At 36.2% G+C, this 67,960-nt stretch overlaps 4 protein-coding genes across 5 annotated transcripts; 2 read left to right on the top strand and 2 right to left on the bottom strand.

Annotated features, from left to right (window-relative positions):
* The first annotated feature begins 17,838 nt into the window (after positions 1–17,838).
* On the top strand, positions 17,839–19,398 carry LOC115977796 (protein BRANCHLESS TRICHOME). Its single transcript, XM_031099819.1, is given in 2 exon segments — positions 17,839–19,105; positions 19,107–19,398. Coding segments are annotated over 2 exon segments (1,119 nt in total). The 5' UTR covers positions 17,839–18,019; the 3' UTR covers positions 19,140–19,398.
* A 5,670-nt stretch (positions 19,399–25,068) lies between these two features.
* LOC115975175 (zinc finger HIT domain-containing protein 2) lies at positions 25,069–29,023 on the bottom strand. Its single transcript, XM_031095869.1, has 5 exons — positions 28,617–29,023; positions 28,188–28,260; positions 27,745–27,898; positions 26,408–26,449; positions 25,069–26,205 (listed from the first exon to the last, which is right to left on the bottom strand). The coding sequence occupies exons 1-5, from the start codon at positions 28,694–28,696 to the stop codon at positions 25,322–25,324; spliced, it is 1,233 nt and encodes a 410-aa protein (XP_030951729.1). The 5' UTR covers positions 28,697–29,023; the 3' UTR covers positions 25,069–25,321.
* A 4,422-nt stretch (positions 29,024–33,445) lies between these two features.
* On the bottom strand, positions 33,446–35,959 carry LOC115978402 (protein IQ-DOMAIN 1-like). The gene is made up of 5 exons (XM_031100422.1): positions 35,831–35,959; positions 35,421–35,705; positions 34,857–35,105; positions 34,637–34,774; positions 33,446–34,276 (listed from the first exon to the last, which is right to left on the bottom strand). The coding sequence occupies exons 1-5, from the start codon at positions 35,954–35,956 to the stop codon at positions 33,515–33,517; spliced, it is 1,560 nt and encodes a 519-aa protein (XP_030956282.1). The 5' UTR covers positions 35,957–35,959; the 3' UTR covers positions 33,446–33,514.
* Positions 35,960–50,553: 14,594 nt separating this feature from the next.
* LOC115977795 (uncharacterized protein At5g39865) lies at positions 50,554–52,673 on the top strand. 2 transcript variants are annotated; one of them, XM_031099818.1, is made up of 2 exons: positions 50,554–51,777; positions 52,235–52,673. In XM_031099818.1, exon 1 carries the CDS (start codon positions 50,815–50,817, stop codon positions 51,748–51,750), a length of 936 nt encoding a protein of 311 aa, XP_030955678.1. In that variant the 5' UTR covers positions 50,554–50,814; the 3' UTR covers positions 51,751–51,777; positions 52,235–52,673. The 2 variants fall into 2 exon arrangements, with proteins under 2 accessions (XP_030955678.1, XP_030955677.1); XM_031099817.1 differs by having other exon boundaries at positions 52,220–52,673.
* Positions 52,674–67,960: the final 15,287 nt, after the last annotated feature.

Raw genomic sequence — 67,960 nt, 5'->3', positions numbered from 1 at the left:
ATTACGTACAACCATTTGACGAACAAGAGAAGTTAGACTCGTAATTTTTTGTTCAAGGGAGGAAATATTTACCTCATTAACATGCTTAGATGAAGGGTCAAGCCTAGTGCCAAATTGTTGAGAATTGGCCGTCATATTTGCAATCAAGTTTCTCGTAGCCTCGGGAGTTTTATCCACCAAAGCTCCTCCACTAGCTGCATCAATCATGCTCCTATCAGTGGGTAGAAGGCCCTCATAGAAATATTAGATAAGTAGCTGCTCACTAATTTGATGATGGGGGCAGCTTGCACATAATTTCTTGAAACGTTCCCAATATTCATGTAGGGACTCTCTGTTGTGCTGCCTTACACCACAAATTTCTTTTTGAATGTTGGCCGCCCTTGAAGCTCGAAAATATTTCTCCAAAAACAACCTCTTCATCTCATTCCATGTTTTAATACTCTTGGAAGGTCGATAATAGAGCCAATCCTTAGCCAAATCCTTCAAAGAAAACGGAAAAGCTCTTAATTTAATTTGATCTTCAGTCACCCTCGTGGGCTTCATACTTGTGCATACCACATGCAACTCCTTTAGATGCTTGTGAGGATCTTCCCCTACAAGGCCGTGAAAAGTGGGCAAGAGATGTATTAGTCCAAATTTTAATTCAAAAGTAGTAGTAGCATCTAAAGTAGGGAATGTTATGCATAAAGGTTGTTGATTCAAATCAGGGGCAGCAGGCTCTTTCAAAGTTTGATTTTCAGCCATGACTTCGTCCTCTTCTAAATCAAAATCACTAGCAAACAGGGAATCAAGAGCTAGATTGTGTTCTTCAGAATTTTTCCTAGCTTCCCTCCTAAACCTATGCAAAGTTCTCTCTATTTCTGGGTCGTACTACAAATCACCTTGATTAGAAGATCGAGTTACAGTCATAAACAATCAAGGAAACTCTAACAAACCATGAAAAACAAACCAAGAAAAATCTAGAGTAATGAAAAAAAAAAAAAAAAAAAAAAGCCTAAAAACCCTAGAAAACAATGGAATCTGGCCTCAAGAGGGTGGGGTTAGAAATCCAAAGGATTAACTAGTCTTGCTCAGAATATCGTTTACCTTTAGAAAACTATACTATCAAGGCCTAATTCTACCTCAATCAGAATTCTACCAAAACCGTAACTATCAAAAACTAACGATTTTTTTTTTTTTTTTGGAAAATTTCAAGAACGAAATAAAGTTCGCAAAGAAGCACAAAAAAATCAACTAGAATCACTCCCCAGCAACAGCGCCAAAATTTGGTATGCTGTCACAGGCAACCAAAAATAAAACCTATACTCCTAAAAATATATGTAGTAGTGTGAGTAAGGATCATTTCTATAGAGAGTATCTAGCCTAGTTTTATGCTACGTGAACAAGGAGGGAGGGGGGGTTGAATATAATGAAAACAATTTTAAGGAAAAAAAAAACTAAGGAACAATTCAAATTAAAGTATTGAAATCAATCAAAAGAACAAACCTTGATCTAAGTCAACATCCACCATCGGAATTTTACAACTAATCATCGATGCAAGCATATATCAATTCACACTTTGAATATTCATCGTTGGAACTATTTTCCTATCTCTCCTTAGTCCCAGTTAATTAGAAAACAAGTAATCTAATAAACCCTAACTACTAAACAACCCAAGAGAAGCGCTAAAGGTTTAATCTAGTAGCAACCTTAAGAATTAGAGAGATCGATGAAACTAAACAACACAAGCACAAGTGGTTGTATTTAATTTAGTCAAGCGTTCTTCCTAAGATCTAATAATTTCTGACACAACAAATCATTAAATCTTGGTTGCTTCACAAGTTAGAGAGACCAAATAATTATGGATTTGATATCTAACCTAACAGTAGATTACAATGAATAATAAACTAGTAGGCCTCCTAGTATTTAAACGAGACAATCATGAAAATAGACACAGAAGAAAATTCAATATTCAAAGCATAAATTGAACAATAAAAACAAATTTGATCTCACAGTTTTATTGATTCTGAGGCTTCAATTTCCTTCGACCAAGTGTAAAAGTTTAGCCACGTAGGGCCATGATGAAAACTCAAAGGAGACAATCAGAGAAGAGGGGAGAGAGAGGCGTGTGTGTCCAATTCTGATTTCTCCTCTCCCTTTTACACGTTAATTCCCCTTTTCCCAAGCCTACAAAATCTCCTAAAAATATTCTAAATAATAATATCCAAATCTGACTAATTAAGGAAAAATATTAAAAATAAAACAAAGTCCTAATATAACTAGGAAAGTGGTGTTTTTCAGCTGGAATTTTCGTGCATCAGAACTGGAAGCTTCCAAAAATAAACCGCATCAGATCTGTGTATTAGAATTGCAGACAAAAGAACATTCCAGAACGTCAACAGTGCAGGTGCAGCAAATTCAAGCCCGATTTCGACCTTGATGCACTGTGTATCTCTCAAAACTCAAAACTTGAAAGTTGTAGAGCTTTGTCTTGGCGTTCCATAGCATCTTGAATCATCTCAATCGAAGCTCAGATAAGAGAGTTATGCCCAGATTATGAAGAGATGTCAAAGCTGTCCAGAATCACCCAATTAGCTACATTTTGCACTTAATTCCTCCATTTGCATCCTAAATCAAAATATAACAATAATGAGTACATTTAGGCACCAAATAAATATAAAATACTAAACATTAAGGGAGAAAAATATGACATTTTGCATTCTCATCAGTATCGTTTCCAAACTATTTAAGAAACTAATATCCCGAGTCTCTCAGATTTGGGTTCAATGTAGCACCTCGAGTCTCAAAGACTCAGGATCCGTTTGGTAATGTTGTTCTAGTAAGGTTGTTTGTATTTTTTGGAAATACGTGTGGGTGAAAAAATGTGTGAAAATACGTGTAATATTGTTTAAACACTGAAAACTATTGTTTAAACAATGGTAACAAACGGACCCTCGATTTCCATGAGGTGGTGTGGAACTCGAGTATTAGAGAATCGAGTTCTTGCTCTACAAAAAAAGAAAAAGAAACAGAGGAAAACGAAACCTTTGCCTGAGGAAGAAGAAAACCTCTACACAAATCTTTCACCTGGAGCCTTTGCCACCTAGGTTCAGTCCGAGTTGAGGGATTTGGGTTAGGGAGATATGGGTTCGTGTGTTTAGTCCGAGCTTGGGTTCATGGGTTTGCTGCTGGGTTTGTTACTTCGTGTTTCTGTTTTTGACCTCTCTGGGTGTTTGTGGTTTTTGTTTTGATCTCCTGCTTTATGTGGTTTCTACTTTGATCTCTTGTTTGTGTTTGTGTTTTTGTTTTTGTTGTTTCTTTGGTTGTTTGTAGAAACTTTTTTTTTTCCCAGAGGGAGAAGAGGAAGAGACTAGAAGAAACTCATGTTTTTTGATTTCTTAGTTTTCTTTTGTGGAACTTGAGTCTTAGAGTCTCTAAGACTTGAGTTCCCTGGGGAATTTTCTAGAAATCGAGTCTTTGATACTCGAGTTGCTACAGTGAACTCAAGTTTAAGAGACTCAAGATGTTAGTTTTTTAAATAGTTTGAAAACAGTGCTAACTGACGAAATTGTTTGAAAATAGATGTTATTTTGAAAAAAAAAAATCCGTGGTGGGATAGTACCCTGTCAGAGTGAGTCTGTTCACACCAACAGCATTGAGATGTTTATGTAGTATTCAGAGATGATACAATCACAAACTGATCAATGATTCTTGCTGTGACCATGGATTCCTGGATTTCAATTCCGGTTACATACAATGATTCCAGTTCCACCCTGCAGCCCATTCAAATCACAAACGATGTCCATGTCCCCCAAATTAGTACTAATAAGAAATTCATTTTCTTCTCTCTAAAATAAAATCTTATTTCACTGTCCAAACAATAACACATTGAACTAACATTCTGTTTCATTGTTTTTTTTTTTTTTTTTTCAATTACAGTCATTAGGGATGTGCTTCGACCTCTGACACTTGGTTAGATATATCCGGATGTAGAACTCAGAGAGAATGAGAATGCACTTCTTTACACCACTCACATTTCGGGCTCTTCGGCCAATTCTGTGAAGGTGTCATTCTGTCAAGCCCGTGGAGAGTTCAAGTTCGAAGGTGTCTTTGAGTTTGTGTATGATCTTGGTCTTGGTGAAGATCAGAAAAAGGTTTACAAGGGTATAGTGAAGCTCCCACCTGGCTCTTTTTCGGTTTCACAGATTGTGCCTACTTAATACTTATAAGAATGGTAGGCTCTCAATTTTGGTCTCTAAAGTTCAGCAGCAGTAGTTTGGGTTTGGGTTTAGTATTTAGTTTTATTTTGTTGGAACTTAGTTTAGTATTATTAAAAATTACTGCAAATGGGGTCTTTTCTTTTCTTAAATTTGGCTATCAGGGCCGGCCCTAGGCCTAGGCCATTTAGGCCATGGCCTAAGGCCCCCAAATATGGGGAGTTTTTTTTTTTTTTTTTTTTTTTTTCCTTTAATAAAATAAAATGTGTGAATTAAGTTAATATTTTATCCCAATCTTGAGAAGGACTAAAATATTAGAATTATACTAGTATATTACAAGTTTTATTATATAGGTCTTACAAATTGATGTGTCATCAATGAAGTAATTCAATACTCACCTATTCTTTTGTTGAAATGCCACCTCATAGATACATCAATTTGTAAGTTTTTTGTAGTAAAATTTGTAATAAGTTTAGCATTTTCTCCACACAAAAAAAAAAAAAAAAAAATTAATAAAAATACAACAGTCACCATTAAATGTATGAAAAATGTTAAAGTTAATACAAATTTTAGGAAAAAAAATTTACAAATTGATGTGACAAGAATATGATCGGTGTTACTTAAATAATATAATAAAAAGAATGTTTGAATAACTTTTCTTTTATTGGTGATTTGCCAATTTGTAAAATCTATATAGTAATTATCATTAGCTCAATTTAGTGAATTAGTCATATTAATAAGTAAGAATTAATAATGGATTTGAAATTAAATAAAAATAAAAAAATATTATTTAAGTGATATTTAGATGTAAAAAGGTGTCGGGGACGTTTTTGCGACAAGGGCCGAAAATGCGAGAATGGCCCAAATTTCCCCTTAGGTCCTTTAGAAGTGTTTATTTATGGAGAATCAAGCCCAAAATTCCAAATGTATAATGAACAAAAGGCTAATGGTGCTTTGACAAGAGAAAATCAAAATGCTAATAATGAAAGTGCAGAAAAAGCATAAAAACATAACAGGTCTGAAACTTCGACCCACAGTCACACAGAAGAAGAAAATGAGGAATGTTGTGGGGAAGAAAGGGAAGGTTCTCCTGTATCCATATTTCCACCCCTAAGGTTCAGAATTGTGAGAATGTCTCTTGGCTCAGTGGGTTTTTGCTCTCAAGTTTCAGCTCTATAGGGAAAACGTGGTTTAACAGGTCTGAAACATCGACCCACAGTCACACAAAAGAGGAAATTGAGGGAGGTCGTGAGGAAGAGAGGGAAGGTTCCCCTATACCCATATTTCCACCCCCAAGCTTCGGAATTGTAAGATTGTTGAATAGCTGAATGAGTTTTTTGCTCTGAAGTTTCAAGGCTCTAGGTAGAACATGGCTCCCTTGTTTTGAATCTGATTGGGGCCTTTTGTATTGAACTTGGGGTGCTCTAAGTGACTGGTTTTTGAGTAGCGGAAGAGGCTTTTATCCCTTATGATACTATTTTAGTGTTTTGGTTTGGGTTGCTTTTGTTTAGGGAAGAGTTTGGTATGCTTTTAACATGATTTTGGAAATAAAGTGGGTTTTCTATAATTGGTTGCCTTTGGTCAGAAATTTCAGACCATTGGGAGGGTCACCTAAGTGAGGGCTAGCAGATGGAGTTGGCCAATGGGAGCAAACTATGTTTAAAGGAAAAAAATGGTTTGGGCAAAAACTTTGGGCTACAGTCACACAAAGCATAAAAGCTGTTTTGGGGTGGAAATTTTGGATACAAGACCTCCTCCATGAGCCTGAGGTGCTACCAGTGTCCCTTGCCCACTTGGTAGCATGCATGGGCTGGGCTCATGCAAAAGGTTCGAAAGGAACTGACCCATACCCTCCAAACCACACTTCCTCAATTTCCCCAATAAGTCGCATGGGCTTGGGTCATGCTTAAAAGAATAAAATATAATATAATACATGAATTGAGTCCACAAGGAAGTCGGGCTTATTTGAATCGGGCTTGTACGAAATGTGTTGCGAAAACGGGTATCAACATTAGCCCCCCGAGCACGCATGACGCTTGTGTCATGCGTGTGAGTAGTTGATGTTTTCCATTGCTTGTAGATGTTGCAATTTGGGAATTAGTTCACCCAAAAGCTCCCTTTTTTTTTGTTTATTGATTGTCTTGTATTGAGCTCCAAGCTTTGAAATTTCGAACTAGTTGAAGTGTGTAATATGGGCTGCTACCTTAGAAACATTTCTCTTGTATTTCACCCTTGTGGAAAGCCCACTTATGTATAGAGCAGCTCCTGTCTAGTTATATTGGTGTCTGTCATGGCTAGTAGGCACAATTTGTATTTTGTACAAAGAAACACATATACGATGTCTCAACATGTAATTTGCATTTTGGAATGAAAAGAATGATTTGTACCTTAAGGATGTGAATTGTTTGTATTTTGTACCTTGAGAATGAGTTCCTACCTTTCTTCAATAGGCTATGAGCATGTTTTTGTTGCGAAAACAACTCTTGTATGGCTGTGACCATTTGAATATGTTAAGAAAAGCTTGCTTGGAAGGGTCGAGTGCACCATGTGATGAAGTAGCATAATTTTGATAGATTATATGCACTTAGTCTCTTGAGAATGACTTGTGGTTGATTGGATATTTTGTGAATATGGCTTTGCCTTTGCTTGGGCAAGTTAGTAGATAGGTTGCTTAGTTGTCATGTCTTTGCGAACAGGCTTTGGCTAAGTGCACGTCTCACTATCTGTGCACCATTTTTCAGTAATCTATTAATTTGGTTTCACATACAGTAGCTTATATATATTGAAGCTTGGCTCGTCACTTGGTAGTCGACTTATTCTCGACATGTATTAGGTTGCTATCTCGTTAGTTTCAAGAAGCCCCCACATATGGGCTGCGTTTTTGCGCATTGCGGCTCATGGTGCATTTGTTCGTCACCATTTCATAGGGTGATCGCGTTCTCATATACAATGCATAGGCTTGCTAATTTCTTGAGGAAGAATTTTATCCTCGCATATAGCAAATTACCATGTGGCAATGAGGTAGTGATCCGTTGAATCGACTTTCCCCTATTTTCAAGGGATGGTTATGTCCTCACATGTAGTGGATCATCGCACTTGAATTATAAGATATTAGGTTGGCTTCCCTACCACTTTGAAAGGCTTATGGTTTAGCAAATGTTGGCTTTCTCTACTTTGTCAAGGGCATTGTATCCTCGCAAGTAGGGGTCTTGCCACATATGAATGATATGACATCTCGCCGACTTCCTAATCATTCGGTAAGGATTTCCTTTGAGGGCACATTGGCTTCCCTACCTTGTTGAGGGCTAGTCTTGCCCTCACAAGTAGGGGTATTGCCATGATAAAACGTCTCATTGGCTTCCTAGCCATTTGATAGGGCTTACCATTGAGAGAGTATGCATTTGGATTTCCTTACCTTATTGAGAACCTTTTTCTTTTTTTTTACCCTCGGATGTAGAGGCTTTGTCGTAAGAGTAATTTGTTGGTTTTCCTGCCGTTTCGCAAGGTTTCTCATTAGAAGAAAGCATTGACTTTTCCCACCTTATTGAAGGCATTGCACCTTCGCATGTAGGGATCTCACCATACTTGGATAACATGATAATTCGTCGGCTTCCTAGTATTTCATAGGGCTTGCCTTCGAAAATTGGTATAAGCGAGACATATTGTTGTCGCTTATGAACAAGACGTCAAAGCAACAAATGATATGCTTCTTGATGAGTTTGGCTACAACCATTCCCATCGCTTTTCTTGAGTCAAATTGCTTCCGCCCACTTAGTGAACTATTTAGTGGCGCCAAATACCCGAATGTACTCATTCAAGGGTGACTGGATAGGTCCGATGAGTTCAAGCCCCCGAGTATAAAAGGCTATGGAGCGCTCAAGTCTTGAAGGCTTATATGGTGTGTGCGTATAGGCTTGGAGTGCACTTGGAAGTGTGACGATTTTAGCGAATTTTGTTATGTCAAACCAATGGTATCCTATCGCCAAGAGTTGTTGGCAGGATTTATTCCTCCCTTAATGCTCACCATATTTCTCCAAGATGAATTCCAAAAATGGGGTTCCTCATTTGCTATATAGAGGGCAGAATATAATTCCTCTTTGTCGAAGATTTGTTGTGCCGCAGACAGTGTCTCCATACTCAGCTAACTTGGCTTCTAATTTTGGGACAATGATATGTTAAGCATCCAAGATGTCGGTATAGGATTGTTTCATTCCTAGCACAACAGTTTTTCTCCCACGCCTCAATTAGCCTCTTTGTCGAAGATACATGGTACTGCAAACAGCGGCTCCATACTTTGCTTTCTTGGCTTCTAACTTTCGGACAATGATGGGCTAAGCATTAGAGATGTCGGTATAGGGTTGTCGCACTCCTAGCACAACAATTTTTCTCGTTGGCCTCTATGCCACTTATGCCGAGCTTTCACATCAATACTAAGATTCCACTCGAAAATATTTGGAATGGATTTCCAACAACTAGCTTGTGATTTTTGAGTTGTTTGACATCAATATTTAGAGCGAGCTCCAGTGAAGCATTCTTCAAAGGTGCGCGTGAACTTTCTTATTAGTTAGCTTGGCCGCAGATTTCAATTGCAAGAATTGAGTGACAAGAACAACTTTCTTGATGATGGCAACGTTTGAACTTCCCTTTTCATGTATAATCTCAAATTCAAGAAGGATTAAAGTGTTGTCATGGCTTAGAATGCATGCGCTTGTCATGACTTGAGATATATGAACATGGGCTTGGCGTGCACGGATCAACCATGATTTTGGATGCGTGAGCTCGTCATAGCTTAGTGTTCATGAGCATTTCACGGCTTCAGTGAAAGGGGATTGAGTTCGGATTTTCTTTGTCGTTGGGTGCTCCGAGAAGGTTTCCATTTCACCCTAAGTGCAAATGTGATTTATATTAGTAGCATAAACGACTATAGAAAATATTTTGATTAAAAATTTGAAAGATTAAAATGGTTTAAAAGATATGTATATATATAAAATAAATAAATAAATAAAAAGAATTAGTAAAGAGAAAGCTTGAAAGTCTTAGCTTAAGTGTGCTTTGACAATAGCATATCGCTTGTATGACTTAAAGACTTGATTTATGAAATGTCGCTACTTGAAGACTTGGTGTGTCGAATATCTAGCAACTTGCGGTGGGCCACTTAGCTATGGCCTTTAGCTATTTGGTGAAGACTTCATTTAGCGGTGACGCCAAAAATATTCAGTTGCGAAGGGTTGCACATAGCAGCAATGATTGTTGTGCCAAAATAATTTAATCACCCGCGGCAGCCCCCATATGCTCGGCGCTAACTCAGCAACAATACAACTTGATGTATGGTATGTTGCTACCTCAAGGCTTGGTGTATGGAATATCTAGCGCCTTGCGGTGGGCCATTTAGCTATGGCCTTTAGCTATTTGGTGAAGACTTCATTTAGCGGTGACACCAAAAATATTCAGCTACGAAGGGTCGCACACAATGGCAATTATTGTTGTGCCAAAATGAGTCAATCACCCGCGGCTCCCATATGCTCAACGCGTGAGGGGTTCTTGGTTTTGGAATTGATGTTTAGAGCTTTGCATTATTGATTATTGGTTGGAACTGTCATACCCTTTGCGGTTGGATTTGTGGCTCGCCGTTTTTGCATTTTCAAGCTACAACAAAATTTTTCACAAATATCATGTAAAGCAAGAGATATATGATGATTCATCCATAAAAATGATAGCTAAAAATAATAATATAGATGAGTGGAAGAAAATTTTTTTTTTTCTTGAATAAGAAAGTTGATTCTCCCTCCATCCTTCACTTCTTGGGTGTTTTCCGGGGGTTGGAGCGATTTCGTCACACGATTTGGAGCATCTCCAGTAGCTCAACGAACTAAGGATAGACCTTTTCCAAGCTCAACTTCACAATGCTCTTCTTGCATAGTAAAGCATCATACAACTTCCTTTGGAATGACAAGTTGGTGTGAGAAACACCATCTCTTCGCTAGTTCCACACCTTTGGAGGCACCATTTCTCTTGTGTCAGCTGCGTGACTCTCCAGTGGAGTCACCAAAATGTCGGGGACGTTTTTGCGACAAGGGCCGAAAATGCGAGAATGGCCCAAATCTCCCCTTGGGTTCTTTAGAAGTGTTTATTTGTGGAGAATCAAGCCCAAAATTCCAAATGTATAATAAACAAAAGGCTAATGGTGTTTTGACAAGAGAAAATCAAAATGCTAATAATGAAAGTGCAGAAAAAGCATAAAAACATAACAGGTCTGAAACTTCAACCCACAGTCACACAGAAGAAGAAAATGAGGAAGGTTGTGAGGAAGAAAGAGAAGGTTCCCCTGTACCCATATTTCCACCCCTAAGGTTCAGAATTGTGAGAATGTCTCTTGGCTCAGTGGGTTTTTGCTCTCAAGTTTCAACTCTATAGGGAAAACATGGTTTAACAGGTCTGAAACTTCGACCCACAGTCACACAAAAGAGGAAATTGAGGGAGGTCATGAGGAAGAGAGGGAAGGTTCTCCTATACCCATATTTCCACCCCCAAGCTTCGGAATTGTAAGATTGTTGAATAGCTTAATGAGTTTTTTGCTCTGAAGTTTCAGGGCTCTAGGTAGAACATGGCTCCCTTGTTTTGAATCTGATTGGGGCCTTTTGTATTGAACTTGGGGTGCTCTAAGTGACTGGTTTTTTAGTAGTGGAAGAGGCTTTTACCCCCTATGATACTATTTTGGTGTTTTGGCTTAGGTTGCTTTTGTTTAGGGAAGAGTTTGGTATGCTTTTAACATGATTTTGGAAATAAAGTGGGTTTTCTTTAATTAGTTGCCTTTGGTCAGAAATTTCAGACCATTGGGAGGGTCACCTAAGTAAGGGCTAGTAGATGGAGTTGGCCAATGGGAGCAAACTATGTTTAAAGGAAAAAAATGGTTTGGGCAGAAACTTTGGGCTACAGTCACACAGAGCATAAAAACTGTTTTGGGGTGGAAATTTTGGATACAAGACCTCCTCCATGAGCCTGAGGTGCTACCAGTGTCCCTTGCCCACTTGGTAGCATGCATGGGCTGGGCTCATGCAAAAGGTTCGAAAGGAACCGACCCATACCTTCCAAATCACACTTCCTCAATTTCCTCAATAAGTCGCATGGGCTTGGGTCATGCTTAAAAGAATAAAATATAATATAATACATGAATTGAGCCCACAAGGAAATCGGGCTTATTTGAATCGGGCTTGTACGAAATGTGTCGTGAAAACGGGTATCAACAAAAGGCTCCTATAAAATTCTTGCCTTAGGCCTCAAACAATCTTGGGCAGGCCCTTGCTATCATATACAAGTGGTTTTAGCTATACTCTAGGTGTTTATTTTGCAATGACTTGATTATAATCAACTTTACGTGCTGTTTGTTAATAAATCTTGAAATATAAGTCATGGTAGAGCTACATATGGTACCAAATGTTGTTGTATAGGAAATATGATTATACATTACAAATGCAGATCAGGTTATGCCAGTTGATTTATAGATTTTTTTTTTTTTTTTTTTTTGCCTCTTTCTATTGTTCATGGTGTTAGTAGTGGCTTAGTGCAATGCAGAAGAAGACTTGATGCTGACACCCATGAGTAATAAACGGTCTAAATGGTGGTGGTGGTTAAGGTATAAGAGTTTAGTTGGTTGAGGTCAAGGATGCACGGACGCGGCTCCCAGGCCGGCGCACCCGCGTCCGACGCGGCGGGACGTGGCGACGCGGGAGGGACGCCGCACACCGCGCGTCCTTCCCGTGTCATGCTGCGTCGCGCCACGTGGCGGATCCCGACTCGGGCCGACGCGGCCAAAATCGGCGCCGACGCGGCCAAAATCGGGCCGACTCAGCCGAAATCGGGCCGAATCGGTCCGTATCGGCCGTATCGGCCATATCGGCCGGCGACCGATACGGCCGAAACAGGCCGGAATCGGCCGAAACAGGCCGAAATCGGCCGTGAAAATCGCCGGAAAGGCCGAAATTCTGGCCTCAGATGCGTTTCTTGCCTTATTCTTTCTTTGTTTTGTGAACCAAGTATATTAATGTGTTTTTTAAGAATATTTTAATAGTAAAAATATATAGAAAATATAAATAAAAATATTTTTAATAATTTTTTAATCGCCGAGTCCCGCCGCACCCGCACCCTACTTTTTCAAAAATTGCCGAGTCCCGCACCCGCACCCGCACCCGCACCCGCACCCGAGTCCCGAAACGCACCCGTGCTTCATAGGTTGAGGTATATGGATTAATTGGTGGATTGTTGAATAAAGAAGGTACGTACGAGCCGAAAAAACTTTTGGTGTCATGAATGGTTAATCAAAAAGCAAGAATTCTAGCTAGCATGAATACTTGAATTGAAGACAAGCCACCAATCCTAAATTGGAGTATTCGGTTTCTAGTATAAACTTGTTTACTATTCTGCGTTTGTGAATGTGAAACCGTGTATCCTCAATGCATATGGTGATATTGAGAGCAACTCATCAAGCTGAATAACCAAAACTTGGTTTGATACTTGATAGTTGAAGAGTAATTTTAGTGATAGCCAAGCCTTGGTTTGATATTGAAGAGTAAACTGAGTGATGACCAAATGGTAATTCTTGTAACTAATGTCCAGTTTGTTGTTTGCTTAACAATTTCATAAGAATGTCTTATAGAATGGTGATGCCTGTAGCTGTAAGGGCAATCATACGAGTGAACAATGCACATAGCCAAGCTCTGTTATAGTATCTACTAAAAATTTGGGTAGAGATTAGAGAGTAAAAGAGACTCTCAAAGGTAGAGCCTTAAAGAAAAGAGTAATGTTACAGATACAAATTATTTTATAATATTTTTACAAACGGTTGATATGACAAATTCATATTAATTATCATCTGATCTCACCACTAATATTATCTTTTACTTACTAATAATCACTCACAATTTTTTTTTTTTTTTTTAATGTAAAATAATTGGTACCTTTAGCATTTTTACCCAAAAAAAAATGGTGTTTGACCCGTGACTCCGTGAGTAGTGACTGCCTACTATAAAGAGCTTGGATTCATAAAGATAAAAAAAACAGCTTTAAGGTTAAAGCTCATGTTTGGAGTTCATACCAAAAAATAAAAAAGGCGTCTACAATTCATTGTTTGTGCTCTAAAGTGTGCGTTTGGCATGAATTATTTTTGTCAATTTATTTTATTATTTAATTTATTTTTGTTACTATTCATATGTTCTACTGTACTTTTTGGTATTATTCATGTATCCCACTGTAATATTTCAGCTAATTTTTACTTTTATCTACAGTATTTTTTACAAAAAATTTTCAGTTTCAACAAAATAAGCTAATCTCAAATAGACACTAAGTTAAAGCACTGTTCACTGCAACCTGTCAAATACTAAAAAAATTCAAAGAGCTTCTCAGTAAGAACTATAGATTGCAAAAGTTCTAAAAGCTAAAACAGAAGAAAGACATGCAATCTACTACATTAATTGCTACTGTTTATGTAACCTAATGAAACGTCAGCTGAGGTCCTTCTGTCAGTTCATCAAAATTTGTTATGGGGATTTCTTTCTTGCATTTTGCCCACCATTATTGCAAGAACTGACAGTCTGATAGTAGTCTTTACACAGTCCACATTTACTGTATTTTTCACAGGATACAGGAATATGGCTGTCCAATCCATCTCTAGCAAAGTTTTTTAGTCATATGTCATGAGCCATTGGCTTGTAGTCAACCATCAACCATAACCGTGTAGAGGCTTTAGCTATCGCAGTAAATGTTATGCATGGACCCATGTGGAGCCTGTTGAATGAGCAGATGATTGTTGGGACCTCATGTAGTTAGCCTATAACGTCCTTTTCATTATCATAAATTTTCTAGGCTTGGAACACTGGGTTGGATGCCAAATTTGATTAAGTTGAGAACCTATTTGATGTCTTTATCTGGTGGAATCTCGTTAAAAACCAGCACAACAATTTTATAAATGATTTAAAATCCATTTTTAACAAAGGGAATTCTCATTAAGCTTTTGGAAATTGGAACTCCCAACTCCCAAGCCTTTTTATTCGTAGAAAGACCATTTTGTAAATACTGGGAAGAAATACATTAATTTTTTGTATTGTATGTTCATAACGTGGTAAAATCCAATTCATTCTTATAAAAATGGATGAATATGATTTCATGAATTTCATGGTAAAGTTATAAGAAGTCTAAAGGATGTTAATCCAAGAACATTAAGAAAGAAGCTCCCTTGTATCACTAGGTTATATATGTGTGTGCGAAAAACGTAATTTAATAAAATATTTAAATTACATAATTATAATATTGTTCATATAAATGGAGAAGGGAAAAATATGCACATCCTCATTTCATGGAACACATGTAATATGTTACATTAAATATAAATTATTATATAAGTTTAGAATTGTAGCATTTTTTTTTTCCAAATATAAGTATAGTGTTTATATTATTAAAACTTGAATTATAAGGTAATCTTTTGAATATTTCTCATTTTATTACTTTTTTTAAGACCTTTATCTTTAATTTGTAATACCTATTTATTTGTAATTTTTGGCCCAAAATTAAAGAGTTTGTTCCAAATAAAATAAAATTTCATATCTTTCAACCCAAAAATTAAGGAAAAAAAATTTTTGAGCCAAAAATTGAAAAGGCAGCCTACTGAAAGCATCAATTTAAGGCCCAATTAGACCAAAAATGGACCAAAGAGGACCGAATGAACTGAAGTAAACTGAATGGACTAAACTACACCTAGTGGACCAAAGTAGATCGAATGGGTCCAAAGTGGACGGAATGGACCTAATTGGATTGAAGTGAATCGAAATAGACTAAATAGACCAAAGTTAACCAAAATGCTACTCTGATGTGGGTTAAAAAAAGGGTAGCAACAATAAATGTTACGCTTCAAATTTTATATATTATATAGATTTATAAAACTTATATGTGGTAAAATTTATACTAACCACAGTATCACTAAAAAATAATTAGGAATTTATTTATTATGTTGTTGATGTGAAACTAATCAGTTGTGTCTCTTTGTAAATTTTTTAGTTGGAAAATAATCTTGTTTTAAATTTTCTTTTTAATATTAAAAATTTATTTAAATGAAAACATTCATAAGATGCATTATTTAAAAGATCTTATTGTTTTATTAATATTAGTTTAAAAAAAATGCTTAAATGACTTCATGTACTAATAAATTTGGATAAAATAATTATATTAACTCAATTAGTTATTTACTAATAGATCTCTTATGATTGAAATGGACGGAAGTGGATCAAGTAGAGTGAAATGCTACGTTGATGTGACTCAACATAAGTATAGCAACAATAAATACTACATTTTAGTTTTTAGATATATATAGATTTGAGTGATAACCAAAGCCTGATTTAATTGTGAAGAACAAATTGAGTGATGACCATATAGTAATTCTCGTAGAGCAATGGTTATTACACACAGTCACACGCTAATGTCCAGGTTGGTGTTTGCTTAACAAGTTTATAAGAATGTCTCATAGAATGGTGATGTCATTAAGGGCAATCATACGAGTAAGTGATGCAGATAGTCAAGCTCTTTTATGGAATCTAATAGAATTTGGGCAGAGATCAAAGAGTAAGAGCCTCTCAGAAGCAGAGCCATAAAGAAAAAGAGTGCTTGACTACTTACTATGAAAGAGCTTTAACATTATAGTTAGGGTAAATTTCATTTACATATTATAAGATTTGGGCTAATGCCAACTAAGTCCAAAACTTTTCAAAATTGATAGTTGAGATAAATCATAAATGACTATATGGCCTAAAAGTATTTAAAGATTAAGTTGACTTTAGGAACCAAATTGATCAATTTAAAAAAAATTTGGACCTGGTTGCCATTAGCCCAAACCTCAAATTATGTTAATGGAATTTACTCTAAAAGGCTAATATTTAGAGCTTTTAGGTTAAAGTCGTTCATGCTTTGTAATCTAGAATATGGGACTATTCACTATAATTTGTCAAACACACAAAACAGTAAAGAAATTTTCTGTTAAAACTCTAAAAGCCATAACCCAAGAAAGACCTGCAATTTGCTACAATAATCGAGACTGTTTATGTAGCCTATTGAAGCATTAGCTTAGGTCATTCTGCTCATCAAAATTTGTTATGGAATTCTTTATTTACCCTCCATTATTGCAAGAAGTGATAGTAGTCTTTGCACAGTCCACATTTGCTATAATATTTCACTGTATTTTTCACACGATACAGGAACATGGTGTAGTTTTGTGGTCTGTCCAATCCATCTCTTATTAAGCAGTTACATCTAGCGAAGTTTCTTGCTCATGCACGTGCCACTGGCTTGTAGTCAACCATAACCATGTAGAGGCTTTATCTATCGCAGTAAATGTTATGTATGGACCATTAGAGGCAGAAAAATAGAATAGTGAGACAGACACCCATGTGGAGCCTGTAGAATTAGCAGATAATTGTTGGGACCTCATGTTAGCCTATAGCGTCCTTGCCCTGTCTTTTCAAGACACTTTTCATTATCATAAATTTTCTAGGCTTGGAACACTAGGTTGGATGCCAAATTTGATTGAAGTTGAGAACCCATTTGATGTCTTTGTCTGGTGGAATCCAGTAAAAAACAACCAGCACAACAATTTTATAAGTGATTTAAAATCCATTTTCGACAAAGGAATTTCTCACTAAGCTTTTGGAAATTGGAATTCTCAAGCCTTTTTATTCATAGAAGACCATTTTGGGAAGAAATGCTTTAATTTTTTGTGTAGCATGTTGATGACGTGGTAAAATCCAATTCAATCATATCAAAATGGATGAATATGATTTCATGAATTGCATGGTAAAGTTATAAGAACTCTAGAGGATGTTAATCCAAGAACATTGAAAAAGATGCTCACTTGCATCAGTAGGTTACAAGTGAGGCATGAATGATTGATCAGAGATACATAAACGGCCCTTTGGTAATAAATAGCCTCGGATGGATTGTTTATCTCACTATGATGAACGAGATAGACTAATTAAACATTAACTCAAGTTTAATTAAGCTTAAAAAGCTTAGCTCTTGATGCATAGGTCAGGGCATGTTTAGTTGCTTCATCAAATCTCCTTATGTACAACACCCTGTTGATTGCAATGCAGTGAGTTCGAAATTTATATGATTATAGAATGCAAGTCTCCAACCACATCGGTTTACGATTTTTCTTTTTCATGTAGACTAAAACTTTTCTAAATTGTTGATATGATTTGACAGAGGAGTAGTTCATTTATATGTTCCTGTTGGATTTCCTCAGATTGTTTTGACCAAACAGTCGAGGTATTGGCTGGCCTATTGGGGCCTCCCTTGCATTAATCAATCTAGGTGAATCACTGTGAAACTGTGAAAGTGGCCGGTGTGGAGGGGTAAATAAATACTAGTGTTAGGAAAACATTTTTCATCATACATTTTTTTCTTTTTCTTTTTTATCTTGGTCTATCACTCACATTACTTTAATTATGCACCAATCACCATAAACCATATCAAACACTTACGAAAATTGCAGTCTCCCTATATTTATTGTGTAAATAAAACAAGAGACATTCATTAAGAAATAAAGGCCACCCCCACCGTACCGCAGTTGGTATTAATAAGGATGAGGTGCATGTGATGTAACTTTTTCCTTTTGCAATACACAACCTGAAAGCAAGTTCCAGGATCAAATGGGCCTACCCCAATTGCTTTTGTGAGAGGGAAAATCCCCATTAGAAAAAGGAAAAGAAAAAAAGGAAGCAGCAAAGGAGAAAGCAAAAGGCTATAAAGAAAAGAACAACACATATAGAAAGAAGAAGAAGGACATGGAGGAGATGATGGTGATGATGATGATCAGTAGCCCAGAAAATCCCAGAAATGAATCCATTTCTTCTGAACCCATCACCACCTCCACTTGTCCCAGCTGGAAACTTTATGAAAATCCTTTTTATTATTCTCAGCATCATCAACATAATCAACAACAACGTCATAGTAACAAGCACCCTCATCACCTACACCTTCCTTGCTCTACACGTAAGATTGCTGCCTCGTTCTGGGATTTAACCTTATTCAGGCCCATCATGGAGTCTGAGCTTGAATTTGCTCGAGCCCAGATCATGGAACTGAAGGCTGAGCTTGAATACGAACGTAAGGCACGAAAGAAGGCAGAGTCAATGAATAGGAGGCTGGCTAAAGAGCTTGCTGAGGAGAGAAGAGGAAGAGAGGCAATAGGGAGGGTGTGTGAAGAGCTTGCAAAAGAAATTTCATCAGATAAAGCTGAGATCAATAGGATGAAGAGAGACATGGAAGAAGAGAGAAAGATGCTAAGGATGGCTGAGGTGTTAAGGGAAGAGAGAGTTCAAATGAAACTTACAGAGGCAAAGATTCTCTTTGAAGAGAAGCTTTCAGAATTGGAAGACTCTACAAGGATGCAAATTGAGAGTTCACCTTCCAAGTTAAAGGAAAAGAATCAAGAAGCTGATAATCCACTAGGAACTACCACCACTGCTTCGAATGAAGTTGCTTCTTTTTCAAGGAAATTTAAACACTTGGTCTTGAATGAGAAATCGGCTCGCAATGACTATAGTAGTGGTGTTGATTCAAGGGAGTCAGCAAGATTGGGTTTTGACGATAAATCAGCTTATTCTGACAATAATGGTGTTGATACAAGAGAATCTACAAGGCTGGTCTTGGGTGAGAAAGTTTGGAACAATAATGGTGGTGGTATTTCATTCATGACAGTTCAGAGAAAAGCTTCTCCAGAACCTGAGAATCCTCATATAAAGAGAGGGATCAAAGGGTTTGTTGAATTTCCACGAGTTGTTAGAGCAATTGGATCCAAAAGTCGGCATTGGGGCACAAAGCTGGAGTGTCAAAAGGCTCAGCTAAGGATTTTACTCAAACAAAGGAATCCCAATCCAATCCAACAATCTTATTATGAGTTGAAGATATGAAGGTCTTTTGTTCCCACCTCTCTGCATCTTGATTAATTTTGTTTGTTCTTCTTGTGTAATTCTTATTATTGTTAGTTTGATATGTTTTTGCAATAGGGCCACAACCCAGTACCCCAAATTTATTGGTTTGAACAGTCATAAGAATGGAGTAAATATGTTTTGATTTTCTATCAGTTGAAAGTGTGGTTATGTAAGAATAGAAGTATTTTGTTCAAATGTTTGTGAATATTAAATACAGTTTGCTTCTGATCTGAGCAAGTGTTATTGCAAGATCTGTTAAATAGGCTCATTTATTGAATTCTGAAGACACCTGCACATGTACTGATGTGCATCCCTGACCTTTACCGCAAGGGGTGGGGGCCCTTGACAAGTCTGAGCAAGGTATAACTAAACAATCTTGATAGAAGCGTTGAAATCTCTAAGAAGGAAAATGTCTAAGTTTCTTATGATTTTATTGTAAAAACAAAATCACAATAAATGTGATAAGTGCCACTAATAAATATATATATATATATATATATATTTAATAATAGTGACCCCATTGTCAAGGCTCCTAATTTTTTGTTGATAATTATAGTAGGGGGAAAAATGACCTGAATGTCTTTATTGTAAACACCACTAGATGCTAAGTAATTCGGTTACAAAACTCTTGGCATCAAGAGCCCTTTTAACTCAACAACATTGTCTAGTTTTTTTAATGGTGAACATCCGGGTTAAAATTCCCTCATCCTCACTTATTGTGTGCACCCACACACATACACACACAAATAAATAATTCAAACATCTATTTATTATATTGTTAAAATGACACCAATCACATTAATTAATATGTCAATTTCTAATTCTCTTATAATACAATTGATAGTAGCTTTATTATTTTTTAAAATTTATAGAACCCCTAACATCACTCAAAAAGAAATAAATTATTGAAAAGAAATCGAGAATAAAATTGCTTATGGCTCATGAGTAGCTACAAACAAGTTGAGTATTTAAAAGTTCAAAATTGCTCATTTAAGTTTTGAGTACGAGCCAAGCTCAAGCTTATTATCAATCTAGATTACATGTTTAAGTTTAATTCATTTTCTTGTCAAATAAGCTCGAATTTATTCACGAGTTCATGCTTGTCTTGAAGCTGTTTTTGAGGATATTGAGCTTATGCTACTCCATGATATGATGTATGTCTTATTTTGTAGTTTGATAAAAAAAAAAAATTAAAAAAATCAATCTTGATTCTTTTTCTGATGATTGGTGTAACTTGTTTCTACCAAGAAAACAATATCCTCTTTTATTAGCTAGAAAAAGAAAACAACATCCTTTGCTAACATTATCTCCAGCCAGAAAATGACACAATTTCAAGATGTGTCATTGTCAACATTGTATAGAACACAGTTGCACGTATTCTTTTGAGTGACATGTCTTTTCCTTGTGTTGATTTTATACTATGTTTAATTGGGGTGAAAAGAGAAAGTATGGAAAATAGGGGAGGAAAAAGAAGAGAAAACTGTAATTTTTAATTATTTGGTTGGAGTGAAAAGGGAGAGGAGATGAAATGGGGTGGATTGAGTTTTCTATGTAACATTGTATAGAAACACATTTTATTGCATTATATATGATTAGAGGCAACTAAACTTAATTACCCAAAGTTTTTGCTTAAGCTTTTGAGGTTACACTTAACTATGTTATATTAAATTATTAATTATTCATTCTTGTAATTATTATTCAATGTGGGACTTTAATTACTCACATGTGAGGTGTATATACCCAACAATATATTTGCATTTATAATATAATTTTTAAAATGATCTAGAAATATTACAAATTTTTACTAAATCTTACTAATTAATGAATCACCAATCACACACAAAAAAAAAAAAAAAAAAAAATCAGATATTTATTTATTATATTGTTAAGTAACATTATTTATTATATTGTCGAGTCATCCCACATCGGTAAGTTGTGATATTGAGAAGGGGTTTATCACTTGCTCCGCAATACTAACTGTTGTATGCAGTTTTGGTATTGGCGTGTGAGTGTATTCCCTTATCTCATCCCTCTTTCCTTATATATGTGTGTGTGTTTCTCAAATAGAAAAAAAATCATGTTCATTATTAAATTAATTCCATAATTTTCATATTAAGGCACCCTCTTGGTTGCAGCACTTGTTTTGAAACTTCATTAAAAAAAGAAAAAAGAAAAAGAAAAAAAGAGATATGATTATATATATATATATATATATATATATATTCCAGTCTTTTTGTGTGTGTGTGGAGGGAATTCGAGTCAATTGCTTGAGGGCAAGAAGCATGAACTAGTATTATTTAAGTGATCATCAGTTGATGCTCCAGCTTAAAAAGGAACATTATTGAGTCTTTGGCTATGATTATTTAACAATGTAATGATGCATCGTAAAGCAAGAAAAGCAATGGCATATGATCAAAAGCCATGAACTTAAGACAGATACACAACCACTCATAATGAAAGCTATGATGCCAGCCATCACACCGTGGCATCTTTTCCGTGGAAAAGCAGCCTTACTTTTGGGGTTCGTATCCCCTTAATTCAGTTCCCGTTTGCTCCTTTGCCTCTCTCAATCTCGCCTAATCAGAAACATGGGATAATTAGGCTATGTTTGATTTAATAATTTTCATCTTTCAATTTTTATCACTCAATTTCCGATACTTATCACTTATCACTTAAAATACCCTACCTATTTGGCACCATCACTCACTTCCTATCACTCAATATTTTTTATACTCCCTCCGTCCCACTTTGTTTGTCCTCTATTCCATTTTTGGATGTCCCAAAATATTGTCCTATTTCTAAAAATAAGAGTCATTAATTTACTAATGTTCCTATTATACCCCTATTTACTAATGTTCCTATTAATAATTCAATTTTTTTATAAATTTATTTAAGGGTAGTTTTGAAAACTTATACATTTTTTAAAAAGTAGACAAGATAATAAATGATATTCCCTTAAAAAGTTTGACTTTTCAAACAGGACAAACAAAGTGGGACGGAGGGAGTACTATTTATGGGCCTCATACTTATCACCCGGTGCAGTTTTTTTTTTTTTTTTTTTTTTTTTTTTTTTTTTTTTTTTTTTTTTTTTTCAGTACCCAAAATCACCGAACTTAGTGAAAAAAAAAAAAAAAAACAAACAAAAACAAAAAAAAAACCCAGGACATGAAGATCGTACCAGTGAACCAAAAAAAAAAAAAAAAAACCAAACAGCCAACCCAAGAAAAAAAAAGTCAAAATGTGCGGTTGAGTACTGTTTGTGGGTCCCCTATGTGTGTTTAATTACAATATTGTCATTGATTTCAGTTTTCATAACTCATAACTCAAAAATCAAATAATTAAGTGATGGAAACAGAGTTATGGACTTCCCAAACAACATTTTTGCTATGAGTCCCACAATTTTTGAGTTATGAGTTATGGAAACAGAGTTATGAGTTATGGAAATTGATGAACCAAACACCCCTTTAAGTTTTGTTGCCTCTTATGAGATATAAAATGTTAATAGTGCCTCTTTTAAGTCTAATTTTTCTTTATTGTACTAGTGATTGGGACCCAAGGTATTGTCAAAGGATTTGAGTTTAATATCCTTGATTATGGCCATGACAACACTAAGTGTCTGTTTGACATGATTAATTTTGCCAACTTATTTTTGCTACTATTTATGGGTTCTACTGCACTTTTTCGTACTATTCATGAGTCTCATTATACTATTTCAACTAACTTTTTTACCTTTAGCTACAGTACTTTCAACAAAAAGTTTTCAATTTCAGAAAAATAAGCGAGTCCCCAACAAACCCTAAGTTCCCTTGTGATGAAATAAGCTTTTATTTTAAGGGCATTACTGAAAGCCTTTTCTAGGATGATCAAAAAAGAAAGAAAAACAAAAACAAAAAGAAGAGCCTTTCTAGGTGGTGTAAATAACTAAATACTCAGTTACTTCTTTTCTCTCTCTGGGACCCTATCTCCCTTTGTCCATTCAGTTTGAATTTTTACCTAAAAGTTAGAGCATAACTTTTATTGTTACTACGCTCTTGATCAACATAACACTTCATTACATTTGATTCACTTCAGTCCATTTCATTCTATTCAGTCCATTTTCGTCAACTTCAGTCCATTTCAATCTAGTTTTGTCCATTTTGGTCCACTTCGGTCCATTTGGTCTATTTTAGTCCACTTCAATGATATTTTGGGAGGAGAAGTTTGAGTAGAAAGAGGAGTTGCTTCATTGACAACTATGTCATATTCTCAACATAAGGTTGGTAGTAAGTGATAGATTTGCTTAAATCTGCTTCCTCTTTAGGCCATTCAAGACTCTACTCTAGTAACATCCACCATTATGAGCAACCACTATTTAGGTCACGGAAGCATGGTTTACAACATACAATAACAGCATACAATGTCCTAGATGTATCTATTCACTTCCTTTCATATATATTATTGAATATGATTTATTTTGGTTTGAATGAATTTCTTGATATCATGTTAGTATTATCTTTAAAAGGATTCCTTTCATACTAGATTTTTTGTGATGGAAAAGCAATGACAAGCTCTCTCTTAAAGAACCTCTTGTGGACAATTATCAATTTGAATAGTAAGCACTTCTTCTTGGACCCTTCAATCCATATCCCATGTGAGATTTGTTAAGTTAAAAGTACCTTTTTGCTTAGATTTTCAAGAATTTAAATTAGCATTACAATTATCGGTATCTTATAAGAGCATCCACAGCATTGGAGTTAAATTTTTAACTTTTTAGCTACACAAAAAGTCATTTTATTTATTTTACCTTCTCATATCCTACAGCAATGGAGTTATTTTAGTTTTTTACATAATAAAATAATATAAACACTATAATAAAATAATATTTCATTCAACCACCAACACACAACCACAACCACCATTAAATCCCTAAAAATCACTGCACAACCACAACCCCGCCATGCCCATCAAAACCAGTGAAGAAGAACCAAAAAAGAAAGCAGAAAAATCAACACTGAAACACAAGCACAGTGCACATTCATGGACACCGCTCAGAGAGCTTGGTGAAGTCACTTTCAAGCTGTTCTTCTCTACCACAAACCTTCCCACACAAAACCCACATAGCATAAACCATACCCACACCAAAAGCCCAAGCTTTTTCCCCACCTCCCTCATCCAAAAACTCAAAATAAGAACAACCCAGATCAAGAAAAACTATTTATTGCGTTTTTCCTCAAAAACCCAACAAATCTATAATTCAGATTGCAATAAATACAGTTTTTTTTTTTCTTTTAAACTCAATTTTGATAACTTAAAGCTCTTATTTTTATGTAAATTTTCGATTATTTTTTAGAACCCAGATCGGAGTTAGACCTTTTTTTTTTTTTTTTTGCACTGTAAAAAGTTATTTGGGTCTAAGCTGAAACTCAAGAGAAGCAACAGAAGGGGCTGTGGAGGAAGAAAGAAGGGTCTGTGGAGGAAGAAAGAAGAGATGGAGAGGCAGTGAGGAGAGAGACACGGAGAAAGGAGAATGAAATGAAGAAAAAAAAAAAAAAAAAAAAAAAGTAGTGTGAATGTAAAATAAATTTTTTTTTTTTTTTTTTTTTAGCTTTTAGCTACAATATATAGCCATATATAGTTGTGCACTGTAGCAATAAGGTAAAAATTTTACCTTTAGCTCCACTGCTGTAGTATGAATTTTTGTATTTTGGTGTAGCTAAAATAGGTATATAGCTACACTGCTATGAGTGCTCTAAGGTGCAAAGATTTTTACTCCAATGTCAAGCATTTTTAAGAACACATGACATTGTATAAAGTTCATCATCTTCACATCTGCGTCTCACTTTAATAAATAAATAAACATGATAAAAAGGGAGAAGGAAGAACATAACAAGATAAACGAGGCGTGAAACAGCAGAAACTTAAGAATACTGTCGGCATTGCAAAATTTTCATTGAGCTAAAGCCACAAGAGAGCATAAAAATTCTCTTGCTTGTCTATAAGCATTTGTCTCAAAAGTCTCAACTAACCTAGTTTGGTCATGCTCGAATACATTGTTGATGTTATTGCCTGGTCTACAAAAGCTAAATATACAAAAGCATTTTACAGTAACATCATTGAATACCACCACTCTTCCCTCTTCCTCAAGAAAATAAAAAAGTATATGATAATGGTAATTCATTCAATCTCTTCAATCAAAACCTTGCCTTTGGTTTCTGACGTATTGTTCCTTTTGACAGATTGCTTATTGCCTCCATAATTCATGACTGAACTTTTCTCTGCTTCTACAATGGTTGCTAGGGAAGACCAAGCTTCACTTGGCTGCTCATAAACCCAACACATAATGAAATAAATCTTCCTCTCAGCAAACTTGAGCTTACTCCTAATTTCTACCCTTCTCAACTTTTTTTGTTTCTCTGACTTCAGTTCCCTCTCCCCAGCTTGAATCAACCTACGCATATCAGAAAGCAAGCACACTAAAGCAGAACTTCCTAAAGAAAGTAAGCTTATTACATCATCAATAAGACCCAATCCAAATTGCAAGCCACCCATGTGTCTGTAAGCTGGAGAGCAAATTTGCTCTAAGCAATAAGACAAAGCTTCCAACACTGTTTCTGGCTGCCCACCTTGACCCAAGACAGAGGACATGCTCAACACCACCAGGGCTGATCCTATGGCATCTGATTGCCAATCTCCATTGTAGAGGCGAAGTGTAAAACAGTAGCTATATAAAATGTCCACCAAGTGAACAGTTAATAGTGGTGATGGCTCTGCAGAACTAAGCTTGCTAACCGGAGGTAGTGGGCTTTCGGGGCCAGGAGGAATCTCACTTGATTGGTAACTTTCTAGATCATCATCTTGCAGTGATACTGACACTTTGTGTTCCGCAAGTGGTTGGACAAGTTGAGTTCCTTCCTTGCTGAGAGATACTCTTCGGGCAGAAGGCTTCAACCACCATGGTTCCCATGGCTCAATCATCTTACTCAGTTCTCCAGATGCAATCGCTCTTTGGAACCTTATTTTTTCCTCTGCAGATAAATCATCAAAACTTATTTGATCTCCTGCAGGGGAAAATCAAATAAATTCTAAGAAGCTTTAGGCAACAGCATAAAATCCCAAAAAAAAATAAAAAAATTCAGATGATCTTCACACTCCAACTACAATCAAAGGAGTGCAGAGATCTTGCTTTATTTGGCAATGTAGAAAAAGTAAAAAAAAAATAGAAAAGAAATGAAAAGCTAGCATCCAGAATTATAACTGTACCAGACAAAATCTTTTGTATGGTCTCCTCAGTCAGAGTTGAATCTGCCAAATATAAGAGCAAAACTCAGTCAGAGCCTTTTTAAACAATCAGTCAATCAGCTTAACATGTCACAAAGTTAATAAAACAAGAACCAAAAGGTGGCAATTTCTTTAGTTTTACTTGGAACTCTAAAGCAATATACGAACTTAAAAAGAAAATTTACCCATGTAGCAGAAGCAACAGCTTATATACTGGGCTGCAAATATTTTTATGTCAGAATTTTCTATGTTCACTAGGGATGACATAAACAACCACATGCAATTCTTTACTCAACCTGATTAATGCTGGTCAGCACTGTATCTAACTTAAATCCGATATAATCTGTAATAACCATATCATGATGCTAGATCACCACTGAATATATCACAGTACTGGTATACCATCTGTTAGGATCACTTTGTTGAATGGTTGTCTTGGTTTGATCACTAACAATAAAGTTTCAAAAACACAGGCATAACCAACCTGTATGACCAGAGAAGCTTTTGCAGACCCAACTCCTTTCAAAAATGACAAAACCACTACTTTAACTAGTTCGTCAAAGGCCCTACAGCACCTTCTATAACCCTGCTGAAAGCATTATTTCAAATAGTTCTTTTATGAAACTATTATAAGAGCTAGTTGATCTACAGCATTATCAAATACTAAAATAATTTTTCTGAAAATTCAACCAGAAAGCATTACATAAAATAGCACTCCTATAAAGTATCATCTAAGATATTACATTGCATTTTATCAATTTTAAAAGCATCATTCTCTACAGTTCAATAGAAATGTTATTACTTACAGCTTCTAATTCTACAACTTTTTTAGGACTTCTAGAGCAATTTCAGACACAGTTCAGATTTTTTGGCAGTAAACATGCCTCAAATATGTGAAGTGGCACTAGCCTGGACCACCACCAAAAAATAAAATTCAAATGATAATTGACTTTAGCTTCCAGCTGTGCTCTCATGATCTCATCCAATGATTTTTTTTTTTTCTTCAAATGAACTTTGATTATAGAGCATTGCATGTGCTAACAGATTTGTGAGCTTGGGATTAGACACATTCATCTCGCTTTACTATACACAGATTTCCTGCATCACAATTAGCCTATTTCCTTCATTGAAACACGGTTGGTATAACAGTGCCTACAAAATCTTAATTTCATTTGTTGGTGATATTTTTTTTTTTTTACCCTTGACATGGCTGCTTCCTAACCTATATATGAATTTTAAAATTAGTTTCATGTTATATTCTCTCCAACAGTTAATAAGAGCCAACACTCCCCAAAGCAAACAAAAGTACAATAACATACCATCCACATCCATGCTATCAGTTTCCTCTTCTGAATGGAACCGTTTCAATATGTCCAGCATTTTCTGTTTAGTTTCATCATCAGGTTGCATCTGTTGAAGCTCCTCAACTACATTTTCTCGCATGAAGGACTCAGTACATTGAAGACTATGAGACTGCCAAAAAAAATTATGTAATATTAAACAATAAAACAACCCACCACCAATGCCCACCAAACAAAGATAAAAGAATCTCTGAGGAATCTTCAAATGATATGATACAAATCTAGGTAGGATAAGAAACTAAAACACACACTTACCAAAGCTAAGCATATTCGATACCCTCCTTGCCTTTTCAAATTTTTAAAAAAAATGTAACATTTGCTTACCAAAGAACAGGAAGCACATTTAAAAAAAGAACAACATTAAAAAAAAAAAATGACAACTACATTAAACTTACACCTACCTTATAGCATTGGAGGGAACAGTATCGCGAATTGCATCGGGGGCATGTATATTGTGAAAATTGCTTCTGACAACTATCTCAAAACAAAAAACATACATGAGTATATAAAACAAGCTGCCCATTAAGACCCCCAAAAAAAATCCCAATAAATGTAAATAGACTTCACCAACAAGATAAGAGTCTAATATAATTCAACATAAATAAGCTATAAAAAAAAATTAAAATTAAAAAAATTTATTGTAACAGAGACACACACTTATTGCAATAAATAAAAATCATAGTTTGCTTTACTATGAAACCATTACCAACATTCTAAATGCAAATGAACAAATTTCATGGGCAAAAAAACATTAAAAAAAATAACTAAAATATACCCAAAACAATATGTATAAAAATAAAAAAGAAAAGAGGGTTTGGGGAGGAACATACACATGGCAAATGGACCTGGAAGGAGGGTTGAGTGGAGACGAGTTGGATGGTTTATCAGAGGTAAGGATTGTCTCGTCCATGACTCGGAAACTCGATTGAGAAACTCAGTACAGTTACTCTTTGCTCTTTGGCTTGAGCTTCAATGGTTTTCTCTTTTTAAAACTTCTTTCCCCTTCTACTACTTTTCTCTCTTATAACCGAAAAAGCTACGCCCAAACGACCAACACCGAACCCAGCAACCACCGAAACAACCCACCACTTAAACCCAGTAACCACCGATTCAACCCAACCAAAAACAGCCGAGAAAGAGACAGAGAAAGAGAGGGAGAAGAGTGGAGAGAGCATTAGAACGTTCGTTTCTTTTGCTACGTTTTTTCCTTTTTCTCAGCTCCCATTTTTCGGTGTGCATTCAACCCGGCCCAGTCCAGCCCAGCCCAATGCCTGACTCTGCTTTTTTATCATGGGTTGATGGATTGTTTTATTTATTTATTTTTTTTATTTTGGTAGAGGTTGGGTTGGATTGGATTTCGATGGGCTTCTAATGACTCCAATTACTCAACCCAATATTATTAATAATTTAATAAATATATAACTTGTAATACATTTACAAATAAACATAACTAAATTTTTGAGAAACCAGACCAAGCCTGGGAATTTTATTCAAAACCAAAATTAATGCACATCTCTAACCACCAAAGGGGCAATGTCTTCATGTAAATCTTCTAACCAAACCTGTAGCCCAACACCAGAACTAGCTTTCTTAGCCAACGCATCAGCAACAGAGTTACATACCTGGCTAGTAAATAAAAAATCAATAAATTGAAAACAAGTTGATTGGAATTGAATGTCATCAAGAATGTTTCCATAGCTGGCAAACTGGCTCATTCCATTCTTAAGTGCCTCAATAACAGTAATAGAGTTTCCTTCGACCACCACTTGAGTCAGTCCAATCTCCAGAGCAAACTGGACCACCCTCTGACATGCCACCGCCTCCAACTCTGCCACAAACTGCCTGAAAGGAACAGGCATGGTTAGCGCCCCAATCGGATCACCCCTGTTGTCGCGAACAATCACTCCCACCCCTACCAGGTTTGAAGCTCGAAAGACCACTGCATCAAAGTTGATTTTGTAAATATTCGGATTAGGAGGTCGTCACCGTTGAATCGCCTGAGGAAGTGGAGGACTCAGCTCAACCTCACGGGCTTGAAGAAACTCCTGAAGAAAGCTACCAGCCTCCCTGCAAATGCTGTCCACAGGCCAGACCGCTAGGTTGAAGTGAATGTCATTGCGTCTATTCCACACAAACCACTTAGCTATGGCAAAAATCTCAGCTTTGTAATCATCTGAGATCGGCATAAACCTGGCCAACAGCACTTTGTAATTCACGGGTTGAACAGGGACAGCTTGGTGAAACCAGTCCAAGGACGATGAAACTCTAGCTACCTCCTTGCATGTCCATATAGCATGAACGGTATCCTCAGGAAACTCTCCACACAGGTCGCAAATGTCCGAATCCATGACATGCCGATGGTGCAGATTCATCTTTGTTGGCAACGCCTCATTACACGCCCTCCAAACAAAGTTTTTGATTTTGTTTGGCATCTGGAGTTGCCACAGGCACTTCCAGAACTTCTTATGGTTTTCGACACTTGAACTAAATTAGTATTGAAGTTTTACCAAGTTTATAAATAATATATATAATTTTTTTATTTGAAAATATAAAATACCTACTATAAAATAAATATAAGTTTATTTGAAATAAATGAATTTTTTTTTTTTTTTTACATTGTTATCTACGAGATTCTCAATCTTAATTTTTTTCATCCACTATTTGTATAATACTAGTGATAATAATATAAGAAAAATGAATCAATGATGGTAATTTTTTTTAAATATTAATATTAACTCTATTGTTGTCTAACTTAATAACTCATTTAGCACAAAAAATTAAGAAAATTAGATTGGATTCCTCAATTTTTGTTGTATAGTAAATAGCTATATCAAAATTAAGAAAATTGGATGTGACACATGACACAAAATTGGACTTCTGATTTAGATTCTAATTGGATTTTCTCTCAATATGATATGTTATTTTGATTTATTTTTAGGAGTTCATAACTTAGTTTAAATTTATAAGTTTGATTTATTTTAGTATTTTTAGACTTAAGCTTTAATGACTCTTAGAATATTACGGTTAAAGGCGTAATTGTAAATATTTATTTAATAATGAACTTATAATAGTTAATTATAAACCCAATTTTTTATAGGCAAGATAAAATTGCCTCAATCCAATGATTATTTATGAGTTGGATGAACAAAATTTAAGTACAATTTCTTAGCTAGGTGTTGTACCTTAGATTTCCCATTTAATTTGAACAATGTGGACCATGTGGTTTCTTTGACCAATTAGTCACATAATTGATTTAATTATTCTTTGAGGAAGATAATATATTTTGTATTACATTAGTCAATAGAACCACATGTATGATTGGATTTAATTGGAAATGTATGATTGGATATTGTAACGACCCCACCCCACCTGTGTAAATATTGTCCACTTTGGGGCCTCATACCCCTCACGGTTTTGTTCTCCCCCAAAGCGCGTAGCAGTGGGGGAAAATGCCTCTACACATTGAAGGGAGGTCATTCCTTATAAACATATTTTCATGTGCTTCCCTAGGCGATGTGGGATTCCATGGAATGCAAGACCCCCCTTTTTGGGTCACTACAATCCACTCCCTTTACGGGCACACGTGTCCTCGCGTGTGGGGCCCACACTTCTAGTTAGGGCATGGCTCTGATACCTTCTGTATCAACCTCGCCCTAACTGTGTAGATATTGTCCGCTTTAGAGCCCATACCTCTCATAGTTTTATTCTCCCCCAAAGCACACAGCAATGGGGGAAAATGCCTCTACACATTGAAAGGAGATCATTCCTTATAAGCACATTCTCATGTGCTTCCCTAGATAATGTGGGATTCCATAGAATGCAAGACCCCCCTTTTTGGGTCACTACAATCCAACCCCCTTACGGGCACACGCGTCCTTGCGTGTGGGGCTCACACTTCCGGTTAGGGCATGGCTCTAATACCATCTATAATGGCCCCACCCTAACTGTGTAGATATTGTCCACTTTGGGGCCCGTACCCCTCATGATTTTGTTCTCCCTCAAAGCACACAGCAGTGGAGGAAAATGCCTCTACACATTGAAGGAAGATCATTTCTTATAAGCACATTCTCATGTGCTTCCCTAGGCGATGTGGGATTCTATAGAATGCAAGACCCCCCCTTTTTGGGTCACTACAATCCACCCCCCTTACAGGCACACACATCCTCGCATGTGGGTCCAACACTTCTGGCTAGGGCATGGCTCTGATACCATCTGTAACGACCCAAGGAAAAGCGCTAGCCACATCTGTGCTATACCTCAAAAAGACTAGTCACAATTGAAACTCTTTGTAGTTGTTAATAAAGCCCAGATCTACCTAGTAAATACCTGATGTGGGACTCATCACACATCTACACACATCACACAATCAATCAAATTAGGGTATTACAATCTCCCCCACTAAAATCTCTAACGTCCTTGTTAAGGCCCACTTTGTTGGGTAGTGTCTCTGAGCCCACATGGGATTACTAAGTCGATTCTGATACCAAATGTAACGACCCAAGGAAAAGCGATAGTCACATCTGCACTATACCTCAAAAGGACTAATCACAATTAAGGCTCCTTGCAGTTGTTAATAAAGCCTAGTTCAACCCAGTAAATACCCGATGTGGGACTCATCACACACCCACACACATTACACAATCAATCAAATTAGGGGGCATCACAATGGGAAGAACAAAACCATGAGGGGTATGGGCCCCAAAGTGGACAATATCTACACAGTTTGGACGGGGTCATTACAGATGGTATCAGAGCGATGCCCTAGCCGGAAGTGTGGGCCCCACACGCGAGGACACGTGTGCCCATAAGAGGGGTGGATTGTAGTGACCCAAAAAGGGGGGTCTTGCATTTTATGGAATCTCACATCGCCTAGGGAAGCACATAAGAATGTACTTATAAGGAATGATTTTCCTTCAATGTGTAAAGGCCTTTTCCCCAGCGCAAGCTGAGGAAGAACAAAACCATGAGAGGTATGAACCCCAAAGTGGACAATATCTACACAGTTGGGGCGGGGTCGTTACAGATATAATTGGAAAAACTAAGGCACACCGCTTAAAAAAATTATACCTAAATTTTGTCCAAATTAGATTGATTTTTTCATTATGTTGATTGGGTTGTTAATTCCTTAGGTTAGTAAAAAATATACCACAAACCCAACATCATCCACATTGCATTGAACATTAAATAGTAAATACATGATTTTAGGACATTGTGAGCGGTTCAGGGCAAATCAAGTTGATTCAAAAGAAGGAACTTTGACTTTGTTACCGCTAGACTACTGTATTGATCTACTTGTGCATTCATATTCGCATTTTGTCCCTATTCCTAGTTTACTCACCCCATTGATAAAATTGGTCATATTGGTCCCTGGTAAAAAATTGGTTACATTGGAAAAGGACTGTTAATTTTTTTGCCACAACTTCAATGTGGTTAGCTATGAAAGTGATTTATAACAAAAGTTGTGGTACAAAATTAATTTGTGATCCAAAACTCAATCAATTATTGCAAATCCTATTAATATGGATGTGCTCAACTTTAGTGAATGTGAAATTATTCATTGCACCTTTCAACCAATTTAGAATATCTGTTTAAGAAAATCTACTCAAGGTGGACTCAATTTATAGAATTAACCATTGCTTCCATTAAAACAATTCCTTCTCAATTTCAAATAAGACAATTGATAATAATTAATAACCATCTTCATCATCACCTTCACAATTATGTCACTTCATGACTTCAACCACCTTAGATCAGTTGTTGAACATGGAGAAATTTGTCCCCCAAGGCTCTCACTCGTATTATAACAAGCAGACAAGTTTGTCTGTTGCTCCATTCCATAATAATAATACCCATCAAAGCTGGGGCTTCTCAAGTTCTGGCTTAGATTACTGCCCTCAGTGCGAACACTACTACGAACCTCATGAACTGGATATGATAAGCGCTTCTTTGCTGAACAAACTCGCTCTCTCTCGGGTGTTGAGGGCCTATGTCTTGGTGTACTTTGTGATGATCGAACTCGAGCCTTTGCAGACTCAGTGGCAGCCATGTAGTTTGGCATTGCAGCACGCATGCCACCACTGCCGTAGCAGTAAATGGAGCCTAAGTTTGGTGTATGAGCTGCTGAGTAACATTTCTCTTCTTTTAGGCATCGAGGGCTTGCTGAACGCAGTTGCAGGGGTTTGTGTTTACAGGGTGAGGGTGTGAAAGTAAAGTTGTGGTGTGCTTTATGGAGTGGAGAAGCTACAGAACGTGGAGTAGATTGTTTTTGGCGATGATTTAGCTCTTGTGGTCTTTGAAGTATTGGACCAGAATAAGAGTGTGGCATAGAAGTGTCAATTTCTACTGTCTTTATAGGGTCTCTTTTATCAGTTGAAACTCTGTCGTTGTTCTGTTGCTTTGTGGCCATCCACCTTTCTAGCCATTTTGTTCTTTCTTCAAGCTCTTTTTCATCTCCTGCAGATATGTTCCGGCTCCTACGAGATCCCCATATCTTGATATGCAATTGAAGACATGGAAGAGATTAAGTTCCAACTTCCATACAAACACAAAAATAAAGAAACAGCAAAATTATTAGGTGTCATACATTATGTTCCCAATTAAATAAAATCATGTGGTTGACCGATGCAACATAAAATACACAAAAATAATTAAGACATTTATTTATTATTTTGTTGAAATGACACAAATCATATATATTGTCATGTAAATTTGTAAGTTTTTTGTAATAAAATTGGTACTTATTTAACAACCGTGTGGCTTATGGGCCACTTTAATCATATGAATTGGAAATCTAAGATATGAAAACTGTACCTAAGTTTTGCCCAAAAACAAATTGTGAGGAAGAACATACCTTGTGAGAGAAAGCATAAGCAAGAGCCTTTTCACGTTTCAAAGCAGCTTCTTTTCTACTCAACAACATGGCTTCAATCTCCTCACTTGTATGCGGGCGGTCATCCCAATCATCCACATCACAACATGTATCTTTGGACTGTGATACAATAGCAAGTTATAGCATCCATTTAAGAAAAATATGGTGTACTTAGAAGGATTTGAGAAGAGAGCTTATTTACCATGGACTTCCTGTCCCGGATGTCATGAAGATATTTAGACTCCCATAAGCTGTTGGTTTCGGCAAACATGGACCTTCTTTCCCCTTCATGTGAAAGCCTTGCACGTTGATCAGCACGCACCCGATCTTGCGCTCGAACCAAAGCTTGCATGCATTGTAGTGTTAACTTGGCTTGCTTTCGGACATTGTGCCCTCTTACTAGAGCTTGAAGTTTTACTAGCCCCTTTAGTGCACGAAGAGCTCTTCTTGCCTATAAGAAATCAATATGTACTCTTAAGGACAACAATATATAAGAAATCAATACTACTACAAGAGACTTTTCTTGTAGTGATAAATGAAGAAAAAACAATGACCCGCAAAAGTATAATGTTTCTTGCACCTTTTTTCTTATGCAATTGGTTTAGGGTCACAATATTTTTTTCAATTACTGATATGGTCTGTGATTGATGCATCATAGAAGTGTTGTCAATGATAAGTTCGGATGAAAGTGATGTTGCTGTTATCAAAACAAGCCTTATCAGCAGACTGCAGTTGTGAAATATTGTGCCGCTAGCATTATACTTACTAGGTATCCTCTAAAAGCTGTTTGAATGACTATAGCAGCATAATGTTCTCTGACAAAACTGGAAGGCCTAGTTAGCCGAACAATCTCCACCGCTGCTTGGGCTGTTGCCACAGCACCTTCAGCTGCCGCTGCAGTGGCAGCAGCAACTGCAATTGCATGCCGATGCTCTGCAGCCAAAACTGGAACCACAGGTGCAATTGCAGTAGTATTTGTTCTTGCATTTGCTTCACATTGTTGAACATGACTACTTGGCTTTCTGAAAAGCCATCTTCTTTTCTCTCTTTTCTGCACAAATCAACCCAAAATTAAATACTTTAATTAACAAAATAGCTTTTCATATAATAAAATAGTGTTATCTGCATGGTAAAAATAGATAACATTGATAGTATATACTCCTATATATTTGTTACTTTTTCTTCCTCTTCTTGATCATGTTCATCTCTTCTTTTGCTACTTCTTTTCTCATTCTCTTTAGTAGGAGACCTGAATGCCCTTTTCACTATTGTCAACCAAGAGCTACTGCTTTTCTTTGCCATATATAGGTGTGAGGAAGTTTTGCTACATTACAGCTAAAAAGCAAGCATATGAGAGAGGTGTGAGTACTGTATTTGATATCTTTACTATTATAACTATAGGGGGAAATTTATGAGACAGAGCAAGGGAAGAAACTAGTACGTTCATTTGTGTAGATTATAGTTTGTAGAACCTCTAGAGAACAAGCTCCAATATATTTGCAAAGCCTAGGTGTTTCGTAGTGGCACAGGCAAAAACTAATGGAGGTGTCAGAATTTAGAAATCATCAAGAAATTAAAAAAATAATGCGTATTAAGATAGAATTAGATATTGAGAGAGAGAGAGAGGGATTGCACAAGAATCCAACGTCTTGTAAAATAGCAGGGGTTTCGATGAGCATGCTTTTATTTTTGTTATAAATAACACTGACGAACTCTAATGGTTTCACGTGTTAGTATCTACCTTTTGTAAGTTCTTTTGTTTGGCTAAGTTAAGACTTAAAAACGACAAATGTCACAAGAAGAAACTAATAAGTTCGCTGAATTAAGAGTCAGAAGGGGACCCCTTTTTTGGTAAAAGTGACTGACTTGGCTTCATTTCCCAGTTGGTGGACTGGTCAAACTGATTTGATTCTTTGGTCTGCTTCCCTATACTGATTCTTACACAAAGTAAGAGCAAATTACACCTACGCCTCAAACAAAACACAAAATACAAACTCATATAATAGTGCTACTATACATATTCAGCCAAAATAAAAAATTACTACTAGACATAAACAATGACAGTATTTATAGTTTACCAGAAAATAACAACTATAAGTTTGGTAGCTCCAATGCTCTTCAAGGCTCTAACAATGGACAAGTCCTGCACTTCTTCAGTGAAATGCTGCGTTTATCAAGTCATTTTTCCTCTGCATTTCACATGGGAAATGAAAGAATAGGAAGAGCCAATCAACAGAAAACAATAGTGAAAAGCTGCCTCCCTCCATTTATCCATTCAAAAACAATAAACACCCACTTCTGTCTACATCTTCTGCAACATATTTAAAATTCCTAGTTCACAAATCACAATTACAAAATTATTTTTGCTACTGTGGGATATAGTCATGAAAAAATTGAGGCAATCCTAAAAGCTTCCCATATTGTTAAAAATTCACTTGCAATTATATGCATGAATCAGGATTAATCAAAGACAAATTTTAAATTAGCCAAAAAAGAAAGCCACAAAATAATGAAGCTAAATTGAATTTATTGTATTAATATGCCCACTGAAACTTTAAAGCTATTCCCAGTTGTTTTGTAACTTGTAACGGGTATTGAAAAAATGAGCCCAACCCATTTTAAGTTCCCTTTAGTCTTTCATACTCCTGGCCTTACCATCAGCAATAATAATTGCAAGTCCAAAGGCAAAACAAAATTCTTTTTTACTTTACCAATGCTTTACCAATTCTGATTTTTCAAATTGAATCACTAGACTCCACAAACTCGCATTGCATTTGCATGTGAAGACTAGTACGGTGAAGCACCTTAAAAGTTAAAACGTATCGCCCACTTCTTTCTTCGCCTACATTAGCCCAGACCTTCCGCTTTTCTTCTTCTTATCGCTCTGTCTTTTTATTATTATTATTATTATTTTTAAACAAGCTGTCCAAGTCTAATTTGTCACTAGTTAAACTAGGTAATAACTAGTGACAAATTATAACTTTTCCATCCAATTGTTTAGAAATTCTTTATTAAAAAATAAATGAATAAGTAATTCCAATTATGGAATGGAACAAAATGTATATAAACATTGAACACCTCAAATGAAAATGGTAAAAAACTTCACCCTATAAAATTGAGTTCAAATATTCTCTACAACTTTCTTTACTCTACTTTATATTACACAAATAAAAACTTGTCACATGTCTATTTACTTAATTAAATCCTAATTTTGTGGCTTCATTATTTTAGTTACCTAAATTAAATAATTAAAGAATATAAGAAAAACCCAACCGTCAACACATCCCACCACCAGCACCGCCACCATCATTGGCCGGAGCAACTGACACCTTCAGTCACAAAGTTATAACTATAGTACTAAGTTCCAAGTTCAAAATCCAAAATAAGTTTGCAAATGACAACTAGCTAAGTAGTTAACTATAGTACAAAATCCAAAAGCAAAATCCAATCATGTTGATTTTAGGGGTTTAGGGAATAAGTTTTTAATTCAAAGTGAGGTTTTTTATTTATTTATTTATAGTATAGGGCATATTGGGTTGTTTCTATCCATTGGGTTGATTGTACTTTTTCTTTTTTATGCCAATTCAAAGCAAATTTGGGTTTTTAGTAGGACCGTTTAGGATCATAAGATTGGTCCGATCCCACTTGATCCAATCGATTCTACATGAGATATTGAAAAATGCATGATCCTACTACAATCTAAGTCCTTGATCTTAGGATCGTACAATCGTACCTGACTCCCAATCCTGACAACCATGAATATAGTGCACAATCAAAATTCTACAAAAATTGCATAAAATCTATTAATTTCCATCCATAGTCTAGTTTAGTGTAAAGTTTTCTAGCTCTATTAACATGGAGGAAAGTGTGACTCTTCATGATGTTTGATGGTCTTATACAACGTACATGATATGTAATTCTCATATCCCAATTACATAGTGATGGATGGTTAACAATATTTTTCCATCTGTTTGTTGTCCCATCACATCGAGGTATCATATCATACATATGCTTTAAATCTTCAGGATATTCTTTTCAACACACTTTTTAAGAACAAAATTGAAGATAATATGGATAACTACCTTGATGCCATCCGACTTCTTTGCATCAACTTTATGTGCAAGCATGACCTCCATCTTCTTCTCAAAATCATACTCTAATAAGAAATTTTGAGGATGCTTAAGGGTGCCATGTTTATATCTTGATTTAGGACACGGTTTAATATTTAATTTTAGTATTTTTTATGTAATTTTTATTATTTTAGGTTTAGGTTATTTATTTCCTTGTTTTAGGTGCTTTTAATGTTGTTTAGTCAAACTAAGGTTTTACATGCTTTGGTAGCCGCCTTAGGGTTTCTAGCCACCCTAGATTTTCTTTTTACTATTTAAATGTATTGTACCCTCCAAAGGCAATTCAGTTATAGATTATTGATAAAATATAGATTTTTTGTTGAATTCTTTCTTTAGTGAATTCCAATTTATCACCTTGTGGATTCAAGGAACCCTGAGTGGATTCGAGGTTTACTACCCAGAAACTAACAGTATAGTTTTTGTTCATCAAAGAGAGCATCATGTGTACTTTCTTCAGGCTTTCGTGATATCAGTTGGTATCAGAGCCTTGACTTACCCTGGTCTAATGGCTAACCAGGGAGATGGTGACCACCACAACAACAACAATGGCAACGACGTCGACAACACAGTCCTCAATAGGGCTAAGTTTCTCGAATTTCGTAAAGAGGCTCGTGATGAGAATCAACAATTTCTTGAAAAGAGTCCGCAAATTATAGGCAAAATCGAGCAAAAGATTACTACTCTTCTTGGTAGGAAATCATCTCATAACAACAATGTTGAATATATTCAAAGATGCACTCCTAACTACAAGAAAATTCCATTCTTTGACAGAGATATGTGTAAGTTGGATCTTATTAATTGGTGTACAGTACACCAGCCAAGGCATGGGGAATGCTGACGTGGCTGGATCTAGACCCTACATGTGGAATGGCTATGAGTAAGGAAAAGGAATGTTGGCTAGAAGAAGGGATCTCTGGTTCGTGCCAACGGCATGACCATCTTGGGGAAGAGTGAGATTTGCACCTAACATGGACACCCAACACTCACAAAAGGGAGATAGTGACCCTCTTTAGTCAAAGGTTATGAAATCATTCCCTCCCATTGGCTGTGCTTGTGTTATACCACTGTTGGGGACATGTGCATTACTCTAAATGCCTCTGATATCCTTTCCTTGCCTAAGGATTGCTCCCCATGTAGTGGTAGTGTCACCTTTCATGCCGCTATACTGACCTTAGCGTGCTTACTCTTTCTCCTCCAACAACAACATAGTAAAACAGTTGTATTAGGGTTTGAATGGGGGAATCACAATTTGACATCTGTCCTGTGTACCTAGCAACATTCCTCGGACTATAAGAGGAACATGTTGTTGAACTATTAGGGTAAGAACCAAGATAGAACTATAGAGAAAATGGCAAGAAATTTGTGAGGAAGTGAGGTAGAGAAAAGGCCTCTCCTTTAGTAAGAACACCACTACTATACAAGGGAAACCTCCATTTTCATATATTAGAAAGCTTGATAGAGTAAGGGACATTCACCGTTACTCACCTGTGGTTTTTTTAATCCAATTTAAAGGGTTTTCCACGTACATCTCGTTGTCATCTTAACTTTCCTTGCACTACTTTCTTTTTCTCTTAACGTTATGATGTTAAAGCTTCTATTTTTATTGATTTTAAGCTTTTTCATCAAAATGTACTGTCAGATATATCATACATTTTTCATACTAGTTTTACAAATCTAACTTGCACGTACAACTGGTTGCTTGATTTGGAAGAGTATTTTAATTTTTGGAAGATTTGTGATGAAGAAAGAGTACGGCTTACATCTAATAAATTGGATGATGAAGCAAAGGAATGGTGGGTAAACATTCAAATTGATAGAAAGTGGCAAGGTAAGCATCCAACCTGCTCTTGGCAAAGAATGAAAAATGTATTAATTGATTTATGGTTTCCTAATGACTATTATGATATACTGAACTATACAAGTGTTGATTATAAATCTGTATATTCACATGAAAAACAATATGTTCAAAACATGAAAGGTCAACCACAAAACCAAAATTTTCACAGCCAAGTCCATGTGTCAATTAAAGGAAAGGGTTTGAGAGTTGAGAAGAAGCAACCTATTTCTAAAGAAAATTTTGAAGTGGTTAAAAAAGATCAAGACTTGCAACAAGTTGTTGAATTGAAACTTGAAGATACCACTTCTCAAAAATTTAATGAAGAAGTCAAAAAAAAGAAAAAGAAGAAGAAGAAGAAGAAGGCTGAGTTGATTGTGGAAGATCCAATTGACAGAAATCAAAAGATGGTAATTATTGAGAATATTGTGGAAGATCCAATTAAGGTTAAATATGAGGATGAGTCCATCACACACAATCCCTAGGTTCTGGTTGATTTGTTAAAAATGACTACACAATATATTGATTTTCTTTGAGTAGAAAATTTTAATTTTATTATCAACCCTTTGTTGATTGATGTTGCAAATAAATTGAAGGTAGATGAGAAGAAATTTTATGCTACACTTTATGAAGAATTCAACTTTCAAAACCGAATCAAGTTATTAAAGCATTTAAAGTATTTGTTTATTTGGAGCGGAAGATTTCAAATTCTGACCATCAACTCGAGAACAAGTTTGTTTCAAGTGGAGGGATCTAATGCAGGTCATGGTTTAATATTTAATTTTTGTAATTATTTAATTTTAGTATTTTTATGTAATTTTTGTAATTTTAGGTTTAGGTTATTTATTTCGTTATTTTAGGTGTTTTTAATTTTGTTTAGTCAAATTAGAGTTTTATATGCTTTCATAGCCGCCTTAGGGTTTCTAGCCGTCCTAGGTTTTCTTTTTACTATTTAAACGTATTGTAGCCTCCAAAAGCAATTCAGTTATAGATTATTAATAAAATAAAGACTTTTTGTTGAATTCTTTCTCTAGTGGATTTCAATTTATCACCTTGTGGATTCAAAGAATTCCTCGTGGATTCTAGGTTTACTACCCAGAAACTAACAATTTAGTTTATGTCCATTAAAGAGACTATCGTGTGTGCTTTCTTCAAGCTGCCACAACATCATATCCCCTTACATGTATGGTGGCAACAACGATTAAAATTGCCTTAATAATGACATTGGCCACAATAGATAAGAGATAACAAGTCTTTCCAAAGTCCTCAGTCGTCAACCAATTCCATGGGTGAGTATCCAATCAGACACTTAGGGTATACTATAAGGAAAAAATTTTATTACATTGAAATTTTTTGTTGCAATAAGTCAAAGTCATTGCAATAGGTTGTTGCAAGAAAAGGTTTCGCTGCAAGAATTTTTTTTTTTGGCAATAAAAGGTTTTTAATTTTTTTTTTGAGATAAGGTTATTACAGTGATAGTTTTGTGTCAAGATTAATGGTGCACAATCAATTAAATGAAATAATAACAAAAATTTCTTTGTAAAAAGTTATTGCTTTGATAGGTTGCAACAATAAGATGTTGCAACAACTCATTTATTATTGACATGTGGCAAATACTTATTGTGAAATATTGACATGGACAAAGTTTCATTCTCCATAAAACGAACTTCTCTTCTCATGAACGTCACTTCCCAAGCCCATGCCCTTGACGGCGACGCCACAGACCTTTCTTTAGAGGAGACCGACCACCTCGTTCACAGTACAAAGAAGCAGAAGGCGTCCTCCCATGCTTTCACTCCACAATGTCCCCTTAAATCATATAAAGATACAGTTATCCTCCCCAACTCTGACTGGGAGCCCCACCAAACCTTCTCATGCCTGGAAGACGATGACGCTAACTTCGACATAGACCAAGACAACAATGAACCATATCCCGTCATCCTCCTCTCCAACAAAGAAAAAAAGTGAACCAAAGCACCTTGGCGCTCCACCCTCATTGTCAAAGCCTTTGGCAAATCCTTAGGATACAAATATTTAAACTACAAGGTTCGAGCTCTCTGGAAACTAAAAGGTGACATGCAAGTCATCAACCTCAGTCTTGACTTCTTCCTCGTCTGTTTCAAGCTTCAAGAAGACTATTGGAGAGTCATTAATGGATTGGTTCATCAGCCAACAGTTCCTATCCATCCGCAATTGGTCCCCCAGATTCCGCCCCTCAGAGGCTAAAATCACCACCACAGCAGTCTGGGCTCACCTACCTGAACTTCCGATAAAGCTCTACGATAACACCATGCTTTGAAGGATCGGAAACCAGCTGGCTTAGCTGCTCAAGATTGATGCCAAAACCATGGATAACTTGCGAGGTCGTTATGCTCGTGTCTGCATCCAAATAGACCTCGAAGCTCCCCTCTTTCCCAAGATCTGCATCGGCAACATCCTCCAGCCTGTCCAACACAAAGGCATCTCTTCCATTTGCTTCGAATGTGGTTTTGTTGGTCACAAGGCCCCACTGTCCCTCCATCATTCGTCCAAACCACCCCTCACCAAACAACATCACCCCTGAACCTTAACCCTCCCCTTCAGCTGTTAAGAAACCTTCAGAACTGAATAACCCCGAGGAGTTCAGAAGATGGATGTTGGTCCAATGCAGGAGACTGTTAAAACCAAAAAACCCTAATGCCAACACACAAAATCCTCGAAACATGTCCAACAGCATTTCGTAGCCATGTGGACCTTCCTTGCTTCCACGACAACAGCCAGCTCACCCTAATAGGTCACGCTCTAACCCCACCCCACCTTATACCCGTGTTGTTAAGCCCAAAGGTGCTCAAACCCAGCCCATTTCATCCTTTGAGGCCCAATCTGTAAGCCCATTTGCTCCCTTAGTGGTTGACAACTCAGATAATACTAAGCAATTTTCAAACTCCTTTGAAAGAATCTCTGATGCCTCTACTTACACTCCAACCTCCCCACATTCCAACGAAAACTTGGCCTTCTCAACCTCAGGCATTCCTCCCTCCATCGTTCCTATCGAACCCCTCCCCAAGCCAAATTTCCAAAATCCTTCATCAAACCTGTTCGTCCCCCCCCCCCTCCCCACACCACTGGCATTGCTGCTCTTTCCTCTTCTACCTCCTCTTCACTAGACCCTATTGTCACAGATCACGCTCCCCTTGAAACCAACTCCATGGAAAGTTCCCCCCTTTTTCCGTTGGTCCAACCCTTTAGCCAACTTAACCCTCAAATCACCCTGAACCAAAGAACTCCCAAACAAGCTTCTGCCCATGATGTTGTCCTCATCACTAGTACAGAGTCCCAACTTAAGCCCTCTGATGATCCCTCACTCACTGTTGTTTAACCTCAAACCCAAGACAATTGGCCTCTATTCTTAAAAGGTCGTCTAAGGCCCATCGGCAACAACCTCTTCAATTGGATAAGAAGCTACTCGAGCCCGTTTTGTTCACACATAGAGGAAGAGTTGGAGACAACCTTAAGAACCTAAGCTCCATCTTTCCCTCCAAACACTCCCTTCAGAAGAGTTGTGATCACTCTGTCCCCCGATATCGTTATCGTCCCAATAGCGATAACCAACCCCACTACCATTACCACTCCCCACTTACCTCCCATGCATGCCCCTCCCCAACACACTTCGCTGACCATTCAGAGAAGACCTTCAAAGTAGAGCATTGTAGAAGCCAAGAAGCATCGACGACACTAATCTTACTGGAGAATTCCATCATTCGTCTAATTTTCTCAAGGAGTGCATGGTCATTGATGATCATTAATGTCCATCACCAGGTACTTGCATTCAGACTGTCCTTGGACCTCACCCAAAACCCCCTAGCAAGGAGTCATTCCTATCGCTTGATGCTGAAACCACAACCTTGGGAATTCCTAACCCAAACCCCATGGGTATGGAGATTGGGTTTGGCTCACCAAACCAACCCTTTTAACCTATCCCAAATGAAAATTCTTGTTTGGAACTGTGGAGGTGCAGGAAATTCGAATTTCAGAAGAAACTTCTCAGCCCTTAATCGTTTACATCGACCTTCCATTACAATCTTCATAGAGACCCGAATTTCAAGTGCCGGAGCTGAAGATATAAGTTCTAACCTTGGTTTCGACAATGTCTGTCGCTCTGATGCAAATGGTTTTAGTGGAGGCATTTGGATTCTCTGAAACTCCGATGAAACAACCTTGGACATTCTCTTAGTGACTAATCAGGCCATCCCCGCTTTTGTTCAGGTGTGTGCCTCTAACCCTGACTTTGTTTGGTTATTTTTTGCAATTTATGCTAACCCTAACCTTAATACCCGTCTCCACCTTTTGGAAGATTTAGCTTCCTTTGCTTCCTCCCACTCTATCCCTTGACTTTTAGTAGGTGACTTTAATGTCATTCTCAACGATCATGAAAACTTCAGCTGCTCTCCCCCTAATCACAATTGCATTGCTCACTTCAATAATCTCCTCAACAAATGCAACCTGCTGGACTTAGGCTTTAATAGACCCTATTTCACCTGGGCTAATAAAAGAAATAATCGTGTGGTCATGAAACGCTTGGATAAAGCCCTGTGTGACCCTGGCTGGCACCTCCTCTTCGAAGAAACTACTTTGCTTCATCTCTCAAAAACCTCTTCTAACCACTACCCTATCCTTATCAATTCCTCCCCTTCTAACCTCCCGCATTCAAACCAACCCCTTAGGCTAGAAACCATCTGGTTCAGCGATCCTTTGTTCCCTAAAATCATCCAAGGCTCTTGGCACTCACACCCAGAGGATGCTACTCTTACTCTTAAGGACCACCAATAAAATCAGAATTTGGAATAAGAATGTCTTTGGAAATATTTTCCAAAAAAAAAAAAAAAAAAAGGTTCTCACTCTGCTCAACGGCCTCCAGATAGCTCTCTGCTTCTACCACTCTCCCTTCCTCACCAATTTGGAAAAAAATCTCAACCTAGAATTCCAACATATCCTAAAATTGGAAGAAGAATTTTGGGCTGTCAAATCCAGAACCGAATGGACCTTGCTGGGAAACCGCAACACAAAATTCTTTCACCTCTCCCCTATTTGTAGATGACACCACAATAAAATTTGGTGCCCCAAAGACTCTGCTGGAAATTGGACGCACTCCCCAACTGATATCCATGATCAAATTCTCTCCCACTTCACCTCCCTTTACACCTTAGAGGCATTGTATGCCCATTGGAATCACATCCCCCCGCCCCACTTCCCCTCCATCCCCGAAAGCCTTCTTGACCTTCATGGTGTCTCTAACATTGAAATTAAAGAGGCTATATTCTCCTTCAAGCCCCTAAAGGCTCCTGGCCTAAATGGCTTCCATCCGGTGTTCTTCCAAAAATATTGGAACATTGTTGGCAGATCCATTACCTCCTTCTTAAAGAAAATTTTCAGAACCCATAAGATTTCAGAGGACCTAAATGCCACACTCCTTTACCTCATCCCTAAAATCTCAAAACCAAAAACTGTCCACCAATTCTGGCCCATCGGCTTATGCAACACCCTCTACAAAGCCATCACAAAAATCATTGTCCATCGCCTTAGGCCCCATCTTATTGACCTTATCCATCCTTTCCAAGCTAGTTTCATCCATTGTTGTTGATTTCGTTTCGTTCTAGCCTGAATGGCTAGAATATTTCGTATCAGCATGCAAACTGATACCATAATACCCCCTGTTCCACCTCGAGTCAAATTTTGGCCTATTTCGGGGTGTTCCAGCCATTTTGGCTGAAATACAAATTTCAGCCGGTACTAGATTTTGGCTTTAAAAAAAAAAAAAAAAAAAAAAAATTCCTACCTTCTTCTTCTTTTTCTTCTTGGTTACGAACCTTTTTTTTTTTTTCCCCTGCGTTTTAGACCCTTCTTCTTCTTCTGGTGGGTTTAGGACCCTTCTTCTTCTCTTCTTCTCTTTTTGATTTTTTCTTCTGGTGGGTTTTGATCCTGTTGCCAGTCTACCTTTCCTTTTTTATTTGTGTGTTGTACAGGTAATGTATATGACTATTTGTCAGCCTCCTTACTCTTCCTTAAATGCTATGTCCTTTGTTTTAAATTTTTTATTTGTTCTGTTTTTGCCAGCCCACATACTCTTCTACTTTGTCACTGACTCACTTGTGTTTTAAAATTTGAATTTTTTCTTTGTTTTGTTTTTGTAAGCCCCACGTGACTAACAATAAAAATAAATGTTCCAGCTTTAACCTTCTTCCACTGTTCCAACTACTAATATTAACATCAAGTTTTTTTTTCCCCCATATTATTACTCTTATTATATTTTATAAATGATTGAACTGATTCTTATTATACTTATTATTATTATTTGGGCTTGAAGATTACATATTAGTAATATGTACTTATAACTTCTTTAAAGCCCTTAATAATTTATATAGGTTTTTTTTTTATTAATAATATATATTTTCTATTATAAAATAATGTAACTCCGAAACACCCTGAAACGGTATGCCAAAATAGACCAGTACCGAAATATTCTGTTCCAATGGGCAAAATGAAACAGGGTCCGAAACGGTATTCATAACATTGGTTTCATCCCGAATCAAAAAGCCAGCAACAATATCATCCTCACACAAGAAATCATTCATTCAATGACCACCTCAAAAAGCAAAAAGGGTACCATGGCCATAAAAATTGACCTAGAGAAAGCTTTCAACAGATTGGAATGGGAGGTTTTATTAGAAAAACCCTTATCTACTTTAAATTCCCACCTGATTGGATCTTGCTCATCACGTCTTGCATCTCCTCTTCTAACCTCTCTATTCTTCTCAATGGTGACCGTTTGGAACCCTTCCAACCTTCCAGAGGCATCAAATAAGGGGATCCTCCTCCCCCTACATCTTCGTTCTCTGCATGAAATACCTTGTCTGGCTCATTCAAGAAGAAGTTTCAATCGATAATTGGAAAGGCATCAAAGCCTCTAGAAATGGTCCTACTTTCACTCACCTCTTCTTCGTTGATGATCTCATCCTCTTCGCAACAATCTCCTCAAAAAACTGTCATACCATCAAGAAAATCTTAGACACCTTTTGCCTTGCCATTGGTCAAAAAATTAATCACTCAAAATCCAAAATTTATTCTTTTCCTGCACTCCCCCCCCCCCCCAAACAAAATTAAGATGGTTGAGAATGAGCTTGGTTTTTCCTCTACAAGAGACTTTGGCAAATATCTTGGCACCCCCATCCTCACTGACTGGTGCAATAAAAGATTGTACAACTTCATCATTGATAAGCTCCATGCTAGACTTGCAAGTAGAAAAGCAAAAACACTTTCCTTTGCTGGCCGCCTCACCCTCATTAACTCTATCACCTCTACTCTTCCCACCCACATCATGCAATGCATTTTCCTCCCTACCAAAGTTTGTAAAGAAATTGATAAGCTCCACAGAAACTTCCTTTGGGGTGGAGAATGGGCCTAGCTTGACTACACAGGCCCACTAGAGTCCTCCTCTAGCTGGTACGTTCAAAATAAACGTAGACAATGTTGTCTTTGCGCATCAAAAATCTGCCGGAATAGGCGTGGTAATTAGAGACTCGGCTGGTAGGATTATTGATGCGTGTAGTAAGAAAATCCAAGCTCCCCTCAATGCGGTGGAAGTTGAAGCCAAAGTTATTGAGTTCGGTTTGCATTTTGCTAGGGATATGATGATCCAAGAGTTTGTTTTGGAGAGTGATTCATTGATTGTCATAAATGCACTAAAAGAGACCTCTCCCCCACCCTCTTCAATAGCTACTATGGTGTATGGTTCATTGTCTGATTCTCACAATTTTTGCCAAGTGGTTTTTTCCCATGTTCGTCGGCAAGCCAATAAACCGGCTCATCTCTTAGCTAAATATGCTTTAGGCATTGATGACTTCTCTGTTTGGTTAGAAGAGAGTCCTTGCTTTCTTGAACAAGCTCTTCTAAACGATGTATTGTTAATTTCTTCATTTCAATAAAGTTCTTGAAGTTGGACTTGATTCATTGCAATCTAGGTTGAATGAACGTACACATTGGCTATGGTTTGACTTTCTAAACAATTAGTTTTGATGTTATTTCATTCTATCGGCTTAAATCAACTTAAAGGATGAAATTCTCGAAGATTACAGAAGAAAATTTAAGCAATGTAAATTAGGATTTTTTTGGGGTCAAAGTTGGAATATTTTACAAAAATCTAAGGCGAACAAAATATGATATCAACATTAGGCATTGATGACATACATTTTTCAATTGAAAGCCCAAGTTTCTTCTTCTTCTTTCCATTTCTTGCTGACTTGGAAAAAATCATGGGAGGAAGAGATTAGATGGTAATTGTTCCTTTAACATTATAGGAGGAGCTGAACTAGAAGTTCTCAAAATACAGAATACCACCCAATAATAATAAAAAAAGAGACCTTTTCCCTAATATCATAAATAATAGGAGCTAAGCTATAGTCCAGTGCCAATAGGGCTGATAACATTAGAGGCATCTCTTGTTGGGCATTGTGGAACCTAGTTGTGTTTGATCTAGATTATAACCTGACCCGAAATTAAAGTGTTATGGTATTTAATGGGATTTTTCTTTTAAGCTTAGTCTATGGAGCAGAGGCTTGGGCCGACAACCTTTTTTGGCCCATTTTTTAGCTCATCGTGAATCATATACACATGATAGAAAAATTGTTGTTTGGAGATTAGGGTTTTTTTGGGAGGGGGGGTTGTTTTGAGAGAGAAAACTATACTGCTGCATCTTGTATTTTTCCATGATAATAGTGAAATTTCTGCAACTTTATGGACGTAGGCAAATTGCCAAACCACGTAAATATTGTCTTATGTGATTGTTTTTTTTTTTTTGGCGCATATATATTTTTTTCCTATTTTGCATCTCACAGATCTAGGAATTTCGTGTATATTCCCTGCATCCCCTCCAAAATAATGGTAGAGAAGCCAAAATCAATGGCCTTCAAGACAGCAAGCAAAGCAACTTGAGCCTAAGCCCAAACGGGTTCACTAGGAAGTAGGAAGATCAAAAGCAGCTCAAGTGTGGAAAGAATGGAAAGAAAATACTTCAATTATTATTTTTTTGAGTTACTTTTTATTTTAGATAGATAAGATAGAATTCAATCTATGAGATCTACTCTATGATGATTACTTTTTATTAGCAGACCAATATGCCAATTGATTTTTGGCACAAGCGGGGTTTGAGCTCAAATCTTTTTTTTTTTCTTTTTTTTCTTTTTTTTATATTTCGATAGGTACAATGGGGGAAGAAGAATTTGAATCTTGGAGGTCATGGACATATCTGAAGGTGCCAACCACTTAGGTTACAAGGCATGTAGCACTAAAAAATATCTTATTTGATGACAGAAAATTTTATCAGTTAAGCTAACTGAAATTTACAAATATAATTTGAATTTAAAATACCATTAACAATAACCTAATCACCAAAATGAGGACCCATCTTTGACATGCCATAAATTGTAATTTGTACATCTCAATTCAAAACTAATGCATGCCCAAAAAAAGAAAAAAAAAAATAAAAAAAGAAGATAAGTTTTCCTTTGCCAGTCAAGAATGACATCATTTGTTTAAAAAAAAAAAATTGTTAAGGTTCACAAGAGAGAAAATAAAATTGATAATTGTCATACGTAAATATGAAAATAATACACCATTACTTACTTCCTATAATTTTATAAAATTTATGGGTGAAATTGGGCACATTTAAGATATTTCTACAAAAAAAAAAAAAAAAAAAAACTCCCCAATGAATTTCACTGTTCTATAACCGCAAGTATGAGCCCAAGACCAACAAAACCCAACCGGCCCAAGACCACCAAGGATATTCGTCTCAAGACGTGTCTTCGAGTCTTCATTTATTCAATATCATTATCATCTCACCAAATTTTGAATTATAAATTTTAGCGCTCAAAGCTCGTGTACTCCAGCGCCTACACGCTAACACCTACACAGTTGCCAAAAGCACAACATTCAAGATTTCAAAAAAAATTGAATGCAACAAAAAAGAAACCACACTGCTCATTATTTTATTACTAACTTTCCCAAAAAATTCAATAGTCCCAAAAGTGTTTCCCTGTATCTCAACCTTTTGTCCTTATTCTTTCTCCAACTTTCTCACACTATTTTTCTTTTTTTGATTTTTCAAAATCAGAAACAGAGACAGAGAGAGAGAGAGTTTCATCTTTCATCAAATCAAAATCATGGGTTGTGTGTCTTCCAATCTGCTCAACCATGACGAAGAGTTCACCCAACTCGGCAGTTCATCACTGAGTCAACACATTGTTTCTCTCACTTCCACCACCTATGGCCTCCTCACTCTTGACCCACCGCCACAAAACTCAAACCCCACCACTCCTCCTCCGCCCACAACCCCACCCACTCGTTTCACCCTCTCCGAGCCCAAGTCCCTATGGTCCGAACCCAGGTCTCTCTGGTCTGAACCCAAGTTCCAGCCTGCTGACGTCATCAACTCGTGGGAACTCATGGCTGGCCTCGACAACCACAACAACTCCGAGAGTTTCCGTTTCTTCAAAAACCTTAATAACAACAAGGAAAACACAAACCCCAACAAGCCTAATACTAGCTCAAACGACCACGTTTTTGTTCTCGACAAGTTCGAGAAACTATGTCCACCAAACGGAGAAAACAAAGTGGTTCTCTACACGACGACGTTGCGGGGCGTACGGAAGACCTTCGAGCAATGCAATGCTGTGAGGGCAGTGTTACAGAGTTTAGGAGTGTTGTTTACAGAGCGAGATATATCGATGGATCGTGGGTTCAGAGAGGAGCTGAGAGAACTAATGAAAGGGAAAGAAATGGTGCCTCCGAGGGTTTTTGTGAAGGGAAGGTATGTGGGTGGGTGTGATGAGGTGTTGAAAATGGTGGAGGAAGGTTTGGTTGGTGAGATTTTTAATGGTTTGCCTAAGAAAAGAGGTGGATTTGGGGTTGGTGGGGTTAGTAGTGTGTGTGAGGGTTGTGGGGATGTGAGATTTTTGCCTTGTTTTAGGTGTAGTGGGAGTTGTAAGATGGTTATGGTGGTGAAAGAAGAGGTGGGTCGAAGAGTAGAGAGGACTGTAGTGGTGAGGTGCTCTGATTGTAATGAGAATGGCTTGGTTCTATGCCCTATTTGCAGCTGATTCATCAGCTTAATTGGGTCTCATAGGGTAAGAATATTTTCCTATTTAGTGTTAATGTATGTATTGTTGATGAGAGTCTGTTTCATGGTTAAGATTTTATTTTCAGTATCTAACAGTGTATATGGCATCATGTCATTTAAAGTTTTATATGATGTGATATTAGATTCACTCTTAGATTCTATATTTAATCTGAACTATGAAATGGATGTATTTGAAATTATAAGGATCTGTTTTTATGATATCATATGGAATAATGGGAAATTAAGTATAATTGTGAACAGGGAAAGAGGCTGGGCCGCTTATTTTGTGCTGTTTACTTATAACCATGTTAAACTTTAATATGGCTGGTCAAATTACAATGTTCTGAGCTGAGTATAATTGATTGGCAATTATATATGGAGAAGAATTTGGAATTGGATGATTTGTGTTGTAGTAATATATGTTTACTTGCTGCTAAGATTATCCGTAGACATGTTTTTCCTAGGATGATATTATGGCGCATATGGAGAAAACTGTGGGTGTTGGCTGGCCTTGTGGGTGTTTCAGACAGAGAAAGATGGGAGTTTTAAAACTTAGTATCCATCATAATCCTGCCGTAGATCTCATATAGAGAGTAGCAGTGAGCTCAATCCTCTTTCAGAAGGTGATTTTGATGCACCAACAGAAGAAAGTCATCTTTCTGAAAAGGCTATATTTGTAATTGTACTCTCCACAATTGTAAAGATATTTGCTTCAATATGTATCAAAATTTTACAAGCAAACTCTTTGCTTTAAGGAAACAATGCATAGTATAAGCTGATAGAGAATGAATTTTGGATTGATTTCTCAACATAGTCGGACAGCTTTCTACTCACACTGTAGAAAGAATCTGTCGTACCATAAGCAATTAAGCATTTAAAGAGGAAGAGATCTTTTTTATGGTATGATATGAAATAATGAAAATTAAGCCCAATTGTAAATTGGGAATGATGCTGGACTGTTTATGTATGCTATTATATTGTTAAACTTTAGTTGATGGTAAAATCTCTTGTTGTCGAATAAGAGATATAGGGTTTGATTCTCGTCAATTGATGTCTTGATCTGATAATAAAAAACAATTATCATGAGCAAATGTCATGTTAAAATTCTTTAAAAAAAAAAAAAAAATTTAGTTGATGGTTTGAATTGCATTTTATATGGCTGGTCAAATTACAATACTTTGAGCTGTATAGAATTGATTAATTGGCATGTATAAACATATATGCATATGGAGAAGAATTTGGAATTGGATGGTTTATTGCAGTACAATATGATTGTTAAGATTATCCATTGACATATTTGTCCTACAATCATATGGTGAATAACAACGCTTTTGGAGCTTGTGTTTGAAATGATAATCTTGTATGCTGTTTGTGTAATGGTTTATACTATACAAAGGTACCATCGTATGTATCCTTGGAGATAGTCCATTTTACAGCTAAGTTTTTATTTTTTGAATCTTTACGTCGTGTTATGTCATATGGTGAATCTTTACCAAAAAAAAAAAAAAAAAAAAAAACCCCATTTTGATACATCAAAAATCTACTTTATTGTTTTACCACATCATTTTACAATATCTCATTTATCAGATGTTTTATCATTCAATTCTATATATTAAAATAATATTTACTACACATTAAAATAATATATTATCTCCTCCCTCTCATCACCATCAACAACATCAATAACAACAGCGGCACATTCACAACTGTCATAACAACAGTCACCAACAACCACTGTTGCAACAACACCAACCAGCCACCACGGGCATAAACCCACATCCACCAACGCCACCTTAAAAAAAAAAACACACACACACCACAAACCACCAAGACCCACCATCATAAACCTAGCAAAACACCAAGACCCCACCACCATTCACATAGAAAAATATCGAGACCCACCCCAAAAAAACCAAGGTTATCGATTCCATACCGTACCGGTCGGTACGGTTGGAATATACTGTAGGGCCAGCATCTGATACGCTCGAATCTCCTGTTTCGTACCGGAAAAAAATACCGGCTGTATCGACCAATTTCGAGCAATACCGGCCGGTATAGAAAAATGTTTTTTTTTTTTTTTTTTTTTTTAGGTTTTGTAATTTTTGAATTTTTGTTAGAACAGAATGGTAACTTATTTGCATTAACTATTAGTATTATTTGTTTTCTTAGTATGCAATGGTAACTTTTAAGTTTTCTATTTTATTTTTTTATTTTTTTCCCTTTTAATTGATACTAAAGTCTAAAACCATGAATAATTAGTTCTGAATTGAGGAAATGTTTTATGGTAAACTTTTATATTTATTATAATATATATATATATACACACACACACAGACACATACATACATATATATATATATATATATTTATTTATTTATTTATTTATAAATATAAAAAAATAGCGGTAAATACGAAACGGTACACCGGTATTAACCGGTATCCGAAATATATCGTAGCGGTGGCCAAACCGGTATGGCCTCCTGTACAGTATTGACATCCTTGCCAAAAACCCATACCAAACCAACCAAACCACCACCATAGCACTGCCAAACATAATAGGATTCACAACAAACCACCAAATCCACAATCAACCATCGTCGAGTATCGCAACAAACCAAAAAAACTCTAAATATCAACCAAAACCCATTGATCCAAACCACGATCAACCACTGACCCAAACCACAGAACACACAAAATCAACCAAAAACCACTGACCCAAACCTTAATCCATCAGACCCAAACCTCAATCCCATAACCATCAAACCACCACCACGTGAAGTACTAGCCAACCAAACAACTAGCCACCACCGATTCTCAAACCGGTGAAGGAAACCACCCCAAACCCCATCTGAACCCATCAAAACCCATTCACCTCTGCCGTGAGTCTGTGACCCAGTTTGTCGTGACCCAGCTCGCCACAACCTAGCTCACTGCGACCCACCACGTCGCCAAACCCACGACCCACATCCTCACCTGACCCACGTTGGAGCCCATGCCAGAATATACCTACATCGGAACCATCCTTCACTAGAGAGAGGGCGATTAGACAAAGAGGGAGGAGAGAGAGCAGGATCCAGAGAAGTGGAGATGGAGTGGCTTAGAGTGGGATGAGAGAGAAAGATGAATAAAAAAATAATAAAGTTCAAATGCCATTTGAGTTCGTACCGTGTCAAAATGCAACGGTACTGTAACATGTTGCAAAAATTTGACACATTTGATAAAGCTTCGTTTTTGTGTTTGGTGTGCCAAATATTTGGCATTTGGCACATTTGCTGTGGATGCTCTTAAATTTGTAATATTTAAGGTCTATTTGAGATCTGTTTATTTTGTTGAAATTGAAATTTTTTTTTCTGAAAGTAATGTAGATAAAGATAAAAGTTAGCTGAAATAGTACAAATAGGACTCATGAATAATACTAAAAAGTATAGTGAGACTTATGAATAGTAGCAAAAAAAAAAAAAAAAAACTGAATAGTAGCAAAAAAAAAAAAAACGGAATAGTAAAATAAGTTGGTAAAATTAATTTTTGCCAAATGAACACTTAGTACACGTTTGGATAGCGTCTGTGTCTAGCGTTTCACCTTTTTTTTTTTTTTTAGACCCGCATTTCAGTGGTTCCAGTGAGTCTCGTGAACTATTCACGAGACTTACAAACTTTTTTTTTCAATAAAATTTTCATTGAAAATGAGTTCTATAGCACTATTCACACATTTAAAAATTATTTTGTTATGGTATTTTCAGTTTTCAGCAAAATAAATGATATCCAAACGGACCTTTAGTATGAACCATGAAATTGATCTATTGAAATAATGGGAAATAAAGCATACTTGTAGACAGGGGAAGAGGCTAGACTATTTATGTGTTGCTTTGTTATAACTTACAACTATAGTGTCATACTTTTAGTTGACAGTCTAAATTCCATTTTATATGGCTATTCAAATTACAATATATTGTTTCTCAAAAAAAAAAAAAAAAACCATATATTATGAGTTCTAGTTAGCTCAACTAATAAGTCTTAGATGGTTGAATAAGAAATTTAGAGTTCAATATTTACTTATACTAAAAATCGATTGATATCTTGATCTGATAATAAAGAACTATCATCAGGAGCAGATGCCATAGGTTGAAATTTTCTCAAAAAAAAAAAAAAAAAAAAACAATATATTGAGTTGTATATAATTGAGTGGCAAATATAAAGGTGGAATTAATTAATTTTTAAAGCAGCAAATATAATTGCTATTAATGTTAGGAATTTAGCCCAATTCCTAGATGAGATATGATGCCAAAGAAAAACAATTATATAAGACAATATTTATGTAGTTTGGTAATGTACCTAACTTTACAAAGATGCATTAATTTTGCTATTATCAAATCAAATACAATATCCTCACAAGTTCATATCTAACTTGAGATCCATACCAAATACAATAATATCTCTCTAGAAATAATATAAACTCACCTAAAATCTTCATTCACACTATGAATACAACAACTACATGTGATTCTAGATCTCTAGAGAAAAACCCTAAATTAATCTTCTTTTTGTGTTTATCTCCTGCTAAAGAAAATCTCCTTGTCTTTACTGCATCACACATACACTTGTCTTCTGTTCTTTTTCATGCAACTAGCTCTCTCTAGCTTTTTCAAGTTTCAACGGCACTAACAGCTCCTCTCTTGGCTGTTTTATATTTTATGCAGCACAAACACCTCTTATCTATACTATTATTTAAGAAGATTCCTCTGTTTGGATTCCTCAATTTTTATGTCCTAAATACTCTCAAATTCATCTGTTTCTAAGGCTTAAATTATAGGGTTAGACATGTACAATTAGTAATTTAAAAACTCCTAATTTTTAGCTAAATTAAAAAAATAAAAATAAAAATTTCTCCCACTTCCCATTTCTCTCTCATGTTAGTTTTCCTTTTTTTTGGGGGATAACTTTCCACTTTTTATTTTGATTGAACGTTTTCAACTTTTTGAATTATCAAAATCATTTCCCCCCCTTTTTTAAACTGATTAGATTTACCATGTTTTACTCCTAAAAAATTGCTTTTAATTTGCCAATCACGTTTTCCACTTATACAATTACTAAACTCAATTTTTTTCCCTTTTACAACAAATTGTAAACCAAATTCATTGTAAAATACATTTTTCATCAATTCCTTTTCAGTTTCTTCGCAGTTTACACTTTCTCCGCTAGCCAGTATTGATCAGTTATTATGTAGCTGTATTGCAAAATAACTACACTTTCTTCTCTAACAAATTTTTTATATAAAAAAATGCACTTTCTTCTTATCTCTTTTTTATCTTGTATCTATTCTGTTTTTACGTGGAAAGAAGAAGAGGCTGCCAAAAAGGGATTTGGCTAGTGGGGAGAGAAAGCAGATCTTGACCATTCTTCTTTTCTATTGCCACTCTAGAGTCTAGATCTAGAGCCATTCCAAATCCACTCATCTACTTAGACTTTGGTAATTGGTAATGTCCTCTCACTGAACAACCTCTTCTTATTTTTTTTAGTCTCTTTAATATCTATTTTCTTTTAATTTTGCAGTACTGGTTCTTCCTTTTTTTTAAAAATATTTTCTCTAATTGTTTCACTTTGGTGCGAATTCTTTTTCAAAGTGTGGAAATGATATATATTTTTATCTCTCTTTTTTTTTTTTTTTGTGGTTATTGGTTTGAAATTTTTGACTAATTAGTTGATATTGTATATTATAGATGATGAATGCATTCCCTAATTATTTTAAGTGGTGCTCTCTCTTCCTCCTATTCCTTTTCTTCTTCACGTTTGATTGTTCTTCATTTTTGTTCTTTTATATTTCTGCATTTCATAATTTGGGGAATGTGGTGAGTTGAGTCCGTTGCTTTTGTGGTTAAATACGTGTTCTAGGTGTTTGTAAAAAATATTTGGTTTGCAAACATCTAAAATTTTTCTTATTATTTCTCAGGTGAGTGACCCATTTTTAAAATGAAGCCAATGTTGTCTCCAAAGATGTTGAGCCCGGGCAGTGTTGTAGCTGATCATCAATGACATAGTTGTTAGCATTAATAGTAGTGAGAGAGATGGAAGGGAGTCAGTGATGAGCTATAGTCATTGGAGTAGATAGTTCTTAGTTTTTAAAATTGATGTTAATTTTCAATTTAAATTTGTACTACTATGAGCATTCGGTTTAGTTCTCAGAGTTACTATTACTCCATTTGGAATTTGGAAGTTTGATCGATTATTTGGTTTTGCTATGAAATTCAAGGCATATATATATATATATATATATATAAATATAAATATATATATATATATATATTTATATATATATTTATATATTGTTGCACCTACAGTTTAACTATGGTTGTTGATCTATTATTTGCACGTAGAGAAGATGATTTTTTCAACTACACAGATAGAGATTAGGATTTGAAATCAAAATGTGTCACAAAAATTCACAACTTTTTAAGAATATTATAACAATAAAAAATCAAAATATAAGAGAGTAATATTACTTTTAAATATTAAGAAAAAGATAGAAATTAATTTAATCACCCTAATTTTACTACGTTTAAGTTAATTGCCCAAATATTTACCTTAAATTAAAAAAAAAAAAAAGATATTATTGTACAAATGCATAAACCTCAAATTGGGATGAATGGAAAATGATGATAATAAGTTAGAAAAAATAAAAATAAAGGAGTAATATACTAACCTCATCACCTGCACTTCGCGTGTGCGATGAGGCTTTTTTTTTTGGGTTTAGTATCATATATTTTTCACTTATCTCAATTTGAGATTTACAGTTTTTCCCACAAAAATTGCATATTTAGAACTACTAATACAGTTAGAAATGTCATAAGGCTAGCTCTAAATTAAAAAATGAAAAAAATCAACACGAACATATGATTTCGATACTATTTCAATATTCATTTTTTAGAGCTGGTCTTATAAAATTTCTGACTATATTAGTAGTTTTAAATGTGCAATTTTTGAGAGAAAAAGTGTAAACGTCAAATTGAGATAAGTGAAAAATATATGATACTAAACCAAAGTTCTTATATAAAAGACTTCGTAATTCAGGTATAACTAGTAGCTAACCCGTGCGATGCACGGGATAATTCAATAATAATCATATATATTTAATTTGCTTGAAGGTACATTAATAATTTTGTAAAAAAAGAAAAAAAAATGTACAATGAAACCCCTAATTGATAGCACACCGTAACATCAAAGATAGTAAAAGACTTAATTAAATTCAGTTGGATTTTAGTTGATAGGTGGGGAAACTAAAGCATAACTTGCTTAGAAAAATTTTCATTTTGATAAGACCAAACCTTGAATGTCACAAAGGCATCAGGCCAATGTTCTTATCTTCAATGCAAGGTCTCAATAGAAATTCTCAATAAGTTTAGTCACTCCAAGCCTCCAATTAAGAAGATTTTAATTCGAATAATTAAAACAAACATAATTCATAAACTATGAAAGATGTAACCAAAGAAATAAAAATTATTTGAATACGTTGGCTAGGACACTCGCAATGCAAGCTCTTGTCCATTCACTTACAACAAAGTATCAAAACATGAAAATCACAATAACAAAATACAAATTTTTAACTAAATAAAAAAGTGCATTAACCTATATTTTACAATAAATACCCATAGAGCAAAATATAACAAAGGAATAAATATGTTTGAAGAATAAATATAGAGTAGAAAATAACAAAGGAAAAATAGTTCAAATTAAAAGTCTCTAACGTCAGATTAGTCACGAACACAAACAAAGAGAATGTTTATTTGTACAATATTGAAGGGTGAACTACAACAAACCAATGAATGCTTCAGAAATTAAATGTAGCCTAATTTTGGTTACTACTACTAAATTCAATCTAAATTATTGCCAAGACCCCTCTTACCATGCTACATGTTTTCATAATCCATATTATGCATCTATACAGTTAACACTACCTTAGTCTTTGGCAATTCTAAATAAATGTATATTGTCTTGTGGCAACTTTAAATTAGTGATCTACTTTTACAAACATCAATTTAGTGTTGTGAAGCTGTGAAGGTAAACATGTAGAATTTCATGTTCACAAAGTCATATAATTGAAGGTCTATGCAATAGTAAAGATATAATTTTGGTACACACATACCTTTCTTTCGGCTGATCTTCTAGCCTCCAATTCTCTCTCAACCTCTTCTTTCTTCCTAGTTGTTTATTCTTTTGCACTCTCTTTGATTGTGTTTTTTCTATATTCAATTTCTTCTATCTATCTACTTACAACAGCATGTATTGTTCAGTGTTTTCAATCATTTGCTTGATGATACCCCATTGCCTGCAAATGAGGTGTCGTCATCAGTGATTGTTGCAACCTACTTAAGTGCTGCTTTGCAAAATGGTAAGGGTGCTATTGGAGGGGGGAAGCCAGCAATGAATGGTGAAGTGGAGAAAGGATTGGTGACATTGATTTCCTCAGGCAGTCCCGGTCTTCAGGTGTCTTCCTATTACATGATGATGACTTTGATATTAAAACGAATGTGGTTTTCTTAGATGTTGGAGTGGAAAAAAAATTGGTAATAGTCTTCGAATGCTTTCCTGTAATTCTTGGAGGCAGAGGGAGACGTTGGCTGCAACGTTTAGGGTTGTTGAAGGTTTAGGGTTTATGGAGGCAATCTAATATGGATAAATGTTTTCTTGGAGGCAGAGGGAGACGTTGGCTGCAACATTTAGGGTTGTTGAAGGTTTAGGGTTTATGGAGGCAACCTTTATTTGAGTCAACGATGAAGTGTGGGTTTTGGGCCTTTTGGCAAAGAATGGTTACGTAAAGAGAGAAATAAAGATGTGTTTTAATTGGAATTGGAGCAAAAAAATAAAAATGATGTGGCAAATAAAAAGAAAAAGAAAATAGTGATGACGTGGAAAATTGTGGGAGCTCCAAAAGCTTCGGTTTTATATATATATATATATATATATATATTTATATATATATAGATTAGGACTCACGTGTGACTTATTAGCCATGGCTCTTACACGTTCATTAAAGAGCTTTGATTTCACATGGCTGGACTTTGGTGCCCACGTGCACGGTGCACCCAACAGTTAAAGATCATCCAGAGACTTATGGGCCATAATGTAGGTTGCTTCAATATGAACATCTTGGAAGATGCTGACTCACCCTATCATGTGTGTGCGAGGGCCGAGGGAGAGAGAGAAATGAAAGTTGCTAATCTATAGCATTCACCATAATCCTGCTTGTTCTCCACACAATTGAAAATGTATTGGCTTGAGTATGTACAAAAATTTTACTAGCAATCTTTTAAGCAAAATCTTGATTTAAGGAATTAAAACAAGGTAAAAGCTTAGATAGACTCGAAATCTTGCTTGAACTTGAATTGGTATTCAACACAGTGGGACAGCTTTTTACTCTCAATGAAGAAAGCATCTGTCGTAGGAAATGCCTAGGATGAATGTACCATAAGAATTACTAATATCATATTGTCCTTTAATTTTTTGGTAGAGAGCCATCATTCAATTTTGCAAATACCACGTAATTTACCATTGTGGCTCATGTGATTTGTTTATGGCATGGAATATCATTATGTTTTTAAACCTATTGAACTTCATGCAAGCTCTGAGAGATTCATCAATGGAGAAATGTAAACACAGTGAGAGAGAAATAGAACAATACGAAACTTGTGTAAAATGAATTTATTAAATCAGCTTATCATACTATGTTCTTTATATAGTGAGAACAGAGTATCCAACTAACTATCCAATACAAAATGTACACGAGTAATGAATCTGTAACTAACTCATTAAACTATACACTATAAACGACAACCGTTTCATGACCAATTATGCTATGCTACTGCTATGCTATTGTAGTTTACTTCTATATACAAAACTACAAGTAACATATACGAGCACTGTACAATTTAGTAACAACTATATACAATCTATACAACCACTCAATACTCCCCCTTAAGATAAACCATAAATGTTGATTATGTTCATCTTGGATAAAAGGAAGTAAAATTGTTTGTATCCAAGTGCCTTCATGAAGCAGTCAGCAATCTGGTGTCTAGTAGGAACATGAAATGTCTTAATCAGTCCATCTTGAAGCTTACTTCGAATAAAATGGCAATCGACCTCTATGTGCTTTATGCGCTCATGGAATACTGGATTTGCAGCAATGTACAAGGCTGCCTTGCTATCACAGTACAGAGAGGCTGGCTGATTGTGATCTAAACCAAAGGTTTTAAGCAAGGCCAACAACCAAACAACTTCACTTGTGACAGTAGCCATTGCTCGATACTCTAATTCTACAAATGATCTGGACACCACTTGCTGCTTTTTGCATTTCCAGGATATGAGGGAATCACCTAGGAAGACACAGAAGCCTGAAACTGACCTTCTGGTATCTGGACAAGCTGCCCAGTCAGCATCACAATAGGCTTTTAGTCTCAATTCAGAACTGGATGAGAGAAATAAGCCCTGTCCTGGTGTCTTCTTAAGATACTTAAGGACCTTATATGCTGCTTGTAGATGTGGAATTTTAGGAGAACTCATAAACTAACTCAGTTTATGCACTGAGTAGCAGATATCCAGCTTGGTTAGAGTCAAATAAAGCAGTTTGCCTATAATTCTTCTATATAAAGATGGATCTGGAACATCTTCTCCCATTGAGCTTCTAAACATGGCTGATTGATCCATGGGCACATTAGCAGGCTTACTTGCTAGTAGACCTGTATCAGAAAGCAGCTCTAAAATGAATTTCCTTTGACACAAGCTAATGCCCTTTTCAGTCCTTGCAACCTCAAGGCCCAAGAAATACTTCAAGGTACCAAGATATTTGGGCTTGAACTTGTCATCTAGAAAAACCTTGAAAGTATTGACTGCTTCCACATTGTTGCTAGCTATTAGAATGTCATCCACATAGACTAGCAAGATGAGAATTGAACCCTTGCTGACCTTAGTGAAGACAAAATAGTCTGACTTAGATTGGAGGAAACCATGATCAAGGAGAGTGGATGAGAGCTTGGCAAACCACTACCTACTTGCTTGCTTCAAGCCATAAAGTGACTTAGTGAGTTTGCACACCTCCCCCTTGCTGCCAAATCCAGGAGGAGGAACCATATACACCTCCTCATTCAACTCCCCATGCAAAAAGGCATTATTTACATCTAACTGAGACAAATGCCAACCATACACAGTAGCCACAGCCAAGAGAGTTCTAACTGTTACAAACTTCACCACAGGAGAGAAGGTTTCATAATAATCAACTCCTTCAGTTTGAGTAAAGCCTTTAGCAACCAGTCTAGCCTTGTACCTCTCTATAGAACCATCAGCTTTAAGCTTAATTTTGTATACCCACTTGCACCCAATAGGCACCTTACCAGGAGGTAGTTTGGTCATGACACAAGTTTTATTAGCTTGAAGGGTATCAATTTCAGCCTTCATGGCAGCTTGCCACAAGGGATCAAGTAAAGCTTCAGCATATGAAGTGGGTTCTTTGGCAATGGACAAGGCAACAGAAAAGGCTTTATGAGCAGTAGACAATTTAGAATAAGAGAGAGTAGAGGAAAGTGGATAGAGAATACCTGGACTGTCAATGGAATCATGGGAAGGTAAGAGTGAAGCTGAAACCAAATTGCAGTGGTGATTAAGAATGGTAGTGGAAGCTAAATTGCAGTGATAATTATGAAGATATGAGGGAGGTTTATGAGACCTAGTGGACCTTCTAACAATAGGTAAATCAAGGAAGGGAGCAGCAAGATTAGAGAGGTCAAGTGGAGCAGTAGGAACAGGTGGAAAAGAGTCTAAGTCAGGATGAACAAGGTCTGGAAATTCATCAGGAGGTATAGCAGTGTCAATAGGATTGAAAGGAAGAGAAAATTCAGCAAAAATAGAAGGGATGGATTCTGGAAGTGAAGGTTGAGATGGAAACATATTGTGAGAAATGGAAGAAGAGCTAGGAACAGATTTAGGCAGCCAATGTTTAAAAGGAAAGACAGATTCTTTGAAGATGACATCTCTAGAAAGAAAAATAGTTTTATTGGACAAATCATACAACTTATACCCTTTGGTTCCAAAAGGATATCCAAGAAAGATGCATGCCTTTGCTCTAGGATCAAACTTGGATCTGTTTCTAGTTAAAGTAGAGGCATAACATAGGCAACCAAAGGATTTAAGATGCTGGTATGATGGAGGATGACCCAAAAGTTTTTGATAAGGAGTAAGATTACCTAGAAGAGGACTAGGAAGTTGGTTGATAAAGTATGTGGCTGTAAGAACACAATCCCCCCAGAATTTTAAAGGTAAATTTGCATGAAATCTTAAGGCCCTAGCAACATTCAACAAATGCTGATGTTTTCTTTCAACAACAGCATTTTGTTGTGGTGTTTCAACACAAGATAGCTGATGTAAGATACCATTAGAAGCATAAAATGAAGAAAGAGCAAACTCAGGACCATTGTCACTCCTAATCACCTTAATGGACACCTTGAATTGGTTAAGGATCATTTGAAAAAAGGTTTGAATCAAGGATGAAGCTTCAGATTTAAGTTTCATTAAATAAACCCAAGTATATCTACTATGATCATCAACCAAAGTAAGAAAATATCTTGAGCCATTCAATGAAGGAAGAGAATAAGGTCCCCAAATATCAGCATGGATCAAATCAAAACAAGATAAAGAAACACTTGTGGACTTAGGAAAAGGCAATTTGTGTTACTTAGCTAAAGGGCAGACAAAACAATCAAAGGAATTGTTATTATTGCAAGAAGTTAGATCAGGTACAATATGTTTCAACAAAGCTAGTCTTTATGAAGATAGGTGGTCCAATCTATAATGCCACAGTCTAACAACAGCATTTGAAGTATTAACAGAATGAGAAGAGTCAAGATTATAGACATTGACACTTTTATTACAAAGAAAAGAGGGTAATCTGGATAAAATCTCTAAAACAGAATGTGGTAAGGTGAATGAATCAGTGCACTGCAAGGTATATAGTCCTCCATGTCTCTTACCCAACCCAGTCATCTTCCAATGCAGTAAGTCCTGAAGAAAACAATAATGAGAAAGGAAAATGCAACAACAAGAAGGGTTTTGGGTCAGCTTACTGATAGAAATAAGGTTGAAAGAAAAACTAGGAATACAAAGGACATGTTCTAAAGTTAAAGTTGCTGAAACTTTAACAGTTCCAAGAGTCACCTTAACCATATCACCATTAGGAAGTCTAATTGAAATCTGAACAGAAGAAGTAATAGAAAGGAAGAAATGAATGGAATGTATCATGTGGTCTGTTGCACCACTATCAAGAATCCAATCATATGGACTAATATGAGATGTATTGACACTAGAAGAAAAGACTGAATGTTCAAGAGAAGGGGAAAAACAAATACCTGATACGGTTTGGGCTTGAACATCCAACAAAGGCTGAGTAATGATGGTGGTAGCTTGGTGAGCATTGTCCAAACATGTCTCTAGTGGTGCTTGAGTGCCAAAGTGGCATTGAGAATTCAACAATCCAATCAATTGCTGATATTGAACCTTGGTGAGTGTGACAGGTTCACTAGCATGATCTTCAGTGGCAATGACATTGTTTGCAAAAGGAGGCTGACCACCCTTGTTCTTGAACTTATACCCAGGTGGATATCCATGCAGCTTGTAACACCTATCAACTACATGCCCCATGGCTCCACAATGAGTACATTGTGGTCTGCCATTCTTGGACTTAGTAAAATTCTTGGTGTTACCAGATTTGGACCCAAAGGCTGCTAAAGCTGCTGATGTATCAACCAAGACTTTCTTCCCAGCACCCACTTTTCTCTGCTTCTCATCTTGAAGCAAAAGAGAAAACACTTTGCTCAGGGGAGGCATAGGTTCCATAAGGAGAATTTGACCTCTAACAGCTGCATATATCTCATTCAGCCCCATCAGAAAAGACATAGTACAATCCTCAACTTGATGACCACTTGTACATGTCCTATAATTGGAGAATTCATCCCAAAGTCCCTTGAATTTTGCGTAGTATGCATTAATGGTTAAGTCCTCTTGTGTCAAAGAACTAATCTCTTTTCTTAAGTCAAAGATTGTAGGTCCATTTCCTTGGCCAAACCTATATTGTAAGTCTAGCCATACATCTCTGGCAGTCTTGAAGTAGACTATACTTGATTGCAAATCTTTAGAAACAGAATTAAACAACCAGGCTAGGACAGTACTATTGCATTTACACCAAGCTCTGTAGTATGGGTGATCAACAGATTGAGGCTTAGGGATAGAACCATCAATGAAACCCAATTTGGTTTTGGCATCCAAAGAGATGAGAATGGCCCTACTCCAAGTGTTATAGTTTTCTTCAGTGAGGGGTTGAATTACCAAAGAAACACCTGGATTATCTCCACTAGATAAGAAATAGGGACTGGATGTGTTTTCCCACGGCTGGACAGTGGAGGCAGTAGCACTAGAGGTACTCTCAGTCATACTTAGTACAATATTATCAAAGAAAATGATGAAGATACAAAATCCCAAGCAAAAGAAAATCAAGAATTAATTTTCTCGAGAATCCTTCAAGAAACAAGAAATGGATTCTATGGGATGATGTAAAGGTAAATCAAGTCAAGATGCAATTCACAATCTTGATGAAATTACAACAGAAAGTTGTAGATTGGGAATGAAACAACCCTAGAATCGGAAAGAGAGAAAAAAAAAAATTAAAACCCTAAGATTGGAGATTTCAATTTCAATTATGAATCGGAGAATCAAGATCAAGATTTCAATATATTTAAAGAAATCAAGACCTAGAAGATGATGATCTTAATGCAAGAATCAATAGAAACACAATGAGGAATTGAACTAGGAAGAATCAGAGAATACCAGACTAGAATGATCTCTGAACTAGTTCAAGCTCTGATACCATATTGAACTTCATGCAAGCTCCGAGAGATTCATCAATGGAGAAATGTAAACACACTGAGAGAGAAATAGAACAATACGAAACTTGTGTAAAATGAATTTATTAAATCAGCTTATCATACTCTGTTCTTTATATAGTGAGAACAGAGTATCCAACTAACTATCCAATACAAAATGTACACGTGTAATGAATTTGTAACTAACTCATTAAACTATACAATATAAACGACAACCGTTTCATGACCAATTATGCTATGCTACTGCTATGCTATTGTAGTTTACTTCTATATACAAAACTACAAGTAACAGATACGAGCACTGTACAATTTAGTAACAGCTATATACAATCTATACAACCACTCAATAAAACCCATACTAAACAAGCCGCAAAGTTAAAGTTAAAACAAATGCAAACAGTAATCAGTAATGGATAATACAAGGATGATTAATTAATCCTTGAATTGGCTGAGAATTATTTCCCATTCAAGAATTGTTGTTCATATAGATGTGCACTTTTTGGTTGTGATCATACATACAAGCAATAAGGGATACAGAGCTGCAAGACTAATTTGATGCCCATTTTTTTAATACTACTGGGCCAGCGAATGAAGCTCCAGGCCCAGATGAGGAAGCCCAAGAAGGACAAGAGAAAAAGGGACTGAAGGGCCCACCAGGCCCAAAAATGGCCGAAACACATTAAGAAAGTGGAAGCTCACGAAAAAGAACTTCAGCAGAACGGCCCAAGGAATTGAACCAAGCCCAAAAGGCCCAAGACTTTTGATATAAAAAGATTGGAGGCTCTGAGCACTCTCGAAAATAAAGGGAAAGAAGGAAGGACGAGCACGAGCCACAGAACACAGAGGGTACATGAGCATCAAATTTAGTTATGGGCATCAAGCGGCGAAAAGAAAAGAGTATGTCCTGCTATTTCGCATCCCAGATTCGGAGAAATAAGAATTAGCGGGAAAAGAGTACAATCCTGGATTTGTGTACTTCAAGAATGGATTAATGTACCTTAAGAGGAAGAGAGAAGCTGAAGGGCTCTCCAATTTGTGAATAAATAAGGGTAGACCTCATTCATAAAAAACAACACAACAACAAGAGCTACACAACAATAGTGAGAATCATCAAGATTAGTAGAGAGAATTATCGAGGTGGAGCTAGGAATTTTTGTTTGGAGGGGCCAAGTTATGACACTAATATATTTATTAAGACAACCCCTACACAATTATATATATATACACACACTTTTTTTTTTGATTAGTTATATATATACATACACCCAACAA

The sequence above is a fragment of the Quercus lobata genome, chromosome 2 (genome assembly GCF_001633185.2).
Source record: "Quercus lobata isolate SW786 chromosome 2, ValleyOak3.0 Primary Assembly, whole genome shotgun sequence".
Lineage (NCBI taxonomy): Eukaryota > Viridiplantae > Streptophyta > Magnoliopsida > Fagales > Fagaceae > Quercus > Quercus lobata.
This window is presented reverse-complemented; position numbering and strand designations above follow the sequence as displayed.

Coding starts and splice junctions, on each gene's coding strand:
- LOC115975175 (XM_031095869.1), bottom strand. CDS start 28,696: ATGGACGAGACAATCCTTACCTCTGATAAACCATCCAACTCGTCTCCA. Junction 27,899..28,187: donor GTTCCCTCCAATGCTATAAG/GTAGGTGTAAGT, acceptor TTTTTTTGGCAG/TCTCATAGTCTTCAATGTAC. Junction 26,206..26,407: donor CATACAAAAGATTTTGTCTG/GTACAGTTATAA, acceptor TTTCCCCTGCAG/GAGATCAAATAAGTTTTGAT.
- LOC115978402 (XM_031100422.1), bottom strand. CDS start 35,956: ATGGCAAAGAAAAGCAGTAGCTCTTGGTTGACAATAGTGAAAAGGGCA. Junction 34,775..34,856: donor TCCGGGACAGGAAGTCCATG/GTAAATAAGCTC, acceptor ATTGTATCACAG/TCCAAAGATACATGTTGTGA. Junction 34,277..34,636: donor CTTATGCTTTCTCTCACAAG/GTATGTTCTTCC, acceptor TTGCATATCAAG/ATATGGGGATCTCGTAGGAG.
- LOC115977795 (XM_031099818.1), top strand. CDS start 50,815: ATGGGTTGTGTGTCTTCCAATCTGCTCAACCATGACGAAGAGTTCACC.